The 72089-nt window shown below is 38.8% G+C and overlaps 2 protein-coding genes across 2 annotated transcripts; one reads left to right on the plus strand and one right to left on the minus strand.

Moving 5' to 3' along the window:
- Nucleotides 1–8292: 8292 nt before the first annotated feature.
- LOC110920723 lies at nt 8293–12694 on the minus strand. Its single transcript, XM_022164922.2, has 7 exons — nt 12313–12694; nt 10794–10956; nt 10357–10557; nt 10046–10288; nt 9810–9957; nt 9466–9694; nt 8293–8916 (listed from the first exon to the last, which is right to left on the minus strand). Exons 1-7 carry the CDS (start codon nt 12617–12619, stop codon nt 8591–8593), a joined length of 1617 nt encoding a protein of 538 aa, XP_022020614.1. The 5' UTR covers nt 12620–12694; the 3' UTR covers nt 8293–8590.
- A 17403-nt stretch (nt 12695–30097) lies between these two features.
- On the plus strand, nt 30098–32332 carry LOC110923228 (exocyst complex component EXO70B1). Its single transcript, XM_022167376.2, has one exon. It carries the CDS (start codon nt 30210–30212, stop codon nt 32148–32150), a length of 1941 nt encoding a protein of 646 aa, XP_022023068.1. The 5' UTR covers nt 30098–30209; the 3' UTR covers nt 32151–32332.
- Nucleotides 32333–72089: the final 39757 nt, after the last annotated feature.

A 72089-nucleotide genomic window follows, 5' to 3' on the forward strand; every position in this document is an offset into this window, starting at 1 on the left:
AAAATATGAAATAAAACATGATTTAACTAGGTAAAAAGCGTAATGTATAAGTATGTAACATGTTTGTAAGTGACAAGTATATGTCACATATTAGATGATTAATCGTTGTATAAATAAGCATATTATTAGGGATTTTTAAGTATCAACAATTTAAGGACAAGCATGGACATGTATCGTGAATAAGTATCGTATGAGTATGAAGTACAAGTAAGGATTCGATGTACAATGAATTCGAACGTATGAACATGTATAAATATGTAGAAGGTGAATTTAAAGAAATACGAATTTTATTTATGATCCAAGTCTCGGATTTTACAACGAAAAGACGACTACAATAATACAAGATTTACAAAAATAGCATTACAAGGCGAGCTTTCTAATTATGGAAAGTATGAAAAAGCAGGGCGTTACAGGTACGTGTTCTAATCGGTTTTTGAGTGATTACTTAGAAAGTGCTAATTCATTATCTAATTAGCCAAACTTTAAACCGAGTGAGAGAAAATTGTGAGGGATGTGCATGAATTATTAGTTTCAATGGCGGGTTAATCGTGGATAACCATTTTTACATGATTAATCATTTATTGCTAAATAGGTCGAAAATTGTAAAAATTTTGAACCGAGCATGACAATAGACCTTAACCTTAGTCTCGGGAATGGGGAGTCTGTTTTTCGTTCGACCCACGTGAAAGTGAAAAATATATTTGCTTGAGGGCAAGCAAAAGACAAGTGTGAGGATGTGATGGGTTGGTAAAATTCCATAGCTTAATGATTTTAATTTTGGTTAATTACACGAAGTTACTTTAATTCTAGAATACACTACTTTGATATGGTTTGTGTTTTGCAGGCATTGACGGGTTTAAGGTGCATTTTAGAGATTTACTGAAGCTTTGGGCGGATGCTAGAGAGAACATAATTGAAGAAAATGCAAAAAGAGGCAAAACTGAGCTAAACTCTGCGCCAGAAACAGTCCAAACTTCATTTTGGCTTATCCTGAGCTAGAAAATGAGTTTCGGGGCTTATAATATATGCATTTGGGGTAGCTCGACGAGACGAATCAAAATATAAGGTTTTGAAGGGCCAGAAATTGACGCATTATCTGTTGCACACCTGCTGATTAGTAAAAACGGGATTTTTGAACGAAAAAAGTCAATTTTGGAAAAGGGAGTTAAAAACACTAGAGGGTATCATTCCTAAGGATCTAACTCATTCCCAATCATTCCAACCTATCCCTAACATCACATTCTTCATCTCTAACCTTTAACCCTAACCAAATCCCCATCATTCCATCATCACCATCATCCTCTTCCACCTTCACCTTCAAACCCTAACTTCCACCTCTCCTCAAGACTTGAAGATTATGGTTCGTGGTTCGAGTTCATCCTCCGGTGATCGTGCTTCTTCGACTATGAACGGCTAGTCTTTTCGGTTTCACCCCGGTGTAGATGTTGTAAGATTTCTAGGGTTTATACATTTGTATTTTAATTTGGTTTGGTTTGTGACAAATTATTTAGTATTTGAAACTTATGATAATTGTCGTGCATTTGAATTGAATTTGTGAATTGTCGAACGATGATAAAGTTATGACTTTGCGAAATGAATTTGTGCACTTATGCCTTCGGTGGTAGTTGGAAAAAATACCTACCGTTAGTCGAATTTTCGTACAACAACAACTATCATGCCAGCATACAAATGGCACCATTCGAGACCTTATATGGAAGAAGATGTCGTTCGCTTATTGTATGGCACGAGATCGGTCATTCGCAATTAACCAGTCCCAAGTTACTACAAGAAACGACTGACAAAATCCTCCAGATTCGCGACAATTTGTCGAAAGCCAGGGATAGACAGAAAAGTTACGCCGATAGAAGACGCAAGCCCCTTGAATTTGACGTTGGCAACTACGTACTCCTAAAGGTATCACCTTGGAAGGGTGTGGTCAGATTCGGTAAGAAAGGGAAACTAGCGCCTCGATATGTTGGACCTTTTAAGATTCTGGAAAGGATCGGCAAAGTCGCCTACAGACTCGAACTACCGGAGGAACTTAGTAACGTCCACCCAACTTTCCATGTGTCAAACCTCCGAAAATGCCTAGCTGATCATGATCTGATTGTACCTCTCGACGACCTTCAAGTCAATGAAACGCTGCATTTCGTGGAAAAGCCTGTCGAAATCATGGATCGCTAAACCAAGCAACTCAGACGCTCGCGCATCCCTATCGTGATAGTCCAATGGGAAGGCAAACGAGGCGCAGAGTTTACTTGGGAACTCGAAAGCGACATGAAGGCCAAGTACCCGCAGTTGTTTAAATGAAGATCTGAAGCGAGAAAATGGTAAGATCATTCACGGTGCTGTGCAGCTTCGAGCCTAATTTCGGGATGAAATTCCCTAAACAAGGGGAGTCTGTAACACCCCGTGTTTTCGAATGTCAAAGTCAAAGTCAAAGTCCAAGTCAAGTTTGACTTCTTTGACTGTAAGTAGTCTACTTTATGTTTTGTTAATTGTATTATGTGGAGTAAGTATTGTCTATCAAAGGAATCGAAGTAATCGAATGTTTAATCAACGCGAAACGACTTACGACTGTGAATAGTAGGAAGTAACAATGCGATAAAGTTAATCAATCAATAATCAAGCTAATCGAATCATCAATCGAACTCGAGACTCGAATTAGGCGAATTCGGTATTATATTACGTGTGTGTGCCTTATGTGTTACCTGTGCGTGTTTACTTTATGTTATATGTGGTGATCAATCGAATCGAAACTCGAAACTCAATCGAAATCAAATCGAATATGGAATGTAGATGCTTGTATGTAGATATAGTGGTTGGGATTAAAAGTAATTTGAATAGGAAACTCTATCGTACTCGTATCATCTTCAATCGGAATCGAAATATCAGAAATCGTTGCACCGAACGCTCAAAACAGGCTGTGGATCGATCAGGCTTCTAGCCGATCGAACAGCCCAGCCGATCGGACAGACTGTCCGGTCGAGCAGGCTGTCCGATCGGGATGCCTGGCCGATCGGCCAGCCCTTTCCCCTTTTGGAAGCCTATAAATAGGCCTGTCATTATCATTCTTTCCACTTTTGGAAACCCTCTGACCGACCAGCTCGTGCTCCCCTTCTTTTCTCAGATTTCTTCCGATTTCGGTAAGTTTTCATCCTAAATCTTGTACTTTCTTGACCAATACTTTCTTGACCACTTGGATCTAGCCGATTTCCACATAAACAAACTAAGATCTATCACAGATCTAAACATTTACATGATGTGAAGGATTGAAAGAATGATTTCCAACTTTCTTTCAACTCTTTTACAATCAATGCCTTCAAACCGGTAGAAACGAAGCTCGAGCCAACTCACTAATCATTATAATGGTTGTGTGGTTCAAGATTCGGATTCTATCTACGAGGTTCACCGACTTTGGGTTAAACATTAAACTACCGCTCCGAACCGTTCATCGGCCGGACTTGGGTGATTCCTGTCCGAGCAGAGGAAACAAGTAAGAACGAAAGTTACATTGTTCAGCTCATTGTCAAAATACCTCGATGTAACGTCAAACAATCAGGACAACCAAGGGTTAGACGAACAGGCCGAACAGGTCAGGATGCTGACCGATCGAATAGGCTGTTCGAACGAACAACCCAGCCGATCAGACATGTCAGCCGATCGACCAGGCCAGCCGATCGGCTAGCATATGGCCCCACACTTTGACAACTTCATGATGAAGTGCCACCCGATCGAACATGTTGTCCGATCAGGTGACATTCTGCTGAGGACATACTAACAAGGTGTCTAACCGATCGGTTAAGCCGGCCGATCGAACGGACCGTTCGATCGATCGACCTGAAAGGTAAGAACACTTCAATGTTCCCAAATACTACAACGAAAACTTCAAAAGGTCAAGCCATCCTACACAATCACATCCTACACAAAGGAAGAAACAATCCACTCGAACAGTCCAACCGATCGAGCCTACCGGCCGATCGGACAGGCTGTCCGAACGGACTGTCCAACCGAACGAACGACCCGTTCGATCGAACCTACAGTTCGATCGACCAGGCTGTTCGACCCATCATCACTTGTTTCTATTTAACACGTTACTCATCGTTATGCTATCGAACTATTCAGGCTAACCCTACTCTCAAGCGCTCCCTTCAATCCATTCATCAATCGCTATGAGTATACTCGAACCCTTTTTGCTTTAGCACTTTTGGGTGTTACATACGTTGCTTATCAAAATCACAATCGAACACACTACTCAATTACTTTGAACGCTAACCGTTATGCATGTATTACGTGACTAAATGAATGCTTGTTGATTGTGTTTACACGTGGAATGTCGTCTACCTGCCTTAACGGCGTAGTACTATAGTTTGGACTCAGCACCCATTCACATGGGGGTTGTTAAGGACAATTACTTGCATGGATTACGGTGGTAATCATGTATTGCGAACTGTCTCGGACAGTCAACTCGCAGTCATTGGTATCAATAGATCCATGTCGATAATTAACATGCTTCGTTTTCCTCTGTGTATGTGCTGGTTATGCGTAAACTATTTCGAACTCTATATGCTATATCAAACTTGTATGCTCACCTTTACATTTCATGTATTGACTTTATTTTAACGTAAGGTGTTTAAGATGCATTCTTGCTAGGGAAGTGAGGCTAGAATAAAGCGTCTAGAGCCCCCAACAAATAGTTGTCTGTAGCAGTCAATCTAGGGGTCTTTAGAATCAGAAACAATATTTATTTTACTATGTTTAAATCTGAGTTGTCGGAACAGTATATTTGACTAGATGCTTATCTGTAATAACTTGTTTTATTATTTGGGATACGGTATGGGACGTATTATTTAAACTAAATGGTAATGATAGTTGTTGTGGAAACTTCTGGACAATCTGTTTCGCTCAGTGCCATGCCCCGATGATTCCGCCATCGGTTGGGGTGTGACAGCACTGTTGATTTAGGCTTGTTTTATCCTAACGATTCAAAAGAAGGGTTAGTTGGTTATGCAGATGCAGGTTATTTATCTGATCCTCATAAAGCAAAATCTCAAACTGGATATGTATTTATGAACGGAGGAACTGCGATTTCATGGTGTTCTAAGAAACAAACACTTGTCGCAACATCCTTAAATCATGCTGAAGTCATTGCACTACATGAAGCTTCAAGAGAATGTGTATGGCTAAGATCTATGTCACAACACATAGTGACTTCTTGTGGGCTAGAGAAAGATCGAAGTCCAACTCCTATCCATGAAGATAATGCCGCCCGTGTCTCTCAAATGAAAGAAGGGTATATCAAAAGTGATAGAACAAAACATATACCACCAATATTCTTTGCATATACTCGGGACCTTATTAAAGACAATCAGGTCGAGATGAGATATGTCTAATCCAGCAATAATTCAGCCGACCTTTTCACAAAAGCACTACCTACAACAATTTTCAGGAAACATGTTCATGACATTGGCATGTGTCATGTACGGAGAATGAGATTCTTTGCAAATTGCAAACTTGAGGGGGAGCTATAGACTGCACTCTTTTTCCTTTAGCTTATGTTTTTTTCCCACTGGGTTTTTCTTTAGCAAGGTTTTTAATGAGGTAGTACTAAAAGACCCCGAAGTTTGCAAAGTGTCATCTAAGGGGGAGTGTTATGAATATCACATAGAGTTTACCATGTAGATCAAGATTTACCTCTAGATTTTACGCAAGCAAGTGGATGAACTATTTGTCAAACTTATGGGTAACCTTGTCTACTAAATAGTTAATCTTGCCCACCAAATAGTTAACCTTGTCTACCAAATAGTTAATCTTTTTGTAGTATAAATACTAGCTCAAGGTAGAAGAAAAAAATGTACCTCATGTATACACTTTCATAAGTTATAAAATTATCTTCTCCTTTCTCTTATAACATCTCTAAAGTTTTAGCACTAATCTTGTGTTAATTCTTGTTATATTATAACATAACCGAATATATATATAATCACTCGATATCTTCCCCTATCTATCTCTCTCTTAACAGTTGCAATCACCGGTGGCATTGATCACCACCTACCAGGTTGCCACCACACCAACACACCACCTGCACCATCACCCCAACCACCTGCCATCACCAGGCCACACCACCACCACCTGACCCTAAACAAACAATCGATTCCTAAACAAAACAAAATGATTCACCAGGGAAAGAGATGTATAGGATACACTCAGTTTTTTCATGCTACTCTTTCTTCCCATACCTTAGTGTGTTCCTTTTTTTTGAACGACCAACAAATCCTTCAAATGGGCTACTGGTGAAATTCACCACATCAGGATGCACTCGTCTACGAACCAGGGAAAACCATAACCTAGTGCAGAATCGATCGCCGCCTACTCGCCTAGTCTCCCATCATCACCAGGTGCCGCTGAAAACTAATGGGGAGAAGCAGGAATTGAACATGGGTCTCTTGGAAAGCCAAGTCTCTCCCTTACCACTCCACCACAAGCTCATTGACACCTTAGTGTGTTCCTAATGTTATAAAATTATGCTTCCATGTTCACTTCTCTGTTTTCTCCTTTTCTTTTCTAAAAAGATTACCTATTTTTGTCATGTGATAAAGTAAATGCAACATTTCTATTTCCGGCTAAATTAACATTAGGTAATGTCAAAACATTCAAAATAAACCCAAATAAATCATCAGATCTCCACCTTTTAACAGTTTAGATACAAACATAAAGGACGAAAAATGTAATTTACCCTATATTTATAAAACACAATAATTGTTTGTAAGAGAATACTTGGATAGAAATCCACTCTCAGTGAGAAAACTTTAGAAACTCTATGTTACATACATATATATATATATATATATATATTGAAAAAATAATAATATATTTATTTTTAAGAGTTTTGAGCTAATATAATTTATAAAGCATTAGTGTTTTTTTAAGTAACTTTTTTGTTACGTATGTAACAAATCGTTGCTGTGTAGGTGTAGTTTTACATACTGTTACATAGGAAACATTTTATATTTCCTAAATAATCACTCGACGTTTTTTTTATGTTTTTTTTTTTGTTTTTTAGGCTTGAAATCATGTATGTTGCATGCACTAATTTTTATATATTTAAAAATTGTAACATAGAATTTTCTAAGTTTTCTCACTCAAAGCAAGTTTCTATACTAACCCATCCAGTGGTTGTAAAAATCGCGACTAGGTGGCGACTAGTCGGCGATTAATCGCTAGTCGGGCCTAGTCGGACCTAGTCGGCTAGTCAAAAATCGTCGATTCCGGTAAAAACCTGTATATTCCGGCCAAAACCTCTAAATTCCGGCTAATTTCCAACCAAACCATGTGAATTCTAACAATTTAATCTTGTATACTTAAAAAAATGAGTTGAATAAAAGTTAAAATCTAGCTACTTAGGGTGGAGGGTATAGTATCGGTAAACATAATCGGTGAGTAGAGTCACCGAATCGTTGACTATACCGTGTGATTGTGGGTGAGTGTTTGAGTTGGAGAGAGGGTGAAAATTCGGTGAGTGTTTACCGAAAATGGGTGAGAGAGAGTGATTGAGAAAATGGTGGGTCCCAACCCCTTTTAACCAATCACAATTTTTTTATTTTTTAACCTACTCAAACACCCTAGGGTGATTGACTATACCCCTTGATTAAGTGCAAAATGAGGAGTTGAATGTGGAATTGACATGGCATAATATTATTGGGTAGAATTTCACTCAAACACTCTAAGGTGATTGACTATACCCTCCACCCTTAATACCTAAATTATAGAAAAAACCCTTAAAATTTCTTAATTAGTTACATTGAAATGTGACACATTAAGTAAGTTAGTGAACTTGTGACAAAACAAATCAAATTAATATCTCAACTAATTAATTAATTAATAAAAATGTATATAATAACATTTAAATAAACCCTTGGCCGAAACCGTCCCATCCTTCCTATGTCATCAAGATTAACATGTTATATTAGCCATTCCAGAATCTGATTATTTACGTGTCGTGTTCAAGTCATGTTTTGGAACGTATCGTGAATCATCACCCCCACTTCCCTTGTTGAAGAAAAATTTACACCAAACTTTTTTGGTCCTCCAAAGGGATGAGTCTCTCATCTGCTTACATGAGTTAATAGACATCCAACCATCAAGAAAAGGTGACACGATACCACACGATCGCGCCCGAAAGTTTATAAGATGTAGACATCCAAACATCAAGAAAAAGTGACACGACCGACCCAACCCGACCCAAAGTCCTTTAGGACCAGTCGATAACATCAGATACCGAAAAGTAAAAAATGAAAAACTCGGGTCCCCTTGAATATAAATCTCTTTCAATACATTGTTTGGCATGTCACTAAAACTATTAATCCTGGCCGTCCTTGTTGACATTTAAACGAACAGTTGGACATCATCTCCGAGCCTTCATCTATCACTACATTCAATTCAAGTCTCAAACTATGATCACACAACATCATCATGCATAGTTTTATACATGACAAAAATATTAAAATTTGAATTTAAACGAATCGAATACCGAATACCCCCGAGACCTGGGTCCTCTCTTAGCTAATAACTACGGAATATATGTATACTTTTATACAAGTGTAATGAATTTCCCAACTTCTTTCCTTGAGCTACAGAAAGAAGCAAGCTGATCTTCATCAACTGTTCCGAATCCTGATAATTGAATACCATAACCTTCCATCCTGCGAATATCCCGACGAGTTGGCGATTGCCACATGCCGTCCCACCAAGCTGGTGGCAACAATGGCGTGTAAGCACATTGACTCGTTTGGTTACCGCAACTTAACGGGCCTGAAAATCGGTTCCAAACATGTCCCCATCCTACCTGACTACTCAACCCTTCTGAAACTAGACTACTCTGAAAGCTACTGAAGAACGAAAAGCTTGAATTACCACCTGCAATTACACAAAACCCTCGTAAGAAACCCAAACGATGAGATTTCTAAAAAAGGTGTTTGGGATATGTATATCCAAACAGCCCCTGAATAAAGGTTAAAAGAAAGGAAGAGTAAAATGCCATTTTCATCCCTGAGGTTTAGTCAGTTTTGCGACTTTCGTCCAAAGGTTTGTTTTTCCGCATTTGGATCCAAAAGGTTTGAAATTTTGCCATTTTCATTCAGCTCGTTAACTCCATCCATTTTTGTCCGTTAAGTCAGAGGTATTTTCATCTTTTTTGTTAACTGAAAGGGCAATTCGGTCTTTTTTACTTTATGTAAAAAGACCGAATACCCCTGAAAAAGACTGAATTGCTCTTTGAGTTAACAAAGGAGACGGAAATACCCTGACTTAACAAAGAAAAATGGATGAAATTAACGAGCCGGATGAAAATGGCAAAATTTCAAACCTTTTGAATCCAGATGCGGAAAAACAAACCTTTGGATGAAAGTCGCAAAACTAGCCAAACCTCAGGGACGAAAATGGCACTTTACTCGAGAGAGGAAATACCAGCTGAATTTGCAGCAGCCAGAGCTGCGATTAACTGCACATAGGTTGTTCCGACACGCCTGTGGGCCCCAGAAACAACCGCATGCCGTGCACGTGATGCTAGAAAAAAGTCAACAAACGCAACCCATCTAGGTGCTGGGCCCCAATCTTTTGTTCTAAAATCCAAACTATGCAACCCATTTTGGTCAGATATTTCTCCTTCAAAGCTTTCATAGTTGAAATGAACAACCTACAGATAACCCATAAACAACTCAGACAAAGACCATATAGTCCACACTATTTTCCTTTTTTTGGAAAAATATTGTCTTGTCTGTATAGAAAAAAGAGAAAAAAACTACATATACCTCCGCAAATCTATCAAAATTTGATTTCACATCGTCTACCAGTGATGGGGTGTCTGAAACTAAAACCAACTTAGGTCTGTAACCAAATTCTATATTCTGCATGACTTTCTTTGTACAATCTAATGCTGCCTGCAATGCCCTCACAGATCTGAAAAACCGATTTTAAATGTCAAACCAATAACTAATTGCTTGTTACTAGATTTGTATGGTGTCTAAAAGCTGTGCATATAAGACACCTGTTCATAAGCATCCGCATGTGCAAAGTAATATCGGGATCTGACCCGCCACTAAGAACTGAATCTACTGCCTGCTTTACTTTCTCTGTAGGAGATATGAGAATTCTCATCAACTCCCCAAATACGTTGGGCCTGTTATGGTCTTGGGCTGGCCCGAAGAGCTCAGAAGCCGCCTTTCTCATCTCAACGTGAACATTCTTTAAAAAGAATTGAGCTGCCACTGCATCTGTAGTATTCTGGAACCTGCCGACACGCAAAGATTGGATTCCGTTTTTACGAATTTGATAAAAAGGGCAGTATTGTAGTTTTACCATATTATAGGCTCTTGCCACTCAATCCAATTGCTACAGAGAACATTCGTCTTCAACGGCTTTTGAAAATCGTCAATTCTTATAACCAGATGTCTGCCATAGGTGGTCAAACATCCGTTTCGTCTCCACAGATGTTTGACCTCATTCAGGGAAAAAGCAGTACTGGTATATGATATATACTCCCCAAACGGATATTTGCCCCTGCAAAAGATATTATTAGTAACCCCGTCAAAACCTCACATTGTATAATTGTAAAATAGATTTTACATTCATCTACAAGCAACCAAACACGACCATTGATTCATTCATTAGTTATTTGAACAAAACTGCCAGCTTGGCAATTTGGTTAAGCAGTGCAAAATCTATGCGTTGAACTAAAAAGTGATAATACTTGAATCTAAAGATATATAGCAAGGATTGAGATAGAACCAATATGCCTGGTTTGTCCGATTATCAGTGACCGGTTCAGCATTACACTCAATGCTGCTGCAGTTAGGATCTTGTACATTTCATTCCCAAAACCTGCTTCTGATGCTTTTGCTATCACAAAACCTTGTCTGCAGAACTCCTCTGGAGGAAGACTTCGAACTCTCGCAGCACCTGTAATGGAAGTTAGTTTCCCCGTCTTTGATTTCACGTAAGACAAACATAAATCACCTATTAAATACATACACACCTTTAGATATAAATAAAACTTACTGTCTACTCTCCCAAAAACATAATATATACATTACATTTAAGCACGCGTTCTATCATGTTCATGTATGAATCGATTAGGTTTCATCATGCTCCAAGTTCTTTACACGTAAATCAATAGTTTAATTTCCATGAAGAACATGAATCCTTTTGTATATTCCAAAACCTTACACCATTCTGTCAGCAGGACTACCGTTCATAACATAATATTCTGTGTTAGGCTCTTGATTTACTTTTAAAAACATAGGCGTCTAGAATTCACGTACCCTATTCGAGCTTATAAAAACATGCCCTTCCATAATGTTTTATTATTATTTAAAAAATAATAATCAAATTAGTATTGGGCTCAATAAACCTAATGTCAAGTGGGCTAAATTCTAAACCATAAAAAAATTATTTATAAATGGGCCTATATTGGAATTGATATGTGTTTACTATTTAAAAAAAATAACATATAGATATCGGATTTTTTTTTTTAAATCGCGTGCCCCTCGAAATCACGGGCCTTGTGCGGAGGTCCTCCCCGCACACCATCAAAGCCGCCACTAAGACCAAGCATAATGGGCGCTTTTTGCCCTCAATCCCGCCCAATCACGCCGGCAAGGCCGCCCCCCTGGGCGTGTTATGGCGTTTTCTTGCAAAAAAATTTGGGCAGCGTGTTTTTAATCACGCCGGAGAAGAAGGGTGGTGGCCAATGATTGTGCTCCTGTTCTTTGTTTGGCCAATAACAATTTTTCATGGTTTTTTTTTTATTTAAATTCTATTTACACCCCTTTTAACGTAATGCCCCACATCCCCACTACACCCATTTTAGAAAACGCCTCATAATGCCCCATTGCTGACTGGGCTACCACATGGCGCAAAACGCCCAAGGGTGGGGTGTAAACCACTACACATGGTCTAATTAAAAATCATACAATAATTGATGTTCAGCTTTTCAATACATACTCATAACAATCCTCCACCTATAGAAACTTCATTTTTTCACTTTTTTAAAACTCAAATCTCGATTAAATTAATTTTCACAACAAAAACTAAATTACTAATCACACTGTTTACATGTTAATGAGAGAGGAAAAACTGAATCATCATCTAAGTCAATCTAAAGTATCAACCAAGTGGAACTATGAACAACTAAGCAATGACGTCATCAGATTAAAATGCAATCAAATTAAGCTCAAATTCAATTACAAACAACTAAACTATGACGTCATCACTCATCAGATTCAAATGCAATCAAATTAAGCTGAAACTCGATACCGTTAACATCGGAGTGACGCCGAATAATATCTCTAACTCGGAGACTCTGCTGAACGAATCCACCTCGGAACTCATCTCCCATCTCTTCCACCGTAGCACACCGTTTGCTTGGCGTGGATGTTTGAGATTGTTCCGCCTGTTGCGTGACGGTTTCCGTTAGGTTTTGTGCGGTGGATACTGACGGATCGTCGAGTGAACGGAGAGTGAGGAGTAAGATTCCGATGCCGGTGAAAGTTGCAGATGCGATGAGAAGACAGTGTAACGACGCCGTTTTCCTCCTTGATCTACCGAATAATAGCCACCGCATCTTCAGTTCGGTGAATGGATCAGTGTGTGATGTGTGGGGTGAGGAGGTTCAAAGGCCCATAATAAGACATCTCAGGTCCCGAAAAGGCAACTTCCCCCTCGTTAATATGATTGATTATTAACTGTCGGTGGGTTTAGAATTTTTGGATTTCTGTAGTGTCGGTGATTATTTTAACAACTAGTTTTTGCTCCGCCCGCGTTACGGGGCAATAAGCCGAATATTTTTCTCTCATAACATCTATGTCTGTGTTTCGGTTACTTGTACATACTACTCATAACACGATCTCAAAAAAATTACATCGAGTCAACCAATTAAAACAAAAACACTACCATACTTGTACTAAAAAAACGAAAACGATGGAAATACAATAATTTTAAACTGGGAGCAAAATTGTAATTTTTCCAGACAAATGAGCATGTACCAGTCATGCCTGAATGAATAAAAATTACACCTATGCCCGCCCGCGTTGCAGGGCGTTAAATCAAATATTTCTTAGTTTCATAACATGCATTCATGTATTTAGGTTACTTGTACGCATGCTTGTAAAACAAGGTTTCCAAGGCCGAGTACTCCCCGAGTAGTCGCTACAAGGCAGGCTGCCGATGCGACTTTCTTTGACTCCGCCTATGTACTCGGAGTCGGTCAAACGCGGTCAACCTCGGCCAGAATTGGATCTAGTAGGTCAACTCGGGCCTAGTTTGACTTAAATAATAATATAACATAATTTCTATGCCTATCATATTAAAGAATGAATATAATTTTCACGTATTTTGTTATAAATATTAGTAAATTTGTGTTATTTGACATATATTTAATCTCCAAAAAGTAATTTCTTTATAATTTAACATGTCCGAGTACTCCCCGAGTACTCTCCGCCTAGACCGAGTACTCTCAACTTCCCGGTCGACCGACTAGGGAGCGCCTAGCGACTTTTGCAACCAGTTGTACGTACTACTTATAACACGATCTAAAAAAAATACATCGAGACAACCAATAAACGAAAACACTACCATAATTTTGCTAAAAAAAATTAAAACAATAACAGGTCTGTAATTTTGAGCTGGGGGTAAAATACTAATTTGTGAGGACCAATGAGCGAGTCTTAGACAACTACTTGACACAATAAAAGTTACACTGAGTAAACCAAGCAAAATAAAACAGTACTATAGTTTTGCCAAAAAAAAAAAAGTAAAAAGATGGCAAGATCATAATTTTTAACTGTGGGAGAAATCGTAATTTTTGAAATGGGAGCAAAATCATAATTTTGAACAGAGGGCAAAATCGTAAAAATATTTTGAACTGGGAGCGAAATCATAATTTTAAACTGAGGGCAAAATCATATTTTTGAGCTATGGGGGGAAACATAATTTTATTTTGAACTGTGGGCAAAAACGTAGTCTTGAGTTGGGGCAAAATCGTAATTTCAAGCTAGGGGCAAAAACATATTTTTATTTTGCACGGGGAAAAAGCGTAGGGGAAAACATAATTTTATTTTGAACTGTGGGCAAAAACGTAGTTTTGAGTTGGGGGCAAAATCGTAATTTCGAGCTAGGACAAAAACATATTTTTTATTTTGCACGGGAAAAAAACGTAATTTTAGACGGAGGGCGAAACCGTAAATTTAAACTGGGAGTATAATTAGAAATGAGTTTTTGAACTGAGGGCAAAAGCGTAAATTTTGAGCCAGGAAAAAATATAATTTTCTTTTGAATTAGGGGCAAAAACGTAATTTTAAACAAAGGATAAAACCGTAATTTTAGGCTGGAAATAAAATTAAATTAAAAGTGGGTTGGTCTCAACTGTTTTTGTATATGTAGGATAATAATAGTTTTAATATACTTATATTATATGTATTATATTATTACTATATTATTATTATTACTGTTCAAATCCATTGGTTTTTTAATATATAGAAGAATTTCATTAATTAATTACTTTGAACAAAATATATTACAACAAAGAGTAAACTTCTGTTTTGCTCCCTATAGTTTGGTCACTTTAACGGTTTTGCCTCAAACCTTTCAAAATAGCCATTTTACTCCCTGATCTTTGAAGGCCTTTATGATTTTGCTCCCCGCCCCTTAACGTCATCCATTTAAGCAGTTAAAGCATGTCACTTGCATAACACCTGAGGGGCAATTATGTCTTTTCCCAACCCTGATTAATGAGTCACATTTAAAACACTAACAACCCATTATCTGCTTCCCCATTTCATCTTCTTCCCAATCACATTCAAAACCCTAACTTATAGTATTCCGGCAACTCAAATATTATGCCAAATGACAAAATTATGACAATTAAACACAAATGATTGCGAATAAAGTATTTTTTTACTATAACCGAAGCTGGAAACACCAAATCATTGACCCGTTTACTCTTTTTTTTTTCATAATCGCGAAACCGACATACACATTGATGTGTAATAGACTCAATTCAATGACTGACTATAAATCCAACATCTAGAAATATTTTTCGAACTCTTTCACTCAAAGCACCACTCGTGAGTTTCGATCCTCTGCGCGCCCACATCACCGGGACTTCAAACTCCAATTATTCCTCGTTTCTCTTCAATCCATCATCTCCGGAGGTAAACTGTATATGCTTTCTGTCGAAATTAATCATAGATCCAAAGCCCTCTACCTATTCGTTAAGGCAGAGGCTTGATTGTTCCAATTTTAAAGATTTGTAAGTTAGGGTTTTTTGTGTTCGTTTGAATTGGGAATGAGGACTATAAGCTGGCAGGTGTTAAATAAAATTTATACTTAAATCATTTCAGAATTGCAATACAGCTCAGTTGGTTGTTTTGGAAGTTAGGGGGTTTTTGAATGTGATGGGGAAGAAGATGAAACGGGGAAGTAGATAATGGGTTGTTAGGGTTTTAAATGTGACTCATTAATCAGGGATGGGAAAAGACATAATTGCCCCTCAGGTGTTTTGCAAGTGACATGCTTTAACTGCTTAAATGGATGACGTTAAGGGGCGGGGAGCAAAATCATGAAGACCTTCAAAGATCAGGGAGTAAAATGGCTATTTTGAAAGGTTTAGGGCAAAACCGTTAAAGTGACCAAACCACATGGAACAAAATGAAAGTTTACTCTACAACAAATTAAAACTAGGATTACTTTGAACAAAATATATTACAACAATTAAAACTAGGATTCTAAGTTGAGTTGCATGAATTTAAGTTAAGGGTAGGCGGGGTGGGTGTAACCCGCTCGAACTCAAATCATCGATCTACTCATCTACAATTCATCAACCATGTTTGAACCTGTTGGAACTTGAAACCCGCATTCACCGGTTCCGGTGAACCTGCCCCTACGTCATCTTCCAACCCCAACACGAGCTCTCTCTCGTCATCTTTCGATGGGTACTCATCACCGATTAAAAAACCGCTTGAAGTAACCATAAGGGTCGGTGGTGATATAGCCGCGATATCCGGATGGAGGTACTTAAGGATGCCCCTTCCACCCTAAGAGAGATTTAGATCAGCTCATTACGTAATACATCTTTGAAGTTCAAACTCGACCCGTTAGTGGTTTATATGTATGCATGCTTATAGTTATAGTATTTTATTTTTACATAATATAGTATTATTTAGTTACTTTTATTATAAGTTAATAAATAACAGAATATCCATGTAAAAATATTTTATATTTAATAAAGATAATAGTAAACTACAATTTTACATCCTATTTCAGGCGAGATCAACTTTGCACCTGATTTGAAAATCGATCAACTTTACACCCCGACGTTTCCAAAATCCATCAATATTCACCCTTCTAAGTTCTTATCCAAGGGCATTTTAGTAATCTTACCCATATTTATAAAATAAACTGCACTTTTACACCCTGTAGTTGACCCGCTACAGTTTTACACCATCTTTTCTTAAATTCTCCCTCATCTCTCTATATCTCTGCCGACTTATTTTTTTCCGGCGAGCAAAAACTGCACCGCAAAACCGTAGCTGGCCGCACCATTCGTTATCACGACCGCGAACCGATTTTTCGACCGCCAGTAGACCACAGAAACCTCCAACCGTCGTTCCCCAATTGTCCAACGACACTCGCTTCCCATATATGTTCTCTTTTTGCAAAAAACCAATAATGCTTGTCTGTCTATGTTTATACCCATTTAAGTATGTAACCGGCTGAATCAAAAGTATATACAAGTAATGTATGGAGTAAACGAAGACAAACTGTTTTCATGCTATATTTAGTTTGAACAGAGAATATTAAATAAATAATAACTTTCATCATTTGCTTCTGAATTGGTTGAGTTTGATCATGAACTAGTTTGATAAGTAAACTCAAAGGAAACTATTTATATGATCTTTTATGACCTGTATATATAAGCATCGGAGTGGGATGATTTGGTGGGGATGGTAACAGTAGGTGGTTATCGGAGAAGACGAGTTGTAGGTTTTGCTCTGGCGGTCAGAATATCGCTGGAAGTTAGCTGAATATCGCCAGAGAAGACGAGTTGCAGCCTTGCATGGTATAAAATTGCAGCAGGGCAACCATAGGGTGTAAAATTGGAGTTTACTCTAATTCTTTTTACTATTAGGGGTAAGAACGACTTTTCACACACAGAGGAGTGAACATTGATGGATTTTGGAAACGTTGGGGGTGTAAAGTTGATGATTTTCTAAATAGGGTGTAAAGTTGATCCCGCCTGCACACCACAGGGTGTAAAATTGTAGTTTACTCTAAAGATAATGGGTATGTTTGGCAAACAGTTTTTAGGAGCTTCTAGCTTTAAGCTTTTAAGAAAAAACTTCTACTCAATAGAAGTCTTGTTTGGTTGAAGTAGCTTGAAGTTTTTAGGTTAGGAGCTTGAAGCTTTTGGTTGAACGCTCCTACTAGTAGCGTTTAGAAGGAGCTACAATCTTTTAGGGAAAACTTCTACTCAATAAAAGTCTTGTTTGGTTGAAGTAGCTTGAAGCTTTTAGGTTAGGAGCTTGAAGCTTTTGGTTGAACGCTCCTACTAGTAGCGTTTAGAAGGAACTACAATCTCTTAGGGAAAAATGACTGCTTTAACCTCTAAGGATAATGAACTTTTTAGTTATGTCCATTTTAGTCATTTTATATATTTTATTAAAAACTTCAGCTACTCTGTCAAACACCTAAATATATCTAAAAAGCTACAGTCACCAGCTAGTAGCTACCAGCTTCCAGCCACTACACCAGCTAATTTTACCAAACATACCCAATATATAAATGAAACTCTCCATGTCCGTTAGTGTAACAACTGCCACTAAAATCAATAGTTAGGACAATAATTAGTCAATAAGAGAACCTTAATTGAAACACCCAAGTAATTCTGCACTAGCCCTAAAATTTTCAGAACAATCAGAATCAGGATCAGGGCCCCTAAAACTCGAGCGAGGTAAACCCTAGTTGATAATAATCTAAAATCAAACGTTGCTCTGTTCTAATTGGCTGAAATCTTGAGTCACCAAGGCTAGTCCCGAGCCTAGGCAGCCTATAATTAGACTGCTTAGCTTACGGACCGTAAAGGGTTAGGCTTACGGTCCGTAAGGGAGCCCCAAAACTTGCTATAAATAGCCGACATTGGCACTTACCTGTTGAAGTTGAAACGACGTAAATTGTCCCTGTGTACGTCGAATTATAGCTGTAATACCACAATAAACACACACACGATCACGAGGTGCTACCGCAATCAGGGTAATAACTCGATCGCTATTACGATTCAACATCCGATCGATTATAACTATCCAACGATTGTCCGAGTGCTGCTCAAATTGAGCTTGTACTTTGTTATTCATTGTGATTTCAACTTGAATGTTTGAGTGCTGTTCGAATTCGGACTATGCTCTGTCATTCGTTGTGAATCCATTGAATTGTTAAGTATCGCACTTGATAATAGTTGTGAGGGTTTAATCTCGTGAATTGACGTAACTGCTGAATTAGTTACTAATCCCGTTTGTGTGTGCATTGTTATTTAAATTAGGTTAAAAGGCTAATCAGTAAAGCTTATACTCTGCTCGTAAATCTGCAATGTGAGTCATTCCTCTTTTATAAACTCTTTTCTCACAGTTTGTGAGTCAACTGTTTTACAAAACTCCAAGTTATTTTCAAAGTTATAATTACAGGGATTAAGTCTATGTAATCACCAAATTACAGCCGGTATGTGGGGTTTTGTATACATTACTTGTTTCTCGTCACACTTGGACAAACGGGTGGCCAAGGGGTGATCTGACCACAGTCACAGACACCATTAGACAAATGGGCTAGCCAATGGATGGTCGAGTGACAAATACTGTGGGTAGTTGGTTTGATATCAGAAACATTGTAATTCCCCTTAATACTGTAGATTATAACAAATGTGTCGTTTTCAGTAAACTGAATGATTCACTCAGTATTTCCCCGCTGACAAAACCTTTTTCAAACATGTTTCAGGTGATCTGGTATGAGCAAAGAAAAGTGTCGTAGAGCACTCCCAGCTTAGAAAAGTGGCTCAATGTAAATAAATAAGTGAACATGTTTTGAAAATAAAGATTTCCCTGAGAAATCACATTATTGTAAATTTCGGGAATTTATCCCTAAGTTATGAAACGGGCAGTTTAAATTATTGAAAGATCCTGTTTTAAAAAGACTTCCGTTGTCGCCTAAATTAAATACCACGGGGTTCCTGTCCCGCGGCTCCTGAAACGGGTCAAACCGGGTCGGGGGCCGTGACAGGAAAATGTGGTATCAGAGTCACTGTTTTAAGCTTACTGATTAAGCTCACTATTTTAATTAGGAAAATTTTATTTGTCATTCTGTGAATATATGTGTATTAACTGATTAATTGTTAAAATTACAGTATGGGTAAACAAAAGATTTCTGCTATCTACCGCAAATTAGATAGTACACCTAAAGAACAGGGAACCTCTTCCTCCAAATCTCCCACCAATTTAGAAGAGGGAATCTTTGCCCGTAAGGCAAATTATGAAAACCCACTTACACCGGAGAAAAGGAATTCAATCCTTAGAAAAGGTCAAGAGAAAAAGAAACCCCAAACCAAGAGAGTGAGGTTTAACCCGGAAATTCAGGAAATTAGCAGTAATCCACCAGGGGAAAATAACTTAGATGAAAAATGGGCATTACTGTATCAACTCGCTACTGTAGCAGAAAATGCAAATCTTTAAACTTTAAATCTAGAAATAAGTACTTCCCAGTAAATAAATAAATAGATCTGAGAGTGTTCTGTTTGCTGTTATGTTGTACAAATTGGTGTGCAATAAAAATGTTTATTTGTTAAGCTTTGTTTCAAAGTTTTAACTTAACATTTTGTGCATTTTGCATATATGCCGTACAGCATGAATGAGATGTCGGAAGCATTTCAAAACCTCAACCTCTATCCTGTGCCAATTGAAGTCTCCCACAACTTCACTGGTTACATTGCTGACATAGAGGAACCGCTAGAATTCCAAGCTCCACCGCTGGAAAAAGCAAAACCTAAAAAGAAGAAAAAGATATGTAGGGTGGCGAAAGGTGCGCAGAAGGAAACCTAGGAGAATCCCTAAAATAGAAAACCCTGTGAGTATGAGCAAGGGAAAAGAAATAGAAACCGGAGAAAGTTCCAAGCCAGCAGAAATAGGGATAGGGATAGACCTAAAGCAAAAGGGAATAGAGATCGGAGAAAGCTCTAAACAGTCTGAGGAAATCACATTCCAGGACGAAATAGACCGCCTACTGTATAATTGTGATGTTCTAGAGCCTATCAACGATAATCTCTTCTCTTATCCTGCTACAGCCCAATTCCCAATAAACCTAGGACCAGCTATTCCAGACCCACTAGTTCATACCCGACCATTAGGCCAAATGGAGGAATGGTGGACCAATGACTGGCAATTCCAAAATATAGTTAATAGTCCCTATAGTTTTCTCCCACAGTTTGATCCAGAACCTATCCCTAATCCGCCAATGAGCTATGAAAATTTAACTGAACTACGTCAGTTTGGTGAAGAACTGATAGGCACCGGGAATAGGATCCGGGAAATGGGGGAGCAGATTTCTTGGAAGTACGACGAGAGCGAGCGTCGTTACTGAAACTGCCAGTGAACCAAAAGATAGGAAGGGTTTGGAGAAGTTTGTTTGTATTATAACTAAAATAGTAAAACTGATTCTGTAAAATGGGCAATAAAACATTATAAGATAAAAAGTGTGTATTGAAGCAGGTATAATATATAAAACAAAACAGAAGTCGAGGCATCGACAATTTTGGCTATGCTTGCATGTTATACTGATCTATGTGTTTATCTGTGATTTTGTTATCAATAATTAGGCACTAATAATTTATATTAAAACTAATTAGCAGATGGAAAACGCTAATAGTGAACCAGTTAATGAAGTAAATCAGTCTGAGCAAAATCAGGAAGATCAATATATAACTAGACAAGATATTGAACACTTTATTGCTCAAGGGATAGCCAATGCTATTCCAGAAATCGTGGCTGCTGTTCAGAAACCTGCCGAACCACAATTATTTCCTAGTAAACGTATTCCGGAAGATAACGGCAGTAACAGCATAAATGGAGGCGGCAATCATGACGATCATGATCCGCAACAGGCCCCACTCCCTAAGAGAATGAAAGCTGCAACACCTGGTTGCACTTACAAAGAATTTCTTGCCTGTAAACCCGCAGAATTTGCAGGTAATGAAGGGGCAAATGCAACACTGCGTTGGTTAGAGAAAACCGAAGCAGTAATTGCAATAAGTAAATGTGCTGAAGAAGATCAAGTGATGTATGCATCAAACTTGTTCAAAGAAGGGGCGTTAGAATGGTGGAACACGGTGCTACAAGCAAAAGGAAGAAGGGTGGCCTATGCAATGAATTGGGAAGAATTTAAGAGCCTTGTCGAAAGAAAATTCTGTCCCGAATACGAGAAGGAACAAATGGCAAATAAGTTCCTGAGTCATCGTATGTTAGGTGTAGACTGTCTAGGATATACTTCGACATTCTTCGAATATGCGAGAGTGGTACCTTCCCTGGCTTTGCCAGAACCGGTACTTATTTCCCATTATATTTGGGGATTAATTGGAGAAATCCGTAACATCGTTAAAGCTGCGAGACCACGCACGATTGATGATGCTGTGGAATTAGCTAATACCTTAACCGATGAACTAGTCCGCACCAGAGAAGAAGATCGCAAGAAGGAATTGGCTCAGAAGATTACCCAAGGATTTCGCATGGGTAATAGTAACAATAAGTTCAAAAAGAGGGGAGCAGGGCAATCCTCGTCACCTCCTTTCTGCAGAAATTGCAAAAAGAAACACTATGGACAGTGCAATATATTTTGCAACTTCTGCAAGGCGAAAGGACATCGGGAAGAAGACTGCAGAAGGAAAACAAGAATCTGTTATAACTGCAGAGAAACGGGACACTTCCAATCTGAATGTCCTAAGTTAGCTAAACCAGCAGACAGTAGAGCTAAAACGACTGAAGGAACTACTAAGAAAAATGCACGAGTATTCCAGCTGACTACTCAAGAAGCCGAACTCATTCCAGACGTGATAGCGAGTACGTTCTTAGTGCATAACGTCTATGCAAAAGTATTATTTGATTCTGGTGCAAACCAAAGTTTCATTAATACTGCATTCTGTCAAGCTCTTAACTTACCTCTAACTACCCTTAGGCAGATCTTTACTGTTGAAACGGCAAATGGAAATTCTGTCAACCTAGACAAGGTTTTGCAAGAAGTAAAGATAGAATTATTAGGTCATAAGTTTTCTGCAAACCTGTTACCTATGAATTTAGCCGTATTCGATGTGGTATTAGGAATGGATTGGTTAATAGCCAACCATGCTCGAATCCTGTGTGATAAGAATTCTGTAGAAATCCGTACCCCCACAGGAGAAGTAATTCTAATTACAGGAGATAGACCTCGAAAGCCACTGAAATTCATTTCAGTAATGAAATTGGCTAGTTATTCAAGGAAACAAGAAATGGTGTATATGATTTCTGTAATCATTAACACTAAAAGTAAGGAACTCCAGGACATCCCTATAGTTTCAGAATACCCAGATGTTTTTCCAGAAGAATTACCTGGTTTACCACCTGATAGGGAAATAGAGTTTAGAATTCATTTAATTCCAGGTACTACACCAATAGCTAAGACACCTTATCGATTAACACCTACTGAAATGCTAGAATTGAAAAAGCAATTAGATGAATTACTAAGCAAAGGATTCATACAACCTAGTTCATCCCCTTGGGGTGCACCAGTGTTGTTTGTGAAAAAGAAAGATGGATCAATGAGAATGTGTATCGATTATAGGGAATTGAATAAAGTTACAATTAAGAATCGATACCCATTACCTAGAATTGATGATCTTTTTGATCAGTTGCAAGGAGCTAGGTATTTCTCTAAGATAGATTTAAGATCTGGATATCACCAGCTGAAAGTGCAAGAAGAGGACATACCTAAAACCGCTTTCAGAACTAGGTATGGTCATTATGAGTTTACAGTCATGCCCTTTGGATTAACAAATGCTCCAGCTGCATTTATGGACATGATGAATAGAATCTGTAAACCATACTTGGATAAATTTGTAATCGTGTTCATTGACGATATACTCATTTATTCCAAAAGTCAGGAGGAACATTGTGAGCACTTGCATGCACTCTTAACATTGTTAAGAAAGGAAAAGCTTTATGCCAAATTCTCGAAGTGCGAATTCTGGCTACAAGAAGTGCAATTTTTAGGTCATATGGTGAATCACGAAGGAATTCACGTAGATCCTGCTAAAATAGAAGCAATCACGAATTGGAAAGCTCCACGAACAGCTATGGAAGTTAGAAGTTTTCTAGGATTAGCTGGATATTATAGACGATTTATTAAAGATTTCTCTAGGATAGCTGTACCTTTAACTAAGCTAACCTGTAAAGCTGTTAAGTTTGAATGGGGATCTAGACAAGAGGAAGCTTTTAGGATTCTAAAGCACAAATTGACAAATGCTCCAATTTTAGCTTTACCCGAAGGAACTGAGGATTTTGAAGTATATTGTGATGCTTCAAAATTAGGATATGGATGTGTGTTGATGCAACGCAAAAAGGTAATTGCGTATGCCTCTAGGCAATTGAAAAAGCACGAAGAAAATTACACGACTCATGACCTAGAGTTAGGAGCTATAATTTTTGCTCTTAAAATTTGGAGACATTATCTGTATGGAAGTAAGTTTACTATCTATACGGACCATAAGAGTTTAAGGTATATATTTGGGCAAAAAGAGTTAAATAAGAGGCAAAGAAGGTGGATGGAAATCCTAAGTGATTACGACTGTGATATTCAATATCACGAAGGAAAGGCGAATGTAGTCGCAGACGCCTTAAGTCGTAAGTATCATGAAAAGCAAAAGCGAGTTCGTGCTCTTAGGTTAAATCTACAATTAGATTTAATGGAACAAATAAAGGAAGTTCACGGAACGGCAATCAAGGATGATGCCGAAGGAATGAAAGGTTACCTAAAGGAATTAGAACAAGGAAAAGATGGAATTTGGAGATTCCACAAGAAACGAATTTGGGTACCTAAGCAAGGAGAATTAAGAAAAAAGATTTTAGAAGAATCTCATAAATCTAGGTATACTGTACATCCAGGAAATAATAAGATGTACCAGGATTTAAGAAATAATTTTTGGTGGATAGGAATGAAAAAGGATATAGCCGAATACGTATCTAAGTGTCTAACCTGTTCACAAGTTAAAGCCGAACATCAGAAACCTTCAGGACTACTACAACAGTTAGAAATGCCTGTATGGAAATGGGAACTCATAACAATGGATTTTGTTACTAAGTTACCCAAAACCAGAAAAGGCAATGATGCTATTTGGGTAATTGTGGATCGATTAACCAAATCAGCTCATTTTCTACCAATGAAGGAAACCTTTAGCATGGAAAGGTTAGCCAAGTTGTATGTAGATGAAGTAGTATCCTTACATGGAGTCCCACTCTCCATTGTATCGGATAGAGATAGTCGTTTTACTTCCCGTTTCTGGACAAGTTTCCAAGAAGCAATGGGAACTCGACTTAATTTGAGTACTGCATATCATCCTCAAACGGACGGACAAAGTGAAAGGACGATACAAACCCTGGAAGACATGCTCCGAGCATGTGTAACTGACTTTGGTGGTAATTGAGATAGCCATTTACCATTAATTGAATTCTCCTATAACAATAGTTATCATTCGAGCATTGAAACTGCTCCATTCGAAGCACTGTATGGACGCAAGTGCAGAACTCCCGTTTGTTGGGCAGAGATAGGAGAAAGTCAGTTATCAGGTCCAGAGATTGTGCAAGAAACTACTGACAAGATATCTCAAATGAAGGAAAGACTGAAGACTGCTAGAGATCGTCAGAAGAGCTATGCAGACAATCGCCGCAAGCCGTTAGAATTCCAAGTAGGAGACAAAGTACTTTTGAAAGTTTCTCCTTGGAAAGGAGTAGTACGATTTGGTAAGAAAGGAAAACTGAGTCCAAGATATGTTGGACCCTTCCCAGTGATCCAACGAATAGGACCAGTAGCTTATCGTTTACAACTACCAGAAGAATTAGCTGGAGTACATGATGTGTTTCATGTATCCAATCTCAAGAAATGTCTATCAAACGAATCCCTGGTAGTACCTCTTCAAGATATAGAGGTAAATGAAAAGCTGAAATTCGTAGAGAAACCTTTACAAATAGAAGATCGGAAGATTAACTTTCTCAAACACAAACGACTAGTGCTAGTAAAAGTCAAATGGGAATCCAGGAGAGGACCAGAATACACTTGGGAACTGGAATCAGAAATGAAGCGAAAGTACCCTCATCTATTTCAGTAAATCTTGAGGACGAGATTTTTCTTAAGGTGGGGAGGATGTAACAACTGCCACTAAAATCAATAGTTAGGACAATAATTAGTCAATAAGAGAACCCTAATTGAAACACCCAAGTAATTCTGCACTAGCCCTAAAATTTTCAGAACAATCAGAATCAGGATCAGGACCCCTAAAACTCGAGGGGGGTAAACCCTAGTTGATAATAATCTAAAATCAAACGTCGCTCTGTTCTAATTGGCTGAAATCTTGAGTCACCAAGGCTAGTCCCGAGCCTAGGCAGCCTATAATTAGACTGCTTAGCTTACGGACCGTAAAGGGTTAGGCTTACGGTCCGTAAGGGAGCCCCAAAACTTGCTATAAATAGCCGACATTGGCACTTACCTGTTGAAATTGAAACGACGTAAATTGTCCCTGTGTACGTCGAATTATAGCTGTAATACCACAATAAACACACACACGATCACGAGGTGCTGCCGCAATCAGGGTAATAACTCGGTCGCTATTACGATTCAACATCCGATCGATTATAACTATCCAACGATTGTCCGAGTGCTGCTCAAATTGAGCTTGTACTTTGTTATTCATTGTGATTTCAACTTGAATGTTTGAGTGCTGTTCGAATTCGGACTATGCTCTGTCATTCGTTGTGAATCCATTGAATTGTTAAGTATCGCACTTGATAATAGTTGTGAGGGTTTAATCTCGTGAATTGACGTAACTGCTGAATTAGTTACTAATCCCGTTTGTGTGTGCATTGTTATTTAAATTAGGTTAAAAGGCTAATCAGTAAAGCTTATACTCTGCTCGTAAATCTGCAATGTGAGTCATTCCTCTTTTATAAACTCTTTTCTAACAGTTTGTGAGTCAACTGTTTTACAAAACTCCAAGTTATTTTCAAAGTTATAATTACAGGGATTAAGTCTATGTAATCACCAAATTACAGCCGGTATGTGGGGTTTTGTATACATTACTTGTTTCCCGTCACACTTGGACAAACGGGTGGCCAAGGGGTGATCTGACCACAGTCACAGACACCATTGGACAAATGGGCTAGCCAATGGATGGTCGAGTGACAAATACTGTGGGTAGTTGGTTTGATATCAGAAACATTGTAATTCCCCTTAATACTGTAGATTATAACAAATGTGTCGTTTTCAGTAAACTGAATGATTCACTCAGTATTTCCCCGCTGACAAAACTTTTTTCAAACATGTTTCAGGTGATCTGGTATGAGCAAAGAAAAGTGCCGTGGAGCACTCCCAGCTTAGAAAAGTGGCTCAATGTAAATAAATAAGTGAACATGTTTTGAAAATAAAGATTTCCCTGAGAAATCACATTATTGTAAATTTCGGGAATTTATCCCTAAGTTATGAAATGGGCAGTTTAAATTATTGAAAGATCCTGTTTTAAAAAGACTTCCGCTGTCGCCTAAATTAAATACCACGGGGTTCCTGTCCCGCGGCTCCTGAAACGGGTCAAACCGGGTCGGGGGCCGTGACAGTTAGGCTCACAAACCCATTCAAACTCAATATGTAAAGTCCAGTCATTAAATGAGTTACAACATATGCTGGAGTTCGTTTAAGATCAACTCGATTCAAGGTTTTGACAAATCAATGTCGAGTGGTTCACAATTGAGTAGCACTATTGTCAAATTCATAATCTCTTCATAACGTGCACTTTTCATCTCAAATTCATCATCTCCTGTCGCTAAAGTTCATAACAATTCGTTGGTTGGCCTCTGTGCTTTTTTGGGATAATCATCAAATTAACCACATTGATCAAGATGATTAACAAAATACCTACCTATTGACATCAAATTAACCATATTGATCTAGATGATTAACAGAATACCTATTGACTTTTTAACATTGTTAATAAACTAGAGTATGTCTTGTGTAATTTGGCACATCAAATTTTAACTTGGCGCACCATATTTCAATCTGGCACAAAGATTTTAATATGGCATATCACCTTGGCGCATGAGACGAACTTGGTACAACAGATTTGGCACGAGGGGTCACTTTGACGCAACAAATTTGACACGATAAATCACCTTGGCGCAACAAATTTGGCACAACACATTAGAGTGACACATGTATACACAAACCTAGATCGACCGCCAACTTTTTACCTAAAGAACAACAAAACTACAGTCCATACACTTACGTTGTTAGAAGAAACACAATTATTATATGTGATGTCATTATTTAATCTATTACTGTATAAAATATTTTAAAATGCATATTGAAGGGTATGGTCCCAGATCCTGCGCCTACATGCGCAATCACGTACAAACAGCGCGCGCAGAAGACCATACCAGCTTAAATTCAATACAATACTTAGCCATTCTTATTCGTTCGGCGCAGGCTGTGTAAGCGCGAGCATGAGGATGCCAGCTGAGATAGTACACTCCGTACAAATGGCAGACCATGCAACCAATCAGGGCACGCCAGGCTGTGATCATGCCACCACCATGATGAGCAATCATGCAAGAAACAATTAGTACAAAAGGACAGTGATGTGTAACCAATCAGGTTGCGCCATTCACTGCTCTACAATCTCCACCCCTAGCTGATAAAAGACCCGACATCAAGGATGGCTCTCGGGTCGCGTGACTTCAATCACCATGAGCCAACATCTCGATCATCTGCATGCGCTAATCGTCGTGTCAAATGAGACAAACAAGATATTCCTTGATGGAGACGTCTAGCCTAAAGTCCATCAGCCAATGTCCCTTTTCATACTCCTCAGCTATAAATAGAGAACTTCACCTCTAGGTTTAAGTATCGTTTCTCTCACACTCTCATTATTAAGTTAATCCGGGGTGGGGGTGGGGGGTTATAAGGAGAACCCTCTACCTCTCCTCCTTGTAACAAGCTTCATGATGTGTCGTTTTGCAGGGCCAATTCTGATCAAGCAGTCAGTAGGCGAGGAAAGAAAGAAGATTGACCTTTGTGAACGAGACTAATCCCACAAGTTAAACCTTTGGGTTAACTTGATGTTTCTTCATTGGCGCCCACCGAGTTTTTTCTGATTACTTAGCATCTTCTTCTCCATTCCTTTCCCTGTTCACCGTTATGGCTGATCAGGGACCATCTTCCTCCATGAGATAGTGATGTGGAGACTACGTGGCGGCCCATCCTCATGGGGATGAGCCTCCCCATACCCACTAGTCTAACATGTCATCTTAGTTTTCCCATGAAGTTTCATAAACTTCTCTAAAAGGGCGGGTTGAAGTTCCGTAGACCGTATCCTTCCATAGCCTTTTCATAAAAAAAGTTTAATAAAAACTAAAACTAAATATGTAGATGCTTTGTTGTCAAATGTAGAACACCCCGCAACAAATCGAACGGTGTTCCAGCAAGTCCCGTTCGGGCCTGATGTGCGCAAGAGTTCCACTCCGCTACCTTAGATTCACTTTTTTTAAACGGTGAACTTCATATATAAGGTTACCACACTCTTCAAATCAGAGAGCCCGTATTGCCTCAGTTTGGCCAGACTATGTTGTCTTAACCGGGTCCACGCTGGCTTTAAAGTTTGGCTTTTTTGGGCATTCCCCTGGAAAACCATACTGTCAGCTGCCATTTAACAGTCGTTATGCCACCATAAGAGCAGAACTCTCTGGCGTAACACATGATCGGATTAAAACCCGGTTAGGCTCGGGTCTCAAACTGAAAACCTTAGATTCACTTGATAGGTAAACGTTTGATAGAAAAAAAAAATCAAAAATATGTTCATAGGTTGTTAATTAGTTGTATTCGAATAAATTAAAAAGAATAACGCAGAAAAAATAAAGAATGGGAAGGTGTGCTGGTAGGAGAGAATACGTGGGAAGCACTATTAAATAACACAATACTTTATGCTCATCCATACATTCACAAACCACCCTAATTAATTAAACCATTACCATCCATCCATCCATCCATCTTACTCTCAATACCGATATTATAACTTTTATGCTTTATTTTTGTGTGAGCTTCTTTAATTAGATAACTATATATAACGAAGTATATATGATTAAGGTCAAACTCAATAAAATGGTTGAAATATGTAAGGTTGAGAAGCAGACCATAAGAACTCAAGTGTCTTAAAATGTACAGGTAAATGCGTCCAACAAAAACATAAAAAAAACTTACTAACAAAGGCACATAAACATCAAGCACCGTTACATAAGGTAAACACATTGTGTACTAGGTTGGCTAAAGCTAAACACACTGTCAAAAAAAATCTGGCCATTTTGCCCTTAATTAAACAGAAGAAAAAGATAAAAAAGTTGGATGTTAACTGAAAAATCTGACTAAGTTTTTGCTTTTGAATGAAAATGACAATAAAATTGAAACCACATGGATCCAGATTTAAAAGATTTGAGTTTTGGACTAAAGTAACAAAAGTGACCAAATGGTCCAAACCTCGGAAACCATTTTTGGCAGTTTACTCTTTCAAATATTACAAAGTTTACAATAGGATTATCCATACAAGCACAAGAAAAAAATCATGTTAATATGTTATGTAAATAATAAATTTTATTGAAAAGAATGTAAATAATAAATAACAAACGTTAAACGGCGTTCTGTATTTCAGGGAAAAAAGAAAACAGAAAAACATAAAAAAAGGAAATAGTAAGACTAACCATCCTCCATCATTTACGCTCGTCTTCTCCACTTCCAAAATTATACGTTGTTCATCTCCTCTCCTCTTCCCCTCTCTCTTCCTCTCCCCGCCATTTTTCTTCTTATTCCCAAATCACAACCACCATTCATTCTCCATCTCAATGGAGGACACAAATCCACCACCCTCAGACACCTCCAACGATCTCAACACAAAAGTTGACGGAGAACAAACGCCCTCCGTCGTTCCACAAGACGGCACACTCCACGAGAAAAATATAGATCAATTCATTTCTCTTTTAGGTACCGATGACAAATCGGACTCATCTTCGCCACCTGAAATAGTCGAATCCGTTCAAATTTTCGTTGATCTGTTCGATGTTAAGGTCGTTGAATACGAATCCGGTTCGAAGAGATGGATCCAGCTCGACGAAAACGAATCTGCATGTTTTCTAGAGTTTGTTGATCGAAATGCGAAGCTGATAAAATCTATGTCTAGATTTCATTATGAAGAAAATTACGCTGTCGTAATCGATAGGATAAGCAGTGTTCAGGAACGTGCGTTGTGTATACTGGAGGCTGAATTTAAATCGATTCTCGACGATTACCAAACGTCATACGATCGAGATCAAGATAAAGATGAAGCAAAAAAGAAAGAGTTAAAGTCTTCCGCAAGCAATGTTCAAGAAGCGGTTGAGCCAGAATTACCGGATCAATCTGATGCTGAGCATGAGAAAGATGAATTTCTAGGTTATTCAGATGAGATGATGTTAGTTCTAAAAAAACTAGCTAATGGATTGATAACAGGAGGTCATGTAACAGAATGTAGTGAATTGTATTTCTTCGTTAGAAGAAACGCAACAGAACAGAATTTGAAGAATTTTCGGTTTGAGAAGTTTTCGATCGATGAAGCGCAGAAGATGCAGTGGGAGCCGATAGAGAAAGAGGTTTCGTCGTGGATGAAGATGTTCAAATACTTTTGCTCCTCGCTTTTACCTAGCGAGCGAAGGCTCGCGGAAGCTGTGTTTTCTGGCCACATGGCGATGTCGGATAACTTATTCGGAAATCTAACTCAAATTGTTCTCTCTTACTTTCTCAGTTTTGCAGAGGCAGTTATGATGACGAAACGATCCGCTGAGAAACTGTTTAAGTTTCTAGACGTTTATGAAGCTGTTAGAGATAACGTTCCGCTTGTGGAGCAGTTACTTTCGGACGAATGGCTGCCACAACTCAAATCCGCAACGTCGTTGATATGCACAATGCTTGGGGAGTCTATTTACAACATTTTTATTGAACTTGAACTCTCGGTTAAATCTGATGTGGCGAAAACACCGGTTCCAGGAGGAGCGGTGCATCCGTTAACTCGTTACACTATGAATTATCTAAAATACGCGTGCGAGTACAGCGACACGTTGGAGCAAGTGTTTAAAGAGCATAAACGGATAGACCGAGTTGAATCAGTCACTGATTTACAAAGTTCACAAGAGCACCAACCACAGAACCACCAAGGCGGGAATGGATCGCCTTTCCAATCCCAGATCGCAAAGATCATGGATCTGTTAGATGCAAACCTGGAAGCAAAATCAAAGTTGTATAAAGATCCATCATTGAGCTTGATTTTCATGATGAATAATGGGCGATACATTTTGCAGAAAACAAAGGGGACAGGAGAAATGAGAACCTTGATGGGCGATCCATGGGTCAGGAAACGGTCCTCGGATCTAAGGAACTACCACACGAATTACAAGCGAGAGACGTGGACGAAGTTGTTGCAGTGTTTGAGTCATGAAGGGTTGAGTGTGAATGGGAAAGTGATGAAGCCGGTGTTGAAAGAGAGGTTCAAGAGCTTTAATTCAATGTTTGATGAGATTCACAAATCACAAACCACTTGGGTGGTGAGTGATGAGCAGCTTCAGTCGGAATTGAGGGTGTCGATATCAGCGATAGTTATACCGGCGTATAGGTCGTTTATGGGGAGGTTCAGTCAGGTGTTTACTCCAGGGAGGCAAACGGAAAAGTATATTAAGTATCAACCAGAAGATATAGAGAATTGTATTGAGGAGCTGTTTGATGGGAATGCAGCTCAGCTAAGCAAGAAAAGATAATTAATGATGAATCAAGATTCAAGAAACATGTAAAGAGTTAAGGATCAAAGTAATGTCCGAGAGTTAAGATTACCTTGTTATCATGGGACCAAACAAACGTATGCAGTTGCATGCATTTGAGTTATGTGGTTCTTTTTTTGTGCAATCATCTACTTACTTTATAATGAATATCTCTCTCTATATCTCTTATCTTTTTATGAATCCATAGTTATGTGTGTAGTGGTTTTGCGCCCATGGTCACATCGACCATAGGGGGTGCCAAACACCGCTCTGCTGGGGCGGGCGCTGACCCCCTACTCATGCTCTTAGATTAATTTTATTAGTGATAGTAAATGACACGAACACATCCATGGATGCCACTCCACCTAAAATTCCAATGACATAACCAAACACGGGATAACGAAAGGGAGAGATGGTGAAGCAAAATGTTAAGAATATCAACTATATTATGTAGTTTTGAACTTTTGATGATTGGTTTTCTTATGAAATTATTGGAACAACTTATGATGATTAGTTTACTTGTGTAACATATTGTATAAGAGAGGTGTATGTTTTCAAGATCAACTTAGAAATGAAGAAATCAAATTCACATTTCACAAACCCTTTTTCCTAGCTTAGATTCTTCCAAGTTAGTGTATATTATCTTCCTTAATTTACTTTTGTTAGCAAACAACTTATGTAACGAACTTTGCACACAAGTCATGCTCGGGCCAACTATATTATATAATTGCAAACAACTTTTATATAACGATATATTCTGTGACAAAAGAAAAAGATGTATGAGCATTCACTCTTTTATGAGGGTGACTTTAAATGATGGATTTGAAATACAACTTGTTGCATCTTATAACCACTAAATTTAAACTTGTAGCATGTTTATTGATGTAGGGTGGAGATGTGTCTTATTAGTGGAAAGACGTTTTAGTTCGATTGATTATGTTGTTAGAGTTATCGATGATGTTTGTATCATTTTACACATAAGGACTTATGTTAAGCTTTAAAACGAGTTGTAAGAAATTTGAAGTGCAAAACTGTATAAGCTAATCTAAGCCTTAGATCCAAGGAATGTTATGGCTTAAAGGGATAAAGAGAGTTTTAATTTATACTTTTAAAATATGTTAGCGTTTGTAAAAGTTAGACAATATATATAGATATATCATATATATTGTTGGTCTCATTATACTTATTTTAACATGTCATCTTTTAAAAAAGTTGAGTATGTATGGGTCAACTTGGGCCTTTCCACTAAATGTTTTACCAAGTGTAGACACTCAAATTGGTGAAAGTAGATATACTAAAGTGTCATGAACACAATCCAATTATTATTATTTTTTTTATCATTCTGATCCAACAAATAAGGTAGTGTTTCGATGATCATAGTTGTTAAATTTCGTCGTGACATAACTTCAATGTTTGGAAAATTGGATAAGTTTGAGGGAAGTGGCTTCAATGTTTGTTAAATCTCACCACGGAGGCTGAGTGCTGATAGTGGCAGCAACGGTGGAGTGTTAGTGGTTGTGTGGAACTGAAACCATTGTATGGTATGACACTTATGTCGCAGCGTTTGTATGTGCAACAAATATCGGGTTTATAGATCAAACAAGTCCCGTCACCCACTAGACTAGTTCTCATGTTAGGGTAGTTAGCCATCACGATGCCTCCTCCTTTATCATTATTCCAACCTAAACTAACAAAACAATGGTACAATGACTAGGTAAGGGATGGCGATGGGTCGGGTATGGTTAAACTCATACTCATACCCGGTTGTAAAATCATGTCTCATACCTGGCTCATTACCCGTCAGGTATCGGGCATACTCACGAATATCGGGTATAACCACGAGGATTTTTATGTACGTATATTTTTACTTTCCTTTATAATATTATGTTTTAAAAATCTATATAATATAGTAAATTATGATAAATAATATACATATCATCATCACCATAATAATATTTGATATATTTAAAAATCTTTATATATTATAATATTAATTTCAAAAAATAATTTTATATTTCATAGCATAACTAATGTCATCAAAATATATATTTTAAATGAAAATATTATTATTTAAATAATAAAGCTACAAAAATGAAATACTACTAACAATGATAAATACTTAAAAGTTTTTGAATATATATTTCGGGTAAACAAGTATATAGTTTTGGTTAATTGGATCAGATATCATAATCTCATACCCATAAAATATTTTTATTTCATATCCAGGGAAAAGATCAAATAGGAAGTTTATTTTGGCTAGAAGTGTAGAAAGCAATAGGATTAGGACATGTGGCAACATTTAAAATAAAGAAAAAGGGTACTTTAGTCAATCCAACCCTTTCTTCTTCCTTTTCAAAACCCAGTAACTTCAAAACCCACCATCTTCAACCATTTCTTCATTTTCTATCTCAATAATCACTACATTATAGTGCGGTTTTCATCACAAATCAATGATTCAAACACCCGATCAACGTGTTCTTCAGCTTTTTTGAAGAAAACCCAGTTTAATTTCATAAAAAATCTCGTTTTTTCCGGTGATTTTGAAGATAATCACTCGATTCGTTCGATTCGAGCGCTAATAAGTGTTTCTATCATTCAAACTTCGTCAATTGTTGAAGAAATCACTTCGATCCATGTAAGAAAATCTTTAATTTCATTTTTACGATCTGGGTTTTTGATTTAGTCATTGCGTTTTACGATCTTGGCGGGGTCCGGGGGCAGCGCCCCTGGTAGCGGGGTCCCAGGGGCGTCAGCCCCTGGCGGGGTCCAAGGGACGAGTTTAATCAGATGTTATAATTTTCTGTAAACTGCCTTTGGAAACTGCATTGGTTCAGACAGTTCACAGCACAGAAAATTCACAGAACAGTTCTGCATTGGCCATTGCGTTTTAGAAAAACACATTCTTGAAGTGTTTTTGGTGCATTGTGTTTTAGGTAAAACACTTTTTTAGGTGTTTTCAGTCCATTGCATTTTACATAAAACACTTTTCTTTTGTTTTTTAGGCAATTGCGTTTTAGAATGAGTCATTTTTAAGTGTTTTCTAGCCATTGCGTTTTACAAATAAGACATTTTTTTGTGTTTTTTGTGCATTGTGTTTTAAGTAAAACACTTTTTTATGTGTTTTCAGTCCATTGCGTTTTAGAAAACAGACATTTTAAGTGTTTTCTGGCCATTGCATTTTAGAAATAAGACATTTATATGTGTTTTTGATGCATTGCGTTTTAGGTAAAACATATTTTTATGTGTTTTTAGTCCATTGCGTTTTAGAAAGTACATTTTCTTTTGAGTTTTTAGGCTATTGCGTTTTAGAAATAAGACATTTCTTTGTGTTTTCTAGCCATTGCGTTTTACAAATAAGTCATTTTTTTGTGTTTTTTGTGCATTGCGTTTTAGAAAAATGTCATTTTTAGGTTTTTTTTTCATTGCGTTTTACGTAACTGGGGGTTTTTCTATTGCGTTTTACGCAACTGGGTTTAAAATTTTTTTTTTTGCAATAGTATACTCGTTTTAAAGAGAAAAAAACGCTCGTTTTTTTGGTGCAATTTTTATAAAAAATAATGTCGTATGAAAGAGTTATTAACGTTTAAAAATGGGGGGGGGGAGGAAATTGGAGGAGAGAGAAACTATTGGCTTGGATTGACTAGAATGCCCCTAAACAAACTCACACGCCTCTTTTCTTTCCTTCAATTTCCCTGATTTAATCTTAGCCCTTGATTAACTAAATGGACGGTCAAGTTCACTTCCTAGCCTTCCTAGCCAAATAAACTGTATCTCCACCCATACCCGACCCGATAGTTGTCGAGTATCAGGTATACATGTCCCACCCAATGCTTGAAGTTTCAACTCCTTTGCAATTTATTTTTACCTCAAAAACGGTTAAGCTTTCTGGCACGGTTTTTGGTCATTCCCTTCGGCGATCCTTCACGGCTTCACTAATACAGTTGCATTCCCTGCTGTCAATCTTCGGTTAGGACATTACCATGATCTACTTGACAATTGAAGCAAAGAATTTCACAATTCGTCTCGGTATCTTTATATTTTGATAGTTTTGACGAGATAGGTTAGTGCGTTCGTTGTACCGTTCGGTATTTGCTTATGTTTAATAGCTTTATCTATCCAATTTCTGTGATTATCTATTGAATTTGTAGTGTTGGACTTTATTGCTGTTAGAAACAATGAGCGTACTTACATGTATTACTGCAATTATATTTGTTTTAATTGTCTTAGTTTTTTAGCAACTGAGGTAGATGTTGATTAATTGTGTGGAACTAATCAAGACCTAAAAGAAAGATAAATTGTATGTTATCTTGTATTCTTTTAACAGTGAATGATGCTAGTGGCTACTTACTTATATTCCACAAAGCTCCTTTAGCTAAATTCTTTGTTTTTATTGGACATTCCTGAAGGAATCAAATTATGCTGCTGTCCTTAATAAGGTATAGCTATGTCACACTGGTGTTTTGTTTTCATATGAACAAGTTGTTGAAACATCGGCTAGGCAATTTCATAAGCCACGTGATCAACGGCTAGCTTTTGTTTATCTTGCAAATGATATACTGCTGAATAATAGGCGAAATGGTGAGTTCTGGAAAGTTCTTCCAGATGCACCACATGATGTAATCGACAACAATACACATGAATCTGGAAGAAATGCTGAGGCTGGTATGTCGCTATGTATGTTGGTTCAACTTCATAGTCATGTCTAATAAACTGTATTATTGAGATACCCTTATATTTGTATTTATGATAATACCATCAACGTTTTCTGGTTTTGGAACGACAGTTTTCTATCTTATAACCTTGCATTAGGAGAGTGAACCCAAATCGTTAGATTCGCCATTCTGTCATATGATTGTCTATCATTGATTTTTTTCACGCCATGAACTGCATTAGGAGAGTGAACCCAAATCCTGATGAAAAGATGCACACAATCAGGGCCAGCCCGGAGGGAGGGTGGGGTGGACGACCGCTCAGGACCCAATCTCTAAGAGGGGGGGGGGGGGGCAAATCTTTTTAGAAAACTATATATATTAAATTAAGTGTGTGTGTGTGTATATATATATTTGTTTAAAATATATTAAACCTATAGTCCTATACCGACGACAATGGGATACGAAACTGACTCTTTCTTTACTTAATAATTATTCTTATGCATACATGTGTGTATTATATAACTTAGCATAGCCAAATTTATGTATGTGCTGTGTTGTAGAGTTGGCAAAATGGGTGGGTCGGGAGGTCAGAACTGATGATGTATAACTGGTTAAAATGTTTGGGGTTGTGTTGTATAAAACACTTTAAGAGGTTGCAAGCATTTAAATACACTTTTGACGCGTTCTAACTTTTACTCATTGACCTTTAGATGTGAAATATAACCCGAAGCAACCCATTTATAGGAAAATAAGTTAACATTTGCCACTTCTAGTTGATTTTTTTATATCTTTTGGTAACTGCCCTAAAAGTTGATGTGTCTGTTCATGAATAATCTGAAATATTAGGAATTCAACTAGCTTAAAGCCTTAAGCCCTTAGGTTACATTGGGTGTAAAAACGTCAAAATGTTGTCATATGAATACTACTGTCGAATATAAAGTTAATCAGCGATTCTGTTGCTTTATTAATCATGTTATAAATACAACCTGCATAATGAACACTAAGAGGGATTATCAGTTTTTTTGACAACATAGAGTAACCGTCTTAACAGAAATGGGAAGCATTCAGGGGTAAAATTGGTTTTGCTTGTTTATCTCATCCGCTGTATTTTTGAGTTTATGTTGTGATTTTTATGTTTTGAGGTTAAATTTTCTTCTAATTATATATGGTCAGCAACAGTCTGCTGGAAATTCGTTGGATAAAATAGTTTCAGGATATCAAATTATTTACGGGGTCAACTTGATGAATACGCTATAATCAGCAAATGCAAAAACACTATTAGTTGTGTTAAATAAGTATAGAAAGAAATTGGTGGTATTTAAGATCTGGTATTTGGTCATATGTGATTATCATTTTTCTATGATTTTATATATTATCATCAGCATTTGATCCTAACCACTCGGACTTTTTAATATGTGGAGGTTTAATATCATCATCATCATCATACTCAGTAAATCCCACCAATAGCAAAGCAAAGGTAGGGTATGAGGAGGGTAAGATGTAGACAGCCTTACCTCTACCCCGTAGGAATAGAGAGGCTGCTTCCAGTGAGACCCCCGGCTCGATAGTAGTTTGAGATTGCTTATTAAAACTGCTTATCTGACCATTTCGTTTTATCACAACAGATATTCAGTGTTGAGTGTTTGGATAAATGAGGGGTAAATATATGTTTCAAACGTGTTTACTCTAAATGATTAGATAACTGTTTCAAACTTGTTTACTCAAAATCATTTGTTGTTTTACCTCTAAAGTCCTTAAATGATAAACATCCCCAAGCATTCGTGCAACTGATTATTGATTTTTGATGCAGTCGAAGCAATCCAAACACTATAACCTGCATCACATTGCATTTTGTTACATATGATGATTATCAAATTCCAATTATTTCAAAATAACCCATAATACCATCTGATTAATAAAATAATAATAGTTTTAGTTGGGCACACAATTAATGTTAGGAAAAGTCCTAAATAAGGTTGGGATTATGGTTCATTGTCGTGTTCATGTTACAAACTAGTTTGTTTCATTTGACACGATTACTTCCTTAATTTACTATGAGTGTAATTTAGTTTTTATTTATTTGACATAAATATTTTTTTAATAAGAATGGTTAGTGAAACCACAACGTGATAGTTAAAGCACATTGCCTACATGGCAGTGACGTGGTAGGGCGTTATGCACTTTTAGTTAAACCACAATGGGTGGCCTTATTACGATGGTATGCCATCAGCTCAAATTTTAGCATTATCACCCACATACCCAATCGTAAAGGCAGATAATACCGGCAAGCAATTGCTAAATCCAGGTTGCACGGTAAACAATACATTACAGTAACCAACCGCCGTTGTTGGCCATGCCGCCAAATGGCTACACTATCCAACCACCGCCTTTGCGGTGGTCATACATACCAGCACGACTGCCAACCGGTTATCAGAGTTATCAAACGGATGGCGGGTTATCAACGGCACCTATGTTTAGACAATAAAAAGACTAAAATGCGCATGTAGATATGGAAAATTGTTTTGAGTAGAAGCTGCACAAAATGTTGTATACATGAAACAGGTAGATGGGATTTGTTATCATGTAAGTAAATAGTATTTAACTTCAGATTTTGATGTGAAATAAAAAATAATGACTATGGGCTGTGAGCATTTACCATAGTTTTACGTTCAGATAATTTCTTAGACTACAGGGTATGGTATAAAGCCCCTAGGGGCTTTGTCACGCCACCTCGGCGTCATGTCAACGTCACGTCACATAGAGGGCTTTAAAGCCACTTCCTTTAACTTGCATGCAATAGTTTAAAGCCTCTTTAAAGCCTCAATTAAACAATATACAAAAAAATAATAATAATAATAATAAAGAGGAGATTTTATTGGTTGAAAATAATGAGTCCCACCTTCTTTTCCCTTTAAAAGGCTTTAGCATGCTGGTGGACATGGGGTAGCGCCCCCTTGTTAACAAGAAGGGGGTGAGGGTGGGGGGGGGGTTATAAGGCGCCAAAAATGGTGATGTGACGGGGTGGCGTTAGGCTACACCTCCGGGCCCTGGTCTTATCATTTTATATATGTTTTAAAAGCAGTTATTCGTAGTTAAAATTTAAAAATATAGTAAAAAAATAATAATGAACAATGATAATAAATAATAGTAAAGGTAATTAAAAGGTGTGGTGAGAAGAGAGCATGGTGTGTTTAACTTTTAACCCGTGACAAGAGCAGCCAAATACACAAGTTTAAACTAAAAGATAAAAGAAGAAAACTTTTGACCACCGCCGGCCAAAGAATTGTGCCTAACAAAAAAACAAAAATAAAAACAAGAAGACAGTTTGACTACTACTACAAACTTACTTTTATATTTTTATTTATGAAACAAAACACACCACAACACACCATCAACTAAACACTAAGGCTGAAACCGAATCAAGTCCCATGCTGATGATTTGTTTGAAAAAAAGAATGAATAAAAAAATAAAATAAATGTTAATTAAGGAAAGGGCAGTCAACGGGGAACAAAACGTCATGGAGGCAGGCAGGAAACAAAAGCTGAGAAAAGGGTGGGGTGTGGTGATGTCTGCCCCGTTTGTACATAATACTAGATACACGTACTACCCGACTGACTTCCCCATTGCATTCTCTTTTTCAAAAGCTGCCCCATGTCCCCCTCCCCACCCCCCATCGGCCCATCTTCACACGGACCTCACCACATATACATATACATACATATGGAGGATATACATATACATATACTACTACTAATGCTATGTGTAATTGTGTAATGGAGGGTATACATATACTATACTACTACTAATGCTATGTGTAAATTATGATGGGAGATGACTAATTGACTTGTTTAAGTCATTTGACAACCTAATAAGTTTTAACCCCATCCAAAGTAGTACAACTTTGGAAGTATACGTTGTAGGTTGAGAGTCCATGGGCTCAAAAGGTACATATACATACACATACCACATATATTCATATAACTTCATGTAGGAGGGCTTGGTATTACTAGATACTAATGTCAAAATTGTCCTATAGAGCAAAATTGTCAAAATTCATATAACCACATATTCATATAACTTCATGTGGTAAGGTTGTGTGATGTTACTTCTTTTATTTTTATCTGTAGAGCAAAATGTCAATTGTACATTTGTACCGTAGGTTTGGACACTTTTGTTTGTTACATTCAAGATAAGAAGTTTTTTTAGGTTTGGACATTTTTGTTTGTTACATTCAAAATAAGAAGTTTTTTTTTTTCAACTGGGTCTCTTAGGTCTAAACTTTATTGTCGTTTTCATTCAGATGACTAACTCGGTTAAAATGTATCATTAACTTAGGGACGATTTTGGCAATTTACTCACTTATTCTTTTGTTTTTAATTTTTTATATTTTATTTTTTATCTTTAAATAAAATAATAATAAATATAATACACACACACACACACACATATATATATATATACATGGAGAAAGTGTAGAATACAATGGTACCTTATTGTGTGAAGATACGTGAGCAGCAGATTAAGACGCGTGTCATTCCTTATTTTTTATAACGCGCGTGATTATGTATAAAACATGCGTAATTAGTGTTTTGAAACAACTCATGCGTAATATTGAGTATAACATGCGTAATTTTCATGTTTGGTGGCATGCGGGTTTAAAACATGCGTAATTAGTGTTTTGAAACAACTCATGCGTAATATTGAGTATAACATGCGTAATTTTCATGTTTGGTGGCATGCGGGTTTTGATTTTTTTATAACGTGCATAATTATGCATTATAACATGCGTAATCATGCAAATAATATGCGTAATTAGGGTTTAACATGCGTAATTATGCAATAATGTGTGTAATTATGTCAAGTTAATTACTATTGTGCCACTGTGTTCAATTGAAGGCCTATGGTAGGTCAGATGTGCGGTTGAGATGCTCATGTACGCTTCGCACGACAAGGTGGTCTTGTACGTTAACTGGCCTCTATATATATAAACGTATATACACACACATTTATATATTAATACTTATTTTTTTATTCCTTTTATACCTTTAAATAAAAAATAATAAATTATTTATAATATATATATATACACACACATTCGTAATTTTTTATATATACACATACCATACACACTTTATCATATAAATGGGGTCAGAGCACAATTCGCATGTACCCGAAATTCAATCAACCATGCATTGACAACTCACTTTTATCCAAAACTACCCCAAAACGCATTAATAGGTGGGCATCGCTAGCTTAAATCATGGAACCCGCCCTTTTACACTACCTCTCTATCTCTCTTCTACCCACACAAACCTTTTTCAATCGGTAACTACAACTCCAATCCACTACCTGATTTGGGGTACCCGAGGGATCGACGACAGTGTTCTCGATCGGGTACCCTACCCGATTCCCAAAATCGGTTTGTGCTCTGACCCCCTTAAGCTATGTATAAATTATGGTGGGAGATTAGTGATTGACTTGTATAAATGATGAGAGGACCTAAAAACCCAATTCACAATTTTGGAGTTCAACCAAAGTAGAACTTTTAAAGTATAAGTATACGTCGTAGGTTGAATATCATTAGGCTCGAATAGTACACATCATATGCTTATTCCCGAGTTTTTTCCCTCTCTTATGAATGATAGCCACACTTCATATTCCCATTCATCTATGATTCAAGGTATCATCACAAAAATAGATGGTTGAGAATATATATCTTTAAAAGCAAATATACTATTCCTATTGATAAGATGAATAATGTTGGATGCAATCTTATTCCTAAGATACTTGGTATATATATGGTGATGAGATATTGAGATGTGACGGTTCATATATATTCGTACAAGTCAATCTCATTCCATTAATTAAAAGTCAAAACCATACACCATTGAAAAATATGTGTAAATGTATAAGAATTTTCCACCACACGTGTAACTAGTTATCATTTGAGCGAAGTAATTATATAAAAGAAAATTGTATCCTAAATGTTTATTTGTACAATGCGTTTTATTTTACCGCATAGCTAAGGCTGAATATGTTTATAAAAACACATGTTAACATATCCACAAGCATACTTTTAAGGTATATGACATAACACTAGTGTTACAAACCAGAGGTGTCGATCATATTAGATTGACTGGTTGAATGATTCACCTGGAACACGACCAAATATTTATTTATAAAGTGTTGTGTTGGAACCACTAAATATTGTGTCGTGTTCACGTAGTATTTTGGTTATGATGAAACACAAGTTAACACCGAGGTTAAACTATGGGATTATCTCTTACGTAGGTTCAATCTCCTTCTCTGCTCACAAAATGACTAAGATCCTGCAAAACAGCAACACCGTTAGTCTCGTTAAGAGGGGAATATGGGGGTTTCCCTCTTAACCAGGCTCCGACGTGAGAATAAGTATTGTTCTGAGGGAGATAAACAGTGTGTGTATAGATTGAGAGTATAGAGAGTAAGATGGTTCAACCTGAATGATGAAGGGTCCTATTTATAGCAGGATGGTGGAAAAGGAAGGAGCAGTCGTTGCCAGCTGCTATAGGGCGCCAGCTGTCCGACCAAGGGGAATATCCTCTTGGTCCCCTCTGCTGTGGTCAGGGTAGTGGTACACGTGGCGCGCCTGTATTCGCTCATGCTGGGAATGTCGTACTGCTGATGTCGGTCTGCTCCTTGATTTTTTACAGGCCCACATGGCGCTTGATGAATGGTGACACGTTTTGTCCTTTTGGTCGGAGAGAGCATCTTTGGTGCCACCTTGCCGTTTTCCAGAAGCTTCTGGATCTGCTTGCTGATGTGTGTGCCATGTAGGATGAAAAAGTGATGTGGTCATTGCCATGTAGGCAAGGATTTGGGACCATACCTCTTCAAGTCCCCCCAGTCTAGTGTATCTTCTAGTTGAGTTGGTCGTCTAGGAGGGATTCTGGACTTTTAAGTAAGTGGTTTTTGTCTGATGTTCGTGCTTATCTTGCGCGGTTCATCATGATGCTATCCTTGCGCGTGTCATGTTGGTAACTTTGCAAAATTGAGCTAACTGGATGCGCGGCGCATGGCTTGTTGGTAACTTTGCAAAGTTGAGCCGACTGGACGTATGGCGCATGGCGTGCTGGCAGCCTTTGCAAGGTTGAACCAACTGGACGCATGGCGTATGGCTTATTGGTAACTTTGCAAAGTTGAGCCAACTCGACGCATGGCGCGTGGTTCGTTGGTAACTTTGCAAAGATGCACCAACTGGACGCATGGCGCATGGCGTGCTGGCAAGCTTTGCAAGGTTGAGCCAACTGGACGCATGGCGCATGGCGTGTTGGTTTTCTTCTGAAAGAAGTTTCCTGGCTTGGGATAAAGACAACTGATGTGACTGTCTGATGTCCCTGTCTTATCGGAGGTGAACAGGTGCTTTTTCAGTGGTGTCAGTTACTTTTTTGCACGTTGTCAGGTGTGTGCCGCCCACGCTTCCGAAAAAAGAGGTGATGGTTTCTCTCTCTCTGCTGACGTGCCTCTTCCTCATTGGATGACCTTCTGAATTTCTGACGGCCCACTACCCCTCGCATTAAATGCGATGGGTATAAATATGAGGCGGTTTCCTTGACTTCCTTCACTTTTCAAAATTTGAACTCATGTTTTCTCTCCTAATCCTTTATCTTGCTTCCTCTTTTTCTTGAGTACCTTCATATTATCTTTCTGATTTTCGTTCAATATGTCTGGAGCGAATCCTTCATTGAAGAAGAAGAAGAAAAGGAACAAAGGCAAGAATCCTCCAGGTCCTGACCAAGCCACGATAGGGTGGAAAGAGGAAGAGTTTCATAACTTGGTTAGAGAGATGGGTTTCCTTCCAGATTGGGGTGCCCAGTTTCCAACTCCTGGTTCTACCGCCATGGATGCACCTCCCGGTTATATCACATTGTATGCCGCTTTTTTCCGGGAGGGTAACTTCAGACTCCCGATGACCAAGTATACCGCTGAGGTGTTGAGAAATTATGGGCTGCATATCTCCCAAATCAACGCTATTGGGCTTCCCCGTGTTACTCATTTTGAGTTTATTTGTAGAGCTAACCGTGTTGAGCCAACTTTTGAAATGTTCAACGTTTTCTACACTGTGACTTACACCAGTGGTTTCTATTCTTTTAACTCCAGGACGGGTGGTGTTATCCCCTGTTGTTCCACTCCTTTGAAAAGCTTGCATGATTGGAAACAAAAGTTTTTCTACATTCGCCGTGGTGTTATCCCTGTGGATATGCACTATCGGTCAGTGAGTGAAGGGATTCCGAAGATAGACGTCTTGGTGGATTTTGCGAAGCAGGAGTGGTACAAGAAGGTGACGCACAAAGCCACTGCTATTTCTCAGGTGGAGGAAATGGCTTTGGTTAGCGCTGGTATGAGTTTGCGGTGGTTCCCGAAGAACCCTCTGGGTGTTCCCGTTTATGGTTACCAAGGCAAACGTACGTAATGTGTCATTTGTTGTTGTGTTTTTTTTTTTGTGTGTCTTTCCTCATCTCTTTGTTTTTCGCAGTTGGGTACAGCTTGTTGAATGTTTTAGACCCGAAGGCTGCGGGTGCCATGGTTGAGGCGATTCAGGAGGATGGGAAACCAACATGGTTGGATCAGATTCGCCACCGTTTTTTGCATCCTACGAACGAGAGTCTTGCTACTTAAGCTAACGTTGTTTTAGGTGAAGATGATGAAGATGACGCTATTGATCCCACCCGAGAGGAAGTTGTTGTTCTCTCGACTGGAAGTTCTGACGGATCTCTTGAAGTTCTAACTTCTCGTTAAGCGCGTGCAGGTCTGGCGCAAGGGGCTGTTAATGAGCCCGTTAATGAGCCCGTTGATGATGATGTTGAAGTTCCAGTTGAGACTACTGATCAATTGGAAACGAGGAAAAAGACAAAGGCTGGCAAGCCAGAGGGGAAGGAGAAGAAGGCTGAGGGAAAAACGATTGAGACTCCTCGTAAGCGACCCTCTACCCTTCCTGTCTTAGATTACGTTGTCGTTTCTGATACATTGTCTGGTTTAGGGGGCGGAGAGAAACATCATGGGTCCGATCCTGATGACCGCGCTACTTTGACGGAGATGATGAGGAAGAAGGCTCTTGAAGAGAAGAAAAGGAAGCTTGACGAGCAGGCTGCTGCTATGCTTGCATCTAAAAAGACCAGGCTCTAGAAGGAAGCTCCCCCGGCCCCTTCTGAGTCTGAGATTGATCTTGGGGTTTTTACTGCGACTCATGGGAACTTGTTAGAAAAAAAAAATTTGAGGCTTCTGGTTCTGGAGGTATAAAATTTTTCATTTGTTTGCTTGGGTTTTCTTTTCTTTGCCTTCTTTCTGATTGTTTTGTCTGTATTGCAGCAGGTGTGAAGCCAGTGAAGGTTGCTCGTAAGTTTGACATTTCTCAGATTACTCCTCCCTCTTCTCCACCTTCGAGGACTTTCGGTTTGTCCACTCCTCCTAAAGCTCAGGTTGAGAAGGAGAAACAGGTTCCTGTGGAAGTAGAGCAGGTAGGGGAGGGTGGTGGTGGTGATGCTGGTGGTGCCGGTGACGATGCTGGTTGTGCCCGAGGTAAAGGTATTGAAACGGAAGCGAAGTCTAGTGAGGCTACGCATCGTCAGACATTTATACCAGACGTCATCCGGCCCCCGGTGGTGGTGGCACCTCTGGGAATCCTCATGGTCAAGAATTTGAACACGTTCAAGCTGGGTCCTAGGATACCCATAATCCTGCGTGTGACAATTTGCCACATGCTCCTCGCTGGAATCTGACCCAGGGTTCTCGGATGAATGATCTTGATAACTGTCACGATTTCTTCTCTTTATCTCTCCCCCCTACTGAGAGGCTATTTCAGAAAAAACGTCCCCGATTTGACCTGCTAGATGATCATGTTCGTGTTGGGGTTAACTATTTTGCCACCTCTCAAGAGATTGTTCGTGAGTGGAGACTGATGGGGGAGGAGACACTGGAGTTTGAGAATGAGAAGAGGGCGTTTGCTGAGAAGAGAGAAAAGTTTAACGCTAAAAAGAAGGGTTTAATGTGGAGGGTTGCAGATGCTGAGTAGAAACTTGCGCAGGAGAAGCAGGTTAATCTCCAAAAGCAAAAAGATTGGGAGAGTGCTTGCGAACGTACTAATGCGGAAAAGCAATCTCAACGCGATGCTATTGTCCGACTATCTGGTGAAAAGAAGAAGATTAGCGAGGAAGCTGAGCAAGCGCGCACTGCTTCTGAGAAAAAGGAAGCAGAGTATGTTCAACGTATAGCTAGGTTGGAGGAATTTGGTGAAAAGAAGGTTGTGGAATGTAAAGCTGCTGAGCTCCTTGCTGAGGAAATTTCTGCTGATTGCAAATGGTTGTTGTCGCGCGCGGTGCCCTTGGTAACTTACTTTGTTTTATACTTGCTTCCTGTTTGTGTTGATTACTATTCTTATTTTGTTGTGTGTCTCTCACAGATTGCTGATCGTATAGTGAACTCTCCTGAGCTTGCCAACTATATGTTTGAGTTGGGTCAAGCGGGATACAATAGCGGTCGGAAGAATGGTTATAGTGAAGGTAGAGCTGCAGCTGTTAACAATGAGAAAGACTATCATTTCGAGTTCTACAAAGAGGATTGTGGTGCTGCTTATGCCACGAAACGGCAAGAGTTTGCTTCTTTGGAGTTTGCTGTTGTTAAAGCTGCCCAGAAATTGTCTCGGAAACCTGATGGCGTTGCCCTATTGAAGAAAGCTCTTGGAGATGAGGATCGCGCGGCTGGAGGCGCTGGTACTAGTCATCCAGAATGAAGAATTCTGGCCTGCGTGCCATGTATTGCCTTGGATGGCCTTGTAACCGACTGACGATCTTATGAACAATTTCAACTTTATTTTTGGGCACAAGTTACTTGTGTTTACCTGTGAACATTTAGCTATGCATAGCATCTTTTATGTTAATATTCGCCCTTGGTGTTTTGTTTGTATGTGAATTTTGCTATCATCATAATATGTGCATGTGTAATTACTTTGATTAGGTATCACGAATGAATGATGGCGCTGACAGGTTGTGTTGTGTTAGTTACAACGTTTATTCTGTCGTTTATGTGCGCAGGTTGGGTCATGAATACGAAATGATCGAGTTACAGGTTATTGTGTGGACCCAGCTATGTTCAGCTTTGGGGGTCTTACAATGTTTATTTACCATGTTATCGATGTTTTCGCGTTTATGTGGGCACAAAATTTTGGTTTGGCGTTTTCTAGGCTTTGGTTGTGTTTTTGTCCCGGATGTGCACTTGGTTGTGATGAGCCTTGGAGGTCTACTGTAACATTTGTGCTTGAAATCATTGTGAACAGTTCAGTTATCAATAAAACAATGTTATTTGATCCCAATGTTTGTTTGGTTGTGTTTTACATTTTTCATGTTTTGACTTTTGTTCAATTTTAAACTCGACATCGCTTTCTGGAGAATTATACGCAAACTGGTGCGTAAACGTACTCAGTTTAATGCGACAAATCGGAATATCAACATATACTCAACATACCTTAAATAACCTTTACATGACTTAGAGATAAGTTTTGAAGGCTTTGGTATGGCAAAAACAAGTTAATTCACCTATAGGGACTAAATTTGACAAACTGCGAAAGTATGCCAATTTGAACTGTAACAGACATTCCGGAACATGTCCATAAGTTAAACATACCATAAATATCCTTTAAATAGCTCAGAAATAGGCTTTGAGGGGTTCGGTATGCTAAAATAAACTTTTGGATCATTCAGGGACTAAAAGTGTCAAAAAGTGCATAAGATTGCACTTTCGCGCATAACTTACGTTCTGAATACATCCGGACATCCAAAAATTTATGTAAGCATCATAATATTATGCCTTAGTGTTTGGCATGAGAAAAATCCATTCGTCGCGCAATTTGCATCGTTTTTCGCGCTTATGCGCATTCCGTCGTAATTAAGCGAACATCGCGATCGTACGACCAAACGAACCAACATCCGACATATTTTTTAGCATGTTTCATGTCCTCAATGTTTAGGCGTCATTTTAGGGCCTTAAAGATGGCTTAACGGGCCTTGAACGTGTCGGAAATGGCCTTAAACCATAACAGGGACCTAAACTGTCATTTTTGAAACTTGGCTTCTGATCAGAACCTCCAGGCGGCCCACGTAATCCTAGGGGCCAACCTTTACGCGGCCCGCGTCAGCCCTGCAGATGCATAAACTCGTTTTTCTTGCTGAAAATGGCCTTTCAAGCATCCAAGGGGCAATGCCTCTTCACAATCTCTGGGGTTGGGGTCACATTTTGATACCACAACATTTTGACAAGTGTACGAATGAGATCAAGGCATGATATTCAAGAAACGATCCTAATCGTCTTGCATATCCTATAAATACCCCCCCCCATTCTTGTTTAAACCCACAAATCTGATCAAAGAGCTCTAAGTTGATGCCATTGTTTCATACCTGAGCTCCTGGATCAAGATTAGCTTTCGGGGACCCTTCGTAAGTGTTCTTTCGTTCTTTTATCGCTTTTCGAGTGCTAAAGTCAAACTTTGTTTGACTTTCTGCGTTGGCCAGCTTATGGTCAACACGAAGTTCGTTGGAACTTCATAACGTGAGCGTGATCACGATGGTTATAGTCCATAGTGACTATACCTACTGATTACCACGTTATCTAGCCTCAGTGACGAGTCGTAGTTTCGGCCAAAATGCGCGTTCTTGCGTATTTTGGTAACCAAACTACTCGTGGGTATCAAAACCGTTTGTTTTGATACCAAACATGTTTTCCAAACTTAGTTAAGCATGTGTTAACATGCTTAGCTCGTCACTTTTAGTATAGTGCTTATATAGGGTCGTAAGGTAAGCGATCTAAACAATCGCTTATACTTTCGAACCCGACCCATTTGGTCGATCATTAGGATCCGACCAAACACATTAGGTGACCATAGCTGTATAGGGAATAACCTTCCGAGGTTATACCTTATGGTCACGATGTTAGGCGTTCCAAACGCGTTTTACGCGAACGACGCGTTAAGGTAACATAAGCTACCTAAACGGGTCGTAATGGGTCGTAAGCACTTAGGTTAGGTTTCTTTTTAGTATGAAGGCTTTGTTAAACCATATTACACGAGTCTCCATACTCGTTTGGTTTACAAACCCTCATTCTATCCAAATCCTCCGATTTAGGTCTGGTATGTAACATAGTTACCTATATTAGGTGTCGTTTGATATCCGTGATCTCTAACATTTTTCGGTTGTTACTCAAGGACTTCTAAGCAATCTCAGGTGAGTACATTGAACCCCATTCTTTAAATGTTTTCAAGGTGTATATGTGAGTACATATACCCCTCTTTTACTGCTTTCTAAACTGTTTTGGGGTGAAACACATGTGTCTACTTGTTACTTTCATGCTTTCCTGTTTTCACATCATATACTTGCTATGTTCATTAGTACATTTATAGTACATGGCCTGCTTTCACCTACGACTTTCTCATTTTCTAGTAGTTCTCGCGAACGCGCGAGGGACTATCCTTTCTATCGCTTGCCCTTTCTTTTCACTCTCAAGACAAGGCTCTCTCTCTTTTATAAAGCGAAGCAAAGCGCATGGCGCTGAAAGCTCAATAAACACAGACGAACACGATGCAGGGCATAGCATAAATGAAACCGCTGATCATTTCATAAAACATATATGCTTTTTCATTACATTCTATGCTATGTATGCCCATTGTGTGCGTACTTTAGCACATTGTTTTTCATTACGTTCTATGCTATGTATGCCCATTGTGTGCGTACTTTAGCACATTGTTTTTCATTACGTTCTATGCTATGTATGCCCATTGTGTGCGTACTTAGTACATTGTTTTACATTACATTTCATGCTATGTATGCCCATTGTGTGCATACTTAGTACATTTATTCATCACATGCTCACATTTTGGTATGACATTTGGTTTGTTTAAATTATACAATGTACATTCATTAACACCGATCATGCCGCCCGTTAGTAGGTAATGGTACCATAGGACTTGACAACTCCCATTCCTGAAATCCCGGGTTTGTTTGGATTGGAAGGAATGACCGAATTCGATAAACAGTAACACATATAGACCTTTAATTTGTTTAAAGTTCTATCACCACAGTCACAAAGGCTTGAATGTATGCATTTTCACAATACCGCATAAATGTTTTTATCAGTATAGCTTGCAATTGTTCCACAAAACATAACTTTGACTTAAACTATGTTTAATTCAATACCCTCCGATTTAGGTCCGGTATATTAACATAGTTACCTATATTAGGTGCCGTTTGATATCCGTGATCTCTAGCATTTTTCGGTTGTTACTCAAGGACTTCTAAGCAATCTCAGGTGAGTACATTGAACCCCATTCTTTAAATGTTTTCAAGGTGTATATGTGAGTACATATACCCCTCTTTTACTGCTTTCTAAACTGTTTTGGGGTGAAACACATGTGTCTACTTTTTACTTTCATGCTTTCCTGTTTTCACATCATATACTTGCTATGTTCATTAGTACATTTATAGTACATGATTTCATTACATTCTATGCTATGTATGCCCATTGTGTGCGTACTTTAGTACATTGTTTTTCATTACATTCTATGCTATGTATGCCCATTGTGTGCGTACTTAGTACATTGTTTTACATTACATTTCATGCTATGTATGCCCATTGTGTGCATACTTAGTACATTTATTCATCACATGCTCACATTTTGGTATGACATTTGGTTTGTTTAAATTATACAATGTACATTCATTAACACCGATCATGCCGCCCGTTAGTAAGTAATGGTACCATAGGACTTGACAACTCCCATTCCTGAAATCCTGGGTTTGTTTGGATTGGAAGGAATGACCGAATTCGATAAACAATAACACATATAGACCTTTAATTTGTTTAAAGGTCTATCACCACAGTCACAAAGGCTTGAATGTATGCATTTTCACAATACCGCATAAATGTTTTTATCAATATAGCATGCAATTGTTCCACAAAACATAACTTTGACTTAAACTATGTTTAATTCAATACTCTGTTTTTGTGCATTTTTACCTATGGCCTAGTTGATATATTTCACATGCCATACATGATATTTTGGATACACATTATATGATTTACATTAAACATAAACAATTTGACATTGATATACACATTTGGTGGTTTACATTAGACATGAACATTTTGATATGGTTTACACAATAACACTTGACAATTGATTTATACATGAACAATTTACATGGTGGTTGGTTTGGGTAAATGCTTTGAGTAACGTGGCGTATGTAATATGATACAAACATGGTGGATACGCCGCTGGTACTTCCTATATATAAATGTTTGTATAATATTACCTATCGTAGCATTATTTAAATCATTTCAGTATAGACATATTACATTTTACACAAATAACATATTCTTCACAAGACATTGTTTTACAAACAACTTATCTTATACAAACTCATTTTTACTTTCATTTAACCTTACATTTTATTTATACATATCATCTGATCCTATCGTTTTTCATATGATTTATAAGACAAAGCAAATTACAAGGTTCATGACTAAACATTTTTCTCAAACATAAGTCATGAATTCTATTTTCACAAAACCTATGTATCTCACAGGCATTTTTATGCTGACGTACCTACTTTCACATGTGTTTTCAGGAGCTGTCGCTTAGGATGATGATTGTGATACTAGGGCGGACCTGTGCCTTAGAGACATAAGACGAAGATAGACTTAGTTTAATTATGTTATAAACTCTTTATTTCCTGTTTAAAGACAATGTAACACGCTTGTTTGATAAATAAAATATTGCCATAGTTGTGAAACAATTAATTCTGTCTCAACACTCCCCGACGTTTCCGCCGCGGTTGCATGTTACACGCGGTCGGGGGTGTGACAGAAGAGTTGGTATCAGAGCCAATGGTTATAGGGAATTAGGTTATTAGTAATGCTTTGACCTAGACTATAACTCGGTACAAGACATCATTACTGGTAGTAACCCTACCACACTCCGTTAGGCGATCGAGTTAGCAGCGACAATGACTGAGTCGCAGATTCGAAAGGGAAAGCTGCACAAAAAGGGTGACAAGGGTAAGAAGCAGGCAGTTGACAAAGAAGATAGCAAGAAAGGTCAAAACAAGTAGGGAAAGGATTCTGGTTCCTCAAGGGGGTCAAGGAAGCGTAAGGCTTCCCAAAATTTTGCGGTCACTGCCCAGGTTAACCAGGCAGCTCCCAACCAACCCGCACAGCCTCCAGCGAAGAAACCTTATGCAGGGAATGCACCTTTGTGCAATAGATGCAACGGTCACCATCAGCCGCAATTTCCGTGCCGTATCTGTACTAACCGTGGGAAGCCAGGTCATCTTGCTGGTGTTTGTCGTTTTTCTCAGAATCAGGCAGTTCAGAACCCGGTTCAACAAGTTGCTCAGCCTCTTGCTCAGCAAAAAGGCCAAGCTGCACGACCTCATTTTCCTCCTGGTTCGTGCTACAATTGTGGGGATCTGACCCACTACAGAAACCGGTGCGCAAGGCTAGCCAACCAGAATCAGAATCAAGCTCAGGCTCGAGGTCGAGTCTTCAACATGAACGCACAAGAGGCACAAGCAGATGATAATGTGGTGAACGGTACGTTCTTTATTAATAATCAGCCAGCATCTGTTCTTTTTGATTCGGGTGCCGATAAGAGTTTTGTGTCGTTATCTTTTGAACCATTGCTTCGCGTGTCTAGAACGAAACTAGGTAAACCATTGATAGTAGAAGTGGCGAGCGGTGAACCTATTGTTCTTAATTCTGTTCTCTGCAACTGCCAATTGAACCTTAACAACCATCTTTTTCCTATTGACCTCACGCCTATGCAACTTGGAAGCTTCGACGTTATTGTGGGTATGGATTGGTTAGCCAAGCATCGCGCAGAGGTAATTTGTTTCGAGAAGATTGTTCGTGTGCCACTTTCGACAGGTGAGATCCTACAAGTTCGTGGTGAGAAACCTGCTTGTGGTCTTAAACTCATGTCTTGTTTTAAAGCTCGGAAGTATCTGCGAAAGAACTATGTGGCCTTTTTGGCACAGGTTGTAGCAGATAAGGGCAAAGGTAAATCTATTCAAGATATTCCTGTTGTTCGGGATTATTCTGAGGTATTCCCTGAAGATCTACCTGGTCTACCCCCAGCACGCCAAGTCGGGTTCCGTATTGATCTCGCACCTGGTGCAAATCCCATTGCGAGAGCTCCATATCGTCTTGCACCGTCTGAGATGCAAGAGTTGTCTAAGCAGCTTCAGGAACTCTCTGACAAAGGCTTTATCCGTCCTAGCTTTTCACCTTGGGTTGCTCCCGTTCTTTTTGTCAAGAAGAAGGATGGATCTTTTAGGATGTGTATCGATTATCGTGAGCTTAACAAGCTCACCATCAAGAATCGATATCCCCTACCTCGCATTGATGATCTCTTTGATCAATTGCAAGGCGCTTCTTATTTTTCAAAGATCGATCTGCGATCTGGATATCATCAACTCCGTGTGCATGAAGAAGATATTCCCAAGACAGCGTTCCGCACTCGCTATGGGCATTATGAGTTCACAGTCATGCCATTCGGTTTGACTAATGCTCCTGCTGTTTTCATGGACTTGATGAATAGGGTCTGCAAGCCTTATTTGGATAAGTTCATCATCGTTTTCATTGATGACATTTTGATATATTCTAATACGCAAGCTGACCATGAGCAACATCTCCGTCTTACTTTGGAACTCCTAAAGAAAGAGCAACTTTTCGCCAAATTCTCCAAGTGTGAATTCTGGCTTAAAGAGGTTCAATTCTTAGGACATATTGTCAACGAACAAGGTATTCATGTAGATCCCTCCAAGATCAGTGCGATTAAGGATTGGGATACACCTACTACTCCTACTGAAGTTCGTTCTTTTCTTGGTCTAGCGGGTTATTATCGTCGTTTCATTGAAAATTTCTCAAAGATTGCAGTTCCTCTAACTGCTCTAACTCAGAAGAACAAACCCTTTGATTGGGGATTCAAGCAAGAGGAAGCATTTCTGACTTTGAAACAAAAACTTTACGACGCGCCTGTCCTAACCTTGCCTGAGGGCAATGACAATTTCGTCGTTTATTGCGATGCATCTAAACTAGGCCTTGGCTGCGTCCTGATGCAAAGAAACAAAGTCATAGCATACGCATCGAGGCAGTTGAAGATACATGAGAAAAACTACACCACTCATGATCTTGAGTTGGGTGCAGTTGTCTTCGCTCTTAAGATTTGGAGACACTATTTGTACGGTACAAAATGTGTGGTTTTCACAGACCACAAAAGTCTTCAGCATATCTTCAATCAGAAAGAACTCAACATGAGGCAACGACGTTGGGTGGAGCTTCTAAACGACTATGACTGCGAAATTCGCTACCATCCTGGTAAGGCGAACGTCGTAGCCGATGCTTTGAGTCGCAAGGAAGGTACTAAGCTTCATTGTGTTCGTGTTCAATCTGATGTTCAAGCTCAATCTGATATCCAAGCCCGCATTTCTCAGGCTCAACAATCTTGTGTTTCACAAGGTTTGATGGATAGGGAATTCCCTTATCACATAACACCTGCTCTTGAACTGAAGGACAATGGATCGTATTACTTCATGGACCGTTTGTGGGTCCCAAGCCAAGATAATCTTCGTACCCTGCTTATGGATGAAGCCCATAAGTCTCGTTATTCTATTCATCATGGCTCAGATAAGATGTATAAGGATCTTCGTATTCAGTATTGGTGGCCTGGTATGAAGAAGGACATCGCCTTATATGTATCAAAATGCCTTACTTGTCTTAAGGTAAAGGCTGAACATCAGCGTCCTTCTGGTTTATTGGAGCAACCAGAGATCCCAGTTTGGAAATGGGAAAACATTACTATGGATCTCATTACTAAACTCCCGCGCACAAAGAAAGGTCATGATGCCATCTGGGTAGTTGTTGATCGTCTTACTAAATCAGCGCATTTCTTGCCGATCCGTGAGGATTTTTCTGCTGACAAACTTGCTAAAATCTATGTGGATGAAATTGTAGCTTGACATGGTGTTCCTTTGAACATCATTTCTGACAGAGATGCTCGTTTCACTTCTCATTTTTGGAGAACCATGCAATCTGCTATGGGGACCCAACTTAATCTAAGCACAGCTTATCATCCGCAAACGGATGGTCAATCTGAAAGAACAATCCAGACTCTGGAGGATATGCTTAGAGCTTGTGTGATCGATTTTGGTGGTAGTTGGGATTCACATCTGCCGTTGATTGAATTCTCCTACAACAACAGTTATCACTCCAGCATCAACATGGCTCTTTTCGAGGCTCTCTATGGTCGAAAATGTCGTTCACCAGTCTGCTAGAATGAGATCGGCGAGGCTCAGCTTACTGGACCTGCCCTCATTTTAGAGACAACAGATAAGGTTAAGAAAGTTCGTGATAACCTTCAGACAGCTAGAAGCCGTCAAAAGAGTTACGCGGACCTAAAACGCAAGCCCTTGGATTTTCAAGTTGGTGATCGAGTATTACTTAAGGTCTCACCTTGGAAAGGTGTGATCAGATTTGTAAAGAAAGGAAAACTTGCACCTAGATACGTTGGACCATTCAAGATCGTCGAAAGAATCGGTAAGGTAGCCTACAGACTTGAGTTACCTCCTGAACTTGGAAATGTTCATCCAACCTTTCACGTGTCCAGTCTCAAGAGGTGTTTAGCTGATGAGAACCTCCACATACCGCTTGATGAAATTCAATTTTAAACTCGACATCGCTTTCTGGAGAATTATACGCAAACTGGTGCGTAAACGTACTCAGTTTAATGCGACAAATACTCCTGAACATCAACATATACTCAACATACCTTAAATAACCTTTACATGACTTAGAAATAAGTTTTGAAGGCTTTGGTATGGCAAAAACAAGTTAATTCACCTACAGGGACTAAATTTGACAAACTGTGAAAGTATGCCAATTTGAACAGTAACAGACATTCCGGAACATGTCCATAAGTTAAACATACCATAAATATCCTTTAAATAGCTTAGAAATAGGCTTTGAGGGGTTCAGTATGCTAAAATAAACTTTTGGATCATTCAGGGACTAAAAGTGTCAAAAAGTGCATAAGTTTGCACTTTCGCGCATAACTTACTTTCTGATTACATCCGGACATCCAAAAATTTATGTAAGCATCATAATATTATGCCTTAGTGTTTGGCATGAGAAAAATCCATTCGTCGCGCAATTTGGATCGTTTTTCGCGCTTATGCGCATTCCGTCGTAATTAAGCGAACTTCGCGATCGTACGGCCAAACGAACCAACATCCGACATATTTTTGAGCATGTTTCATGTCCTCAATGTTTAGGCAACATTTTAGGGCCTTAAAGATGGCTTAACGGGCCTTGAACGTGTCGGAAATGGCCTTAAACCATAACAGGGACCTAAACTGTCATTTTTGAAACTTGGCTTCTGATCAGAACCTCCACGCGGCCCACGAAAGCCTAGGGGCAACCTTTACGCAGCCCGCGTCAGCCCTGCAGATGCAGAAACTCGTTTTTCTTGCTGAAAATGGCCTTTCAAGCATCCAAGGGGCAATGCCTCTTCACAATCTCTGGGGTTGTGGTCACATTTTGATACCACAACATTTTGACAAGTGTACGAATGAGATCAAGGCACGATATTCAAGAAACGATCCTGACGGTCTTGCATATCCTATAAATACCCCCCCCATTCTTGTTTAAACCCACAAATCTGATCAAAGAGCTCTAAGTTGATGCCATTGTTTCATACCTGAGCTCCTGGATCAAGATTAGCTTTCGGGGACCCTTCGCAAGTGTTCTTTCGTTCTTTTATCGCTTTTCGAGTGCTAAAGTCAAACTTTGTTTGACTTTCTGCGTTGGCCAGCTTATGGTCAACACGAAGTTCGTTGGAACTTCATAACGTGAGTGTGATCACGATGGTTATAGTCCATAGTGACTATACCTACTGATTACCACGTTATCTAGCCTCAGTGACGAGTCGTAGTTTCGGCCAAAATGCGCGTTCTTGCGTATTTTGGTAACCAAACTACTCGTGGGTATCAAAACCGTTTGTTTTGATACCAAACATGTTTTCTAAACTTAGTTAAGCATGTGTTAACATGCTTAGCTCGTCACTTTTAGTATAGTGCTTATATAGGGTCGTAAGGTAAGCGATCTAAACAATCGCTTATACTTTCGAACCCGACCCATTTGGTCGATCATTAGGATCCGACCAAACACATTAGGTGACCATAGCTGTATAGGGAATAACCTTCCGAGGTTATACCTTATGGTCACGATGTTAGGCGTTCCAAACGTGTTTTACGCGAACGACGCGTTAAGGTAACATAAGCTACCTAAACGGGTCGTAATGGGTCGTAAGCACTTAGGTTAGGTTTCATTTTAGTATGAAGGCTTTATTAAACCATATTACACGAGTCTCCATACTCGTTTGGTTTACAAACCCTCATTCTATCCAAATCCCTCCGATTTAGGTCCGGTATATTAACATAGTTACCTATATTAGGTGCCGTTTGATATCCGTGATCTCTAGCATTTTTCGGTTGTTACTCAAGGACTTCTAAGCAATCTCAGGTGAGTACATTGAACCCCATTCTTTAAATGTTTTCAAGGTGTATATGTGAGTACATATACCCCTCTTTTACTGCTTTCCAAACTGTTTTGGGGTGAAACACATGTGTCTACTTGTTACTTTCATGCTTTCCTGTTTTCACATCATATACTTGCTATGTTCATTAGTACATTTATAGTACATGATTTCATTACATTCTATGCTATGTATGCCCATTGTGTGCGTACTTAGTACATTGTTTTTCATTACATTCTATGCTATGTATGCCCATTGTGTGCGTACTTAGTACATTGTTTTACATTACATTTCATGCTATATATGCCCATTGTGTGCATACTTAGTACATTTATTCATCACATGCTCACATTTTGGTATGACATTTGGTTTGTTTAAATTATACAATGTACATTCATTAACACCGATCATGCCGCCCGTTAGTAGGTAATGGTACCATAGGACTTGACAACTCCCATTCCTGAAATCCCGGGTTTGTTTGGATTGGAAGGAATGACCGAATTCGATAAACAATAACACATATAGACCTTTAATTTGTTTAAAGGTCTATCACCACAGTCACAAAGGCTTGAATGTATGCATTTTCACAATACCGCATAAATGTTTGTATCAGTATAGTATGCAATTGTTCCACAAAACATAACTTTGACTTAAACTATGTTTAATTCAATACCCTGTTTTTGTGCATTTTTACCTATGGCCTAGTTGATATATTTCACATGCCATACATGATATTTTGGATACACATTATATGATTTACATTAAACATAAACAATTTGACATTGATATACACATTTGGTGGTTTACATTAGACATGAACATTTTGATATGGTTTACACAATAACACTTGACAATTGATTTATACATGAACAATTTACATGGTGGTTGGTTTGGGTAAATGCTTTGAGTAACGTGGCGTATGTAATATGATACAAACATGGTGGATACGCCGCTGGTACTTTCTATATATAAATGTTTGTATAATATTACCTATCGTAGCATTATTTAAATCATTTCAGTATAGACATATTACATTTTACACAAATAACATATTCTTCACAAGACATTGTTTTACAAACAACTTATCTTATACAAACTCATTTTTACTTTCATTTAACCTTACATTTTATTTATACATATCATCTGATCCTATCGTTTTTCATATGATTTATAAGACAAAGCAAATTACAAGGTTCATGACTAAAAATTTTTCTCAAACATAAGTCATGAATTCTATTTTCACAAAACCTATGTATCTCACAGGCATTTTTATGCTGACGTACCTACTTTCACATGTGTTTTCAGGAGCTGTCGCTTAGGATGATGATTGTGATACTAGGGCGGACCTGTGCCTTAGAGACATAAGACGAAGATAGACTTAGTTTAATTATGTTATAAACTCTTTATTTCCTGTTTAAAGACAATGTAACACGCTTGTTTGATAAATAAAATATAACTTTGTATGCCATAGTTGTGAAACAATTAATTCTGTCTCAACACTCCCCGACGTTTCCGCCGCGGTTGCATGTCATACACGGTCGGGGGTGTGACATCTACAATGTTTCCTATGGTCGAGCCAATGATGTTGTCGTGTATGCCCAAAGTAATATATGAAGTTGTGACAAAAATTCACATGGAAAAAAGAGGTAGCCAAACACTTCTTGTATTAGTGCTAAATGTGTTGGCGTGCAGCCGTTACAAGTACATACGAACTTTGGCTGTTTACATATAACATCTTCTTAACTGTTGAGCGTTCCAAGTTCTTGGGACTTCTTTGTTGTCCAGAGTGCGTAACTTATACGCCCCTTTTCCGAGTACTGCATCTACCACATAAGGCCCTTCCCACTTGGGAGCCAATTTTCCGGGTTTTTCGGCGTTAGACGCCTCATTATCCCTCGGGATGTAATCTCCCGGATTGAAGGTGCAGATTCGGACTTTGGAGTTATAATACTTTTCCAGCTTTGTTTTGTATTTTGCTTCATTGATTGCCGCCATCTCTCTCCTTTCTTCTAGGAGGTCAAGGTCTAGCCTCATTTCTTCTTCATTGTTGATCACATTCATGGAGAGCATTCTTGGTGATGGCAATCCGATTTCCGCTGGTATCACAGCCTCGGATCCATAAACTAAGCTGAACGGTGTCTCTCCGTTGCTTTTTTTTGGCATCGTCCTATGGGCCCATAATATACTGGGTAATTCGTCAACCCAGCCTCGCCTTTGCTCTCCCAGCCGTGCTTTGATGCCATCTACGATGCTTTTGTTAACGGCCTCTACCTGACCGTTCCCCTTTGGGTGCGCAACTGAGGAGAAGGTATGCTCGACGTGTAACTCTTTCAACCATCGTTGAAGATCTTCTGCAGCAAAGTTCGTCCCATTATCGGTGACGATTCTTAATGGCAGCCCGAAATGACATATGATCTGCTCCTAGATGAACCTTCTAACTACGGTAGATGTGGTTGACGCGAGTGCTTTTGCTTCTACCCATTTCGTGAAATAGTCGACGACGACTATTATGAATTTCACAGCACCTAGGGCTTCAGGAAAAGGGCCAACCATATCTATTCCCCATTGTTGGAACGGCCACGCTTTTGTTACAGGAACTAGTTCGTTCTTGGGGCGCATCATCTTCGGGTCATGTCTCTGGCACCCGCTGCATTTTCTTAGTATCTTCACTGCGTCTAGATGCATTCCGGGCCAGTAGTACCCGGCGTTCATGACTTTGGCTACTACCATCCTTGGACGGGCATGGATGCCGCAGATGCCCTCATGTACTTCCCGGATCAGGTAGTCTGCATCTTCTCGGTCAACGCATCTTAATAATGGTCCTAAATAGGATTTCCGATACAATATTCTATCATTCATCTGGTAATGTTCGGATTTGTATTGCACTTTTCTTGCCTCGGCTTTGTTCTCCGGAAGCATACCTGATTGGAGATACATAATTATCGGAGTCATCCATGACGTTGCTCCCACTTGGATAACACTTACTTCTCTTAGTGGTACTGACGGGTTGCTCAAAACTTCTATGCGCACATCCTTGGCTAGGTGTTGGAAACTTGTGGATGCGAGTTTACTTAACGCGTCTGCTGGTTTGTACTCGCTCCTGTTGATGTGGTGCACCTTGTAGGAATAGAAGCTTTGCAGCAATTGATGCGCGTGAAGTGTAATATGTTTTTGAGTATATATTTTAAGCCCTTTTACACTTTTTTAGCCAAGTTTTAAATTTATAAAACACGATATTTACTAACACTAAACACACATATGGGCAAGTGCACCCATCGTGGACGTAGTATAGTGTTGGTAAGATACCGAGGTCGTCCAAGGACACAAGAGCTTTTAGTACCGGTTTATCCTCAACGTCTAATCAAATCAAAATGTAAGAAAAAGGTTTTTAAACTAGAAAAATAAAACTAACTAAAATGCTGAAAATAAAAATAAAAATAAAACAGATAGACAAGATGAATCACTTGGATCCGACTCGTGTGTAGTGTAACCTTTGATTATTTTCGCACTTTTGCACTTGTTTAAGAGATTATCTTAGTTATTTTCGCACTCTTCGTTCGTTATCAGATCGTCACAGAACTTCATTTTGTCCATAAACATCCCCGTGATCTTGTCTATGGATTCACCCTTATGTCTGAGTTGCATGAACTCTTCCTTGATCTTGTTTATAACCGCTTTGGGACTATGGTGTTTAAGAAACGGCGTCTTAAACTCCTCCCATGTCATGGCCTTGGCCGCTTCGCTTCCAATCTCCTTTTTTTTTATTATCCCACCAGTCTTTCGCTTGACCTCTTAATTGACCCGTACCATAAGCTACGTAGTCATTCTCATCGCAATGAGTTCTCTCGAATACTCCTTCGATATCGCCTATCCATCGTTGACACACGATTGGATCAACCTCCCCATTATATATAGGTGGTTTACAAGCTATGAATTCCTTGTATGAACAAGGCTTTCGTTCCCCAGATTTTTCCTTTGCTAGATTCGAATTATCTTCTAGCTTCTTGATTCTCTCTTCTACTACTGATAAAACCGTATTTTGGATTTTATCAATGAAGTTCGATAAACTGTTTTCGATCGCCTTCCCAACCTCCTCGGCAATCATTATTCTCATTTGTTCGGTGACTCTTGGCACCGCATCACTATCACCTCCGCCCGCCATCTTTGATACTGAAATGTTTACATACATTGTTAAACATTTCATTTGTAACACATGTTTTACTTGTTTTGATTTGATCAAGTTCGTGACTTGACTCAATCATTCTTGTTTCATGCCTTTCTTGTGTTTGAGTGTGTTTACACACTCTTGATTCTATCGTTCCTGTTTCATGCTTTTCTTGTGTTTGAGTGTGTTTACACACTCTTTTCCATGCATATTTGTTCGTGAATTATTTCTATACTTCTTTAATTTTACTTAAGCAATTACTCTTACCGGATGTTGATCAAGCTTGAACCGAACACTTATTGGCAACCTTAAGCTCTGATTACCAACTTGTAAGAACCAGTTTATAATACTAGATTTGACAACATAGAACCTTGCATTTAACGCCAAAATGACGACTTAACAAAAACTTTCAATAGTTTGAACCATAACTAGACACAACAACATGTATTATACTTACGAAACCGTAATAAAAGGATAACTACAATTGTTTACATAGTTTTTAAAACAAAAGATCATGTGCGGAAGCGTTTGTAAGTGTGTTCGGTTCAGATGCATGCACTTGATCATCATCCTTCACTTGAGTACCTGAAAACTAATGTTTTAAACAAGCATTAGAGTTATTAATGATGGGAATTCATGTATTCGGATTAGGTCCGAAAACTTATTCAAGATAATGAAATAAAAATTTTATCTAGCTGGGTTCCACCGTAATTTACGGTGTCACCGTAAATTACGGTGGGTTCTGGGCACTTTGGAACCTACCGTAAAGCAGTAGATCCCCACCGTAGCATTTTGATGGCCACCGTAAATTACGGTGTCACCGTAATTTACGGTGGGCCCTGCACTTGTTTTCTTGCTTATTGATCTTGAGCATTCAAGTTCCGTTTTGTAGAGAAATGACCTTGAACAGATTTATCACCCACCCAAGGCTAATTACCCATATTTGAGACTATTACCCGTTATCACTTTTTGCTATCCCATAAGGGATCGCTCACGTATCGATCAATATGATTAAATCCAAGCTTTCGTATTTGTCATCTATACTACTAGTCACAATTATCAAATCTAGTTCACAACTCCTATACAAGGAGTTTAAACTTCACAACTAACATGGCATGTCAAATTTACAACTTACGCAATGGTCATAACCATGCATTAAGTGATGGTGCCTAGCTTCATGTTTATTACAAGACTTGTTTTGACCCGTTTGGGTGCTGAATTAAGCACCATCCAGGGCATGCAAGTATCCATGTTTGTCACTTGTTTTGACCCAATTCACTTGTTTAAGACACTAGTCATTTTCGTGACATATTGGTAAATCTTGGTTATCATGTTTCAGAATTGACTACATAAAACTAACAATTAGGTATAGTGTAACGAAACAATAAATTTCGTACCTTTAGAGCGCGTCTTTTCCTCGTGAATTCCCTCCGGCTTGTCCGCTAGATGAACCGGACTCTTTGCCTAGAAAATTCAGTTTTTACAACATGTTTAGAACTCTTTTTATGACCACAATCACATCATTTTGGACCATTATCAAATCTGCGTTTTTATCCAAATTTCACATTTAAATCCCCACTTAGGCATTTCTACAAACACCTAGTGGGTCAGATTTATACCTTCATAAACAAGTTCATGACTTGCGATTCAACATCAAATTTCACTATAATAGTAATTTTTGCATACATCTTAGTATCAATATCACAGGAGTTACCTCCTATAATGAAATTTATACTAGGATTAACATTAAAAATCCTAATGCTCATCATCAACATATAAAACCCATAACCTAGCTTCCATGGATTCATGGAATTTTCCTGAATTGGAGCATAATTTCATATATAGTTGTCTAGGTTTTACTCCTAGACACTATATCATCTTTAATCTAACTAATTACTGTCATGCATCAACAAATTTCAGATTTCTTAAATTCATGAGGATTTCAAGTAGTGAATTCTCATCAAATTTTACATACCTCTTAATCCTCTTGCGATGAGGATCACAGTTCTAAGCTCGGATTTCGTTTTGGTTAGGATTTGGACCTCCAATTGAAAGAAATTGTGAACTTTAGGGTTTTGGAGGATGGGGATCGCCCCTTTCTTGCTTCTGTCGACCAGACACACCAAGAATGGTGTGTTTGGTGAGTTTTGTCACAATTAGTAATTTACTTGTGATTTTTGTCAAGTTTAGCCCTTTAACTATGATTTTCTCTAGTCTTAATTATTTTAACCATAACATGCATTAATTCAAGACTTGAATTCAACTAGGTTAAATTCCTAGTTGGTAAACTCTTGTTTATAAATTCTTTGAACTTTATAATATAAGGGTTTATATTTTTGGGGTGTTACAAGTCCACCCCCCTTGAAAAGGGTTTCGTCCCCGAAACCAAATTACGTACCAAATAAGGTAGGGTGGAGACGTCGCATCTCCTCTTCGGATTCCCATGTGGTGTTTGACCCTTTTCTGTGCTCCCATTTGACCTTGACTTGGTTTATCTCTTTGTTCCTCAAACTTTTCTCCTTACGATCTAAAATCGCAATCGGTTTTACTGCATAGTTGAGGCTGTTATCCACTTCGATATCATCGTAGTGGATATGAGCAGTTTCATCGGCCAAACATTTTCGGAGATGTGATACGTGGAATGTGCTGTGAATTCCACTCAACTCTTTGGGTAATTCAAGTCGATAAGCTACCTTACCAACCCGTTCAGTGATTCTAAATGGCCCAATAAATCTTGGGCTTAACTTTCCCCTTTTTCTGAATCTGATAATACCCTTCCAGGGAGAAACCTTTAGCATGACCATATCCCCAACCTGAAATTCGATTGGCCTATTTCTTTTATCTGCGTAGGCCTTTTGCCGGTCTTGAGCCGCTTTCAAGTGTGCCCGAACTATGTCAATTTTCGCATTTGTAGCTCGGATTATATCAGCAGGTGCTAGCCCTCGCGGACCCACTTCTCCCCAACATACAGGAGTCCGACATTTTCTGCCATATAATAGCTCATACGGGGCCATTTTAATGCTCGCGTGATAGCTATTGTTATATGCGAATTCGACCAAGGGTAAATGGACATCCCAACTACCTCCAAAGTCAATAATGCAAGCCCGTAGCATATCACCCAACGTTTGTATTGTTCTTTCACTCTGCCCATCCGTTTGTGGATGGTAAGCAGTGCTAAGGAACAATTTAGTTCCCATCTGTTCTTGGAATTCACGCCAGAATTTCGAAGTAAACCGAGTATCTCTGTCTGACACAATGGATATCGGTACTCCATGCCTTGCTATGATTTCATTGGTGTAAACCTCCGACATTTTCTCAGATGTATAAGTCTCACGAATTGGGATAAAGTGAGTGCTCTTAGTTAACCTATCCACGACTACCCAAATAGCATCAAAACCACGACTTGTTTTAGGCAGTTTGGTCAATAGGTCCATCGTAATTTGCTCCCATTTCCAAACCGGGATTTCTAACGGTTGAAGTTTACCATATGGCTTTTGGTGTTCCGCTTTGACTTGTAGACATGTCAAACACTTTTCCACGTATTTCACGGTGTCCTGCTTCATTCCGGGCCACCAATAGTTTTGCTTCAAGTCATGATACATTTTAGTCGCTCCCGGGTGAATGGAGTAACGGGATTTATGAGCTTCATCAAGTAGAAGCTTCTTAACCCCACATGTGTTAGGGACCCAGATTCTATTAAAACGAGTCTTTAGGCCTTGACTGCCCACCTCAAGGTCTTTAACTTGGCTGATAATTCTTTCCTTTTTCCAGTTTTCCGCCTTTACAGCTTCATCCTGTGCTTCTCGAATTCGTTCTAGTAAACTTGAAGTCACAACCAGTTGCATTGATCGTACCCGTATCGGGGTATAATTTGTTTTGCGACTCAGCGCATCAGCCACTACATTGGCCTTACCGGGGTGGTAATGTATTTCGCAATCGAAGTCTTTGACGGTTTCCAACCACCGTCTTTGCCGCATGTTTAATTCCTTCTGGTCGAAGAAATATTTCAAACTTTTATGGTCGGTAAAGATTGTAAACTTTACTCCGTACAAGTAATGTCTCCATATCTTTAAGGCAAACACCACCGCCGCTAATTCTAAGTCGTGAACCGGATATTATTTTCATGAATCTTCAATTGCCTCGAGGCATAGGCGATGACCTTGCCTCGTTGCATTAACACACACCCGAGCCCCAATTAAGAAGCGTCCGAGTAAACCACCATGTCGTTAGTCCCTCCCGGTAATGTCAGTACCGGAGCGTGGGTCAACTTTTCCTTGAGTGTTTGGAAAGCTTCCTCTTGCTTAATGCCCCACACGAACTTTTCCTCCTTACGAGTTAATTTGGTCAATGGCAAGGCAATTTTGGAAAAATCCTGTATGAATCTCCGATAATATCCCGCAAGCCCTAAAAAGCTTCGGATTTCCGAGGGATTTCTTGGAGGACTCCATTTCGACACAGCTTCTATCTTGGACGGATCTACTAGTACTCCATCAGCACTAATAAGATGCCCAAGAAACTGTACCTCCCGTAACCAGAAAGCACACTTCGCGAATTTTGCATACAACTTCTCTCGTCTGAGTGTGTCTAATATTTCCCGCAAATAACACACGTGCTCGGCTTCACTCTTTGAATATACCAAAATGTCGTCGATAAATACAATTACCGACTTATCTAGCATGGGTTTGCAAACCCGGTTCATGAGGTCCATGAAAGCCGCGGGTGCATTGGTCAATCCGAAGGGCATTACAAGGAATTCAAAATGCCCGTACCTCGTACGAAAAGCCGTCTTTGGTACGTCCTCCTCCTTGACTTTCAATTGGTGATAACCAGATCGGAGATCGATTTTGGAGAACCAACTTGCTCCTTGTAGTTGGTCAAATAAATCATCAATTCTTGGAAGTGGGTATCGATTCTTCACCGTGAGTTTGTTTAACTCCCGGTAATCGATACACATGCGCATACTGCCATCCTTCTTTTTCACAAATAAGACTGGTGCGCCCCACGGGGACACACTCGGTCGGATAAACCCCTTGTCAAGAAATTCCTGAATTTGAGACATTAATTCTTGTAACTCCGATGGCGCAAGCCGGTATGGCGCCTTTGCCACAGGTTTCGCGCCTGGAATCAACTCGATTCCGAACTCTACCTCCCGTTCTGGCGGTATCCCCGGTAGTTCTTCCGGGAACACGTCTTCATAATCTCGCACGACCGGTACATCCCCAATTTTGAGGAGCTCTTTTTCCGTTTCGCTTGCATATACCATAAAGGCCTTGCATCCGCGTTTCATGAGTTTATGGGCTTCTAGCATTGTGCATATCACCGGGTTACCTCCCTTTTCTCCATATATCGTAACTTGCTTTCCGCTAGGAGACGTTAGTTTTATTTCCTTTCGGAAACAAACCACCTTTGCGTGGTAACGAGATAGCCAATCCATTCCCACTACCACTTGAAATTCTCCCATCGACATCGGGATCAAGTCTATTGTGTATTCCTCGTCATCAATGTTCATCGTACAGTTTTCACATACATCGCAAACAATAAAGCTTTTGTTATTACCTATCTCTACTTCTAAAGGCATAGGTAATTTTGTTAGAACAAATGAAGGGTGTCGAATAAACCCATATGAAACAAAGGATTTATTCGCACCAGTATCAAATAACACACGTGCGGGAATTGAATTTACAGTGAATATACCTGAGACCACGTCAGGTTCGACCTTTGCTTCAGCAGCGGTCAATTGAAAAGATCTTGCTTTGACTTTTGAGGCTTCACCTTTCGAGTCTTGCCCTTCTTTCTTCCCAACCAATTCCGGGCATTCCGATCTTTTGTGACCCGTTCGGTAACAGTTGTAACAAACGGTCACTTTCTCCGGGCATGATATAGCCATATGTCCCGTTTTTCGACATATGGGACAAGGCTTATCTTTGAAGCGACATTCGCCCTTATGATTCTTGCCGCAGATTTTGCAACTTGGCGTACCGCCCTTTGCATCTGATTTCTTCGTTGTTTCATTCGTTCTTGCTTTCTTGGTAGGGCTTGGATTTATGTCTTGTGCCCTTCGTTCACCCCGCTCTATGCTCTTTTTCAGCTCAATCTCCCTTTCCCGAGCGGCATTGACAATCTCGGTAAGGGTCTCGTACTTTGAAGGGGTTATGAACTCCCTATATTCTAAGCTTAGCATGTTATGGTAGTAATAAACCTTTTGCTCTTCGTTCGTTATCAGATCGTCACAGAACTTCATTTTGTCCATAAACATCCCCGTGATCTTGTCTATGGATTCACCCTTATGTCTGAGTTGCATGAACTCTTCCTTGATCTTGTTTATAACCGCTTTGGGACTATGGTGTTTAAGAAACGGCGTCTTAAACTCCTCCCATGTCATGGCCTTGGCCGCTTCGCTTCCAATCTCCTTTTTTTTTATTATCCCACCAGTCTTTCGCTTGACCTCTTAATTGACCCGTACCATAAGCTACGTAGTCATTCTCATCGCAATGAGTTCTCTCGAATACTCCTTCGATATCGCCTATCCATCGTTGACACACGATTGGATCAACCTCCCCATTATATATAGGTGGTTTACAAGCTATGAATTCCTTGTATGAACAAGGCTTTCGTTCCCCAGATTTTTCCTTTGCTAGATTCGAATTATCTTCTAGCTTCTTGATTCTCTCTTCTACTACTGATAAAACCGTATTTTGGATTTTATCAATGAAGTTCGATAAACTGTTTTCGATCGCCTTCCCAACCTCCTCGGCAATCATTATTCTCATTTGTTCGGTGACTCTTGGCACCGCATCACTATCACCTCCGCCCGCCATCTTTGATACTGAAATGTTTACATACATTGTTAAACATTTCATTTGTAACACATGTTTTACTTGTTTTGATTTGATCAAGTTCGTGACTTGACTCAATCATTCTTGTTTCATGCCTTTCTTGTGTTTGAATGTGTTTACACACTCTTGATTCTATCGTTCCTGTTTCATGCTTTTCTTGTGTTTGAGTGTGTTTACACACTCTTTTCCATGCATATTTGTTCGTGAATTATTTCTATACTTCTTTAATTTTACTTAAGCAATTACTCTTACCGGATGTTGATCAAGCTTGAACCGAACACTTATTGGCAACCTTAAGCTCTGATTACCAACTTGTAAGAACCAGTTTATAATACTAGATTTGACAACATAGAACCTTGCATTTAACGCCAAAATGACGACTTAACAAAAACTTTCAATAGTTTGAACCATAACTAGACACAACAACATGTATTATACTTACGAAACCGTAATAAAAGGATAACTACAATTGTTTACATAGTTTTTAAAACAAAAGATCATGTGCGGAAGCGTTTGTAAGTGTGTTCGGTTCAGATGCATGCACTTGATCATCATCCTTCACTTGAGTACCTGAAAACTAATGTTTTAAACAAGCATTAGAGTTATTAATGATGGGAATTCATGTATTCGGATTAGGTCCGAAAACTTATTCAAGATAATGAAATAAAAATTTTATCTAGCTGGGTTCCACCGTAATTTACGGTGTCACCGTAAATTACGGTGGGTTCTGGGCACTTTGGAACCTACCGTAAAGCAGTAGATCCCCACCGTAGCATTTTGATGGCCACCGTAAATTACGGTGTCACCGTAATTTACGGTGGGCCCTGCACTTGTTTTCTTGCTTATTGATCTTGAGCATTCAAGTTCCGTTTTGTAGAGAAATGACCTTGAACAGATTTATCACCCACCCAAGGCTAATTACCCATATTTGAGACTATTACCCGTTATCACTTTTTGCTATCCCATAAGGGATCGCTCACGTATCGATCAATATGATTAAATCCAAGCTTTCGTATTTGTCATCTATACTACTAGTCACAATTATCAAATCTAGTTCACAACTCCTATACAAGGAGTTTAAACTTCACAACTAACATGGCATGTCAAATTTACAACTTACGCAATGGTCATAACCATGCATTAAGTGATGGTGTCTAGCTTCATGTTTATTACAAGACTTGTTTTGACCCGTTTGGGTGCTGAATTAAGCACCATCCAGGGCATGCAAGTATCCATGTTTGTCACTTGTTTTGACCCAATTCACTTGTTTAAGACACTAGTCATTTTCGTGACATATTGGTAAATCTTGGTTATCATGTTTCAGAATTGACTACATAAAACTAACAATTAGGTATAGTGTAACGAAACAATAAATTTCGTACCTTTAGAGCGCGTCTTTTCCTCGTGAATTCCCTCCGGCTTGTCCGCTAGATGAACCGGACTCTTTGCCTAGAAAATTCAGTTTTTACAACATGTTTAGAACTCTTTTTATGACCACAATCACATCATTTTGGACCATTATCAAATCTGCGTTTTTATCCAAATTTCACATTTAAATCCCCACTTAGGCATTTCTACAAACACCTAGTGGGTCAGATTTATACCTTCATAAACAAGTTCATGACTTGCGATTCAACATCAAATTTCACTATAATAGTAATTTTTGCATACATCTTAGTATCAATATCACAGGAGTTACCTCCTATAATGAAATTTATACTAGGATTAACATTAAAAATCCTAATGCTCATCATCAACATATAAAACCCATAACCTAGCTTCCATGGATTCATGGAATTTTCCTGAATTGGAGCATAATTTCATATATAGTTGTCTAGGTTTTACTCCTAGACACTATATCATCTTTAATCTAACTAATTACTGTCATGCATCAACAAATTTCAGATTTCTTAAATTCATGAGGATTTCAAGTAGTGAATTCTCATCAAATTTTACATACCTCTTAATCCTCTTGCGATGAGGATCACAGTTCTAAGCTCGGATTTCGTTTTGGTTAGGATTTGGACCTCCAATTGAAAGAAATTGTGAACTTTAGGGTTTTGGAGGATGGGGATCGCCCCTTTCTTGCTTCTGTCGACCAGACACACCAAGAATGGTGTGTTTGGTGAGTTTTGTCACAATTAGTAATTTACTTGTGATTTTTGTCAAGTTTAGCCCTTTAACTATGATTTTCTCTAGTCTTAATTATTTTAACCATAACATGCATTAATTCAAGACTTGAATTCAACTAGGTTAAATTCCTAGTTGGTAAACTCTTGTTTATAAATTCTTTGAACTTTATAATATAAGGGTTTATATTTTTGGGGTGTTACAAGTTTGTCTTTTCTGCTGCCACTTGGGCACGGCCCCGTGCTCACTGAGCACGGGGCGTGTTCAGCCTTCCGCCTTCTTGTTTTTGCTTGGGAAGATGCTGTCGGGGGATCGGGCAAGCCACGTTTGTTCCTTTTCTTGTATTTATGTTAGATTTAGCTGTCTTTTTGCTTCTTTTGTTCATTTGAGCTCATTTAATCCTGAAAATACAAAAGGAAGCCAAAAGCATACTTTTTCCAACATTAGTACTAAAAAAGGGCTAGTTTTATGCCACATTTGATGTAATTTATTTGTTGCATTTTGTGCACATCAGCAATGTCTTTGCCTGATTCAAGTATAGT

This window comes from Helianthus annuus, chromosome 17 (genome assembly GCF_002127325.2).
Source record: "Helianthus annuus cultivar XRQ/B chromosome 17, HanXRQr2.0-SUNRISE, whole genome shotgun sequence".
Lineage (NCBI taxonomy): Eukaryota > Viridiplantae > Streptophyta > Magnoliopsida > Asterales > Asteraceae > Helianthus > Helianthus annuus.

What these genes read in the sequence shown, in the direction of transcription:
- LOC110923228 (XM_022167376.2), top strand. Translation starts at nt 30,210, where the DNA reads ATGGAGGACACAAATCCACCACCCTCAGACACCTCCAACGATCTCAAC.
- LOC110920723 (XM_022164922.2), bottom strand. Translation starts at nt 12,619, where the DNA reads ATGCGGTGGCTATTATTCGGTAGATCAAGGAGGAAAACGGCGTCGTTA. An exon ending in GCGTCACTCCGATGTTAACG is followed by an intron (nt 10,957 to 12,312) that starts GTATCGAGTTTC and finishes CTTCCATTACAG; the next exon opens with GTGCTGCGAGAGTTCGAAGT. An exon ending in TGGCAAGAGCCTATAATATG is followed by an intron (nt 10,289 to 10,356) that starts GTAAAACTACAA and finishes GCGTGTCGGCAG; the next exon opens with GTTCCAGAATACTACAGATG.